This window comes from Nerophis lumbriciformis, linkage group LG24, assembly GCF_033978685.3.
Source record: "Nerophis lumbriciformis linkage group LG24, RoL_Nlum_v2.1, whole genome shotgun sequence".
Classification (NCBI taxonomy): domain Eukaryota; kingdom Metazoa; phylum Chordata; class Actinopteri; order Syngnathiformes; family Syngnathidae; genus Nerophis; species Nerophis lumbriciformis.
Window position 1 is genome coordinate 9,320,836 of NC_084571.2, and position 72,089 is coordinate 9,392,924.

Genomic DNA, 72,089 nt, shown 5'->3' on the forward strand with positions numbered 1-72,089 from the left:
CAGACGTTCCCAGCAAACCCTCACAATGCGTTTGGGCCTGCCAGGTCTGTCCGGCATCCTCCCCCACCATCGCAGCCAACTCACCACCAGGTGGTGATCGGTAGAAAGCTCCGCCCCTCTCTTCACCCGAGTGTCCAAAACATGAGGCCGCAAATCCGATGACACAACTACAAAGTCGATCATGGAACCGCGGCCTAGGGTGTCCTGGTGCCAAGTGCACATATGGACACCCTTATGTTTGAACATGGTGTTCGTTATGGACAATCTGTGACGGGCACAAAAGTCCAATAACAAAACACCGCTCGGTTTCAGATCCGGGCAGCCATTCTTCCCAATCACGCCTCTCCAGGTTTCACTGTCGTTGCCAACATGAGCATTGAAGTCCCCCAGTAGCACGAGGGAATCACCCGGGGGAGCACTCTCAAGTACTCCCTCGAGTGAATCCAAAAAGGGTGGGTACTCTGAGCTGCGGTTTGGCGCGTAAGCGCAAACCACAGTCAGGACCCGTTCCCCAAGCCGAAGGCGGAGGGAAGCTACCCTCTCGTCCACCGGGTTGAACTCCAACGTACAGGCTCTGAGCCGGGGGGCAACAAGAATTGCCACCCCAGCCCGTCGCCTCTCACTGTCGGCAACGCCAGAGTGGAAGAGAGTCCAGCCCCTCTCGAGAGAACTGGTTCCAGAGCCCTTGCTGTGCGTCGAAGTGAGTCCGACTATATCTAGCCGGAACTTCTCCACTTCGCGCACTAGCTCAGGCTCCTTACCCCCCAGCGAGGTGACGTTCCATGTCCCAAGAGCTAGCTTCTGTAGCCGAGGATCGGACCGCCAAGTGCCCTGCCTTCGGCTGCCGCCCAGCTCACATCGCACCCGACCTCTATGACCCCTGCTATGGGTGGTGAGCCCATTGGAGGGGAGACCCACGTTGCCTCTTCGGGCTGTGCCCGGCCGGGCCCCATGGGGACAGGCCCGGCCACCAGGCGCTCGCCATCGTGCCCCACCTCCGGGCCTGGCTCCAGAGGGGGGCCCCGGTGACCCGCGTCCGGGCGAGGGAAATCTGGGTCCTTGTTTTTTATTATTCATGGAGGTCTTCGAGCCGCTCTTTGTCTGATCCCTCACCTAGGACCAGTTTGTCTTGGGAGACCCTACCAGGGGGCATAAAGCCCCCGGACAACATAGCTCCTAGGATCATTGGGACACGCAAACTCCTCTACCACATTAAGGTGGCAGCTCAGTCTGTGTGCTATAAAACTAATAAAACAGTATTTGTTTGACAATTTTTGTTAAAATTATTTTGAATTTAAGGTCTAAAAGAGCACTTAAAACATGATAACAGGTTGATTATGTGTTATAAAAAAAAAAAGTACCTTTCGCCGCAAAAGCTGCCGTGAATTCTGGGATTTTCAGGCTGCAACGATCATGATAAAAGAAAAACTCTGTGAAATCCTGGAGGGACTGAATAACATGAGAGTAGTCTCTGTTGTGTTCCCATCCCAGCATGTTCACTAAGTAAAGAACAACAACAACACTGCGTCTCCTCAGCTCCTTCACAAAGAAAAGAGCTCAGGTGACCAAAGTTAATCCAATCATCAGATTGAGGTCCAAACTAAGTGACGATGAACAATCCAAACACAACTTCGTGCTGCTGCACACAAACCTGCCAGTCAACACAAAAAGTCGTCAGTGAATAACGTATAAAAAGTCCACGTTCACGCAGCAACAAGATGGAGGAAACATGAGACCAAAGTACTTTGGCATTTGTCCATTAACCCTCTTCATGCTGTAAGATACCATTTATTAAAGAGACATTTTACCAATTGTCTTTGTCACCTATAACACAAAGCTTTTGTTCAGATAGCTTAGCATACATTACACATGTATTTAGTAGGGATGCACAAAAAAATTGATTTACACACATACATACATATATACACACACACAGACAAAACATATGCAGTATATACATACACATGTATATATATATATATATATATATATACACATATACAGTATATACATACACATATACACACACACACACACACATATAATAATAATAATAATAATAATAATACATTTTATTTATAAGGCGCCTTTCTGGGCACTCAAGGACACCGTACAAAATCAAAACAATAAAATCAAATTGAATGAAAAACAACAACAGCAACAACAACAAAGATAGAGAAGAAAAGATGATTACAATGAATAAACAGTCAGGAATAAGTGTGTTTTGAGTCTTGATTTGAAGAGGGATTGTACAGCCCTTACCTTTAGGCTGGTACCGAGGGCGACTGTGTTGACCAGTTTGACGCGTGTAAATGATAGAATGTCCAGTACTGTAAAACTGTGTTTAGATATGACAATCCGTTTATTACAAGCTATCTAAATTAAATCAAATGTAAGTTGTATAACAAAGTATGCTAACCTTGAATGGCACATTATAACAGCATTGTCACCACAAGTCACGACAAGACACCACACGGTCGAAAACTGTTTGTCCTCCAATCGCCCCCCCATGCTCACACCTGAACCCAATTTAAGGAGGCTGCCATGGTAACCCCACCATAGCAACAGTCCCCTCCCTGTCGACACTTCCTGATTCTTAACAGGAAGTGGGCGAAGCAATCTGCCAAAAAAGGAAATACAACATGCTGAACCCAACAATCAATTAGAGAAAATAAAATAAAAGCATTATAAACAAATAGGGAAATTTGGCTCCAACAGGGATATTGAATCTAAGTTACGAAGGTCTGGTGGTAAAGAGTTCCAAAGATGTGGGGCAGATCGGCTGAAAGCTCGGGAACCCATGGTGGACAGTTTAAATAAACACATATACAGTATATACATACACACACACATATAAATACACATACATACAGTATATATATATATATATATCAGTGACATACAGTCAGGGGAGGCAGGTGAGGCGGGGCCTCACGTGCCATCATGGAAAGAAAAAAAAAGTAAAAAGAAAAAAAAAAAACTAAATTGTTATATGTATCCAGTGATTATACTATAAAGTTATTTCCATTTAACTTCACCAGTTTTAGATTATTTTTATTCAAAATTGCTGAATTTTCACATTTGCCGTTCAAATACTGAGAAGAGACTTGCCACCAGCCAGTTGAGCCTCGCCATGGATTGCGCAATGACTCGGCTAACTGCTGGCCTGCTGTGCAGTGAGACCGTATTGCTATATGAATTATATTATACATTTCCATAGTTTAGTTAGCTGAGGTATATAATGTACAGTGTATTTTGTCAACAACAGTATGTGTGTAACGTATTTCTTATGCTGAGCAATCATAAAACGGCTGCGAATACGCACTGGGTGAGGCCCGCAGTAATCCCGCCTCCTGGTGGTAGAGGGCGGTAGTGATCCCAGAGATCATTTTTGCGACTACTCGGCTGCAGAATAAGTGACAACAAGCAGCAACAGTTAGCAGTGATCGTTTATTTTTTCCTCTCGCCTGGACTTTTAACATGGAGGATTGCATATCTAAAATAAAACAGTTTTCTAAACTGTACTTTCAATCGAAGCAGGAGGTAATAATTAAAAGAAGATACCCATCGAGACAGAAAGACTTTTAAAACTGAAGAAAGATAAGGAAGACTTCTATAAACAAGTTATCGATGCTTTTGTTCAAAAGGAGCTGCGCATGGACTTCATTTATAAGTAAAAGTAAGACCATAATAACGTTTTTTTTATTAAATGTGCTTTTTTGTGTGCTACAGTTTGTATGTGTAAAGTTAAAGTTAAGTTAAAGTACCAATGATTGTCACACACACTAGGTGTGGTGAAATTTGTCCTCTGCATTTGGCCCATCCCCTTGCTCACCCCCTGGGAGGTGAGGGGAGCAGTGGGCAGCAGTGGCGCCGCGCCCGGGAATAATTTTTGGTGATTTAATCCCCAATTCCAACCCTTTATGCTGAGTGCCAAGCAGGGAGGAATGCTGGTATGAGCTTTTAAACATAACCCGTTAACTGCTGCCAATCAAATGGTGAATAAGATACTCTTTAGGGTTCATATGTTTGTAAATCTGACTGTGATGAAGTCAGTGCCTCACCAGCCATCAACCTCACCGCACGTCACTGGTATATATATATATATATATATATATATATATATATATATATATATATATATATATATATATATATTTATATATATATATATAACCCATACCATACCTGAAAACGAACAGGAAGTCAGCCATCTGAGTGCGTGAATCGTTCTTCCAGGATGCAGATGGAAATCCGGAGGCAAGGTGCAGGTAAGGAAATGACTTATTGTCCATAAATCATGCGACGTACCAAAAACAAAACAAACGTGCCGATAGCTAAGGAAAAAGGCTAGCGCGAAAGCTTAGCATATCAACAAGCATAGGAATCAAACAAAGTAGCCGTCGTAACTGTTGCATGGAAGCAAACAAGAAAACCAAAGCAGGGATGAGTAGCTCTCTGATTAGTGCCCAGGAGCAGGTGAGCGTCCCGAACACTTATCAGAGGCAGGTGAAAACAATCTGCAGTCATGGCAACTAAAACACAAACCTAGGGGTGCTCAAAACAGGAACTGAGGGAGTCAAAAATTAAACAGGATCCGGGCAGCGGATCATGACACATCTTGGTTTTCGTGTTCGGGTTCTAGTTTAACGAACTCCTCCTGGGGACTTTGACTGAATGAGTCACGGTTAAAATTACAGCTACTTCACATATTAGCAAAAATTAATCGTGAAAACATTTTTCCCACATCGTAAAATGTGGGCTTTGCTCTGACGGTTTTGGGCCATTTTTTGACGAAAAAAAAGGGGTCGTACATTAATGAACTCCTCACTTTGACCAATTGAGTCGGGGTTAGAATTACAGATACTAAACATGGAGGTGATGATATATTGCGAACAAATTTTGCCTCACCATAAGATGTGGGTGTGGCATTCCAAACATTGATTCGCCGCTAAACACGAAACGTTAATAACTCCATCCATCCATCCATTTTCTACCGCTTGTCTCTTTTGGGGTCGTGGGGGGTGCTGGCTCCACAAATTAAGATCTTGCCTTTTTGAAACCCTAACTGTTACGGTACAGGGGGAAGAAGGAGACGGCACAGATGAATGGACATCGTTTAGCTCTTTTTATTATAAATAAGGGAAATGAGGCGTGCAACTAATCCAAATATCTGTGTTGTGCAACTATGCGTAGTGGTTAACTAAGTGTTACTAGGAGTGTTGAGCGAGGTGCGGAAGTCAATGGGGGGCAAGGCAGGCTCGGAGATCCAGAGACAGGCAGGAGGTCAGGAGCAAGAGCGAGGCGTCAAAGTCCGTGTCCAGGCGGGAGGTCGAGATCCAAAGAGGCAGCCAGGGGAACCAGAGGGAATACGGGGAGACGAGACACACAGCTTGTGACGAGGAAACGGAGGAATGCTGCTGGATGGCGACAAGGAACACAATACAAATGAACACGGAGGTGAAGAAACACAGAGAGAGAGAGAGTGCTCATAGAGCTAGACGTGTCGGCTTACTGTACGGAACAGGAAGTACGTTCTGGCCCGGAACGCAGGTTGAGAAGCCCAGGGAGCTCATCAGCGACATCTGTGTTGAGCGCTGAATGATTGCAGATTGATTGCAGCCGCCTGCTGCAGCTGGAGTGATGCGCACAGGTGCGCATTTGGAGGTGCGCTCAGCGCAGCGCACAGATGAACGCGTGACACTAACATACAGGAAAAGTTCCCTTATTTTGCAGGTGCGTCAGGTATGGCCACCAATTTTATCTTTTGGGGCGTCCCAACTTTTTTTACTTGAACGGGCCATCTGGGCGGTCATCTCTGTTCAAATAGCTTGCCAAGGGGAAAAAAAGTGTAAATTTTAAAGTTGCAAGATGTCACACTAATGTTTCCTTTGTGTTTTGCATTTTTTTTTACATGCGCTCAATCCCTTTTAGTGCCGTTTAATAAAAAAACAAAACACTTTTTTATGAGGATTCTTTCACCGGCCTCAGCCTGCTCCCAGCATGCATCGGGGTCGGACGGACAAAAAGGTCAGAATGTTGTGCTCATCGCTTACATAACAACAGCAAAAGGACACTGTTGACTTTTCCAAGAGGAGCTTTATTATGGACGCCGCATTCCAGTGTGGACTTTGAGGTCAGCGAAACATTCCAAAGATGTCACCACAAGAGGGCAGCAGAGAGCAGCGGGACACGCTGAGAAGACAACATTGAATTTACAATCACAAATTAAAACTTTTTTTTTTTTAAACATCGCGACAGAAGAAGGAGACGAACGCCACAAAAGCAAATGTGGACAGACACGGACATGCAGTCACAGATAAAACCAGCAGGGGGCGCCACTGGGCGGTCATCTCTGTACAATTAGCAAAAATAAGACAAATGCTGGAGAATAGATCAAGAACACTTTAGGCACTCAAAGGTGTTCCCGTGCTTTTTCCTGCACACTGATCCCGTTCCCGAGCAACTCCAACCTGGTCTCTGAGGTTCCTGCAGTTGAAGGACGCGTCCACAAGCAAGCATGCGCTTCCACCCACAAGAAAATAGTCTTCATATCCAAAATAACGACAGGATTTGTTCATACAAAGAAGAAAACATCACAACAGCACGACATGTCTGATGATACTCAAGCAGATGTACATGGAACATGCTGGTACTGGTTCTGGTACTGGGACTGGTACTGGGACCACTTCCTTTCCTCATGCGCCGTCCCTGGATCAGTGTTAGCGGGCGTGCTCACGCCCCGGCGTGGCTTCAGAGGTCCAAGTCCACGGGCCGCACGTCGCCCGTCTTGTTCTCTTTGACCCAGAGCTCTCGGTCCTTGGCCGGGTCCACCGCCTGCAGCAGCTGGTCCACCGGCTCCACCGTCTGGAGACAGGAAAGTAGTGCAGCCTTCACAACATAAATGTGTTCCCACGCTCCAACCATTGCCATCACTCAGACATTTTCAGGTGTGACAAAGTCTCTCCTTCGCTTCAATCAATTAATATTCGTAATTAATCATTCATGAAATAACACAGAGATGCTGAAAGTTCAATTAACAGCTGCTTGTGATTTTTTATGAAACATAAACATAAAGCTCAAGTCTTCTCACGCCGTGCTTGAACACGTGGGTCTCATTTCCAAGGTAAATACAGTAAGTCAGTAAATAAGTAAAGTAGAAGTAAAGTAGGGGTAACCCCCCCCCCCCCTAGAGGGGGGGGGGTTACCCACATATGCGGTCCTCTCCAAGGTTTCTCATAGTCATTCACATCGACGTCCCACTGGGGTGAGTTTTTCCTTGCCCGTATGTGGGCTTTGTACCGAGGATGTCGTTGTGGCTTGTGCAGCCCTTTGAGACACTTGTGATTTAGGGCTATATAAATAAAGATTGATTGATTGATTGATTGATATAAATAAATAAGTAAAGTAGAAGTAAATAAGTAAAGTAGAAGTCGAAGTAAATAAGTAAGTAATTGAAATCACGCTGTGGTTGAACATGTCGGTCTCAGGGCTCATGTAAATAAATAAGTAAATAAGTCAGTAAATAAGTCGGTAAATAAGTAAAGTATAAACAAACGAGTAAAGTAAAAGTAAATAAGTAAAGTAGAAGTAAATAAGTATTTGAAACTCACGCCGTGGTTGAACATGTCGGTCTCATGTCTCAGGTAAATAAATAAGTAAATAAGTCAGTAAATAAGTAAGTGAATAAGTAAAGTAGAAGTAGAATTAAATAAGTAAAGTAGAAGTCAATAAGTAAGTAATTGAAACTCACAATCTCATGTCTCAGGTAAATAAATACGTAAATAAGTCAGTAAATAAGTAAAGTAGAAGTATAAATAAATAAGTAAAGTAGAAGTAAATAAGTAATTGAAACTCACGCCGTGGTTGAACATGTCGGTCTCATGTCTCAGGCAAATAAATAAGTAAATAAGTGAGTAAATAAGTAAGTGAAGAAGTAAAGTAGAAGTAGAATTAAATAAGTAAAGTATGAGTAGAAGTCAATAAGTAAGTAATTGAAACTCACAATCTCATGTCTCAGATAAATAAATACGTAAATAAGTCAGTAAATAAGTAAAGTAGAAGTATAAATAAATAAGTAAAGTAGAAGTAGAAGTAAATAAGTAATTGAAACTCACGCCGTGGTTGAACATGTCGGTCTCAGGTCTCAGGTAAATAAATAAGTAAATAAGTCAGTAAATAAGTCGGTAAATAAGTGAAGTATAAGTATAAACAAACGAGTAAAGTAAAAGTAAATAAGTAAAGTAGAAGTAGAAGTAAATAAGTAATTGAACCTCACGCCGTGGTTGAACATGTCAGTCTCATGTTTCAGGTAAATAAGTCAGTAAATAAGTAAGTGAATAAGTAAAGTAGAAGTAGAATTAAATAAGTAAAGTAGAAGTCAATAAGTAAGTAATTGAAACTCACAATCTCATGTCTCAGGCAAATAAATACGTAAATAAGTCAGTAAATAAGTAAAGTAGAAGTATAAATAAATAAGTAAAGTAGAAGTAAATAAGTAATTGAAACTCACGCCGTGGTTGAACATGTCGGTCTCATGTCTCAGGTAAATAAATAAGTAAATAAGTGAGTAAATAAGTAAGTGAAGAAGTAAAGTAGAAGTAGAATTAAATAAGTAAAGTATGAGTAGAAGTCAATAAGTAAGTAATTGAAACTCACAATCTCATGTCTCAGATAAATAAATACGTAAATAAGTCAGTAAATAAGTAAAGCAGAAGTATAAATAAATAAGTAAAGTAGAAGTAGAAGTAAATAAGTAATTGAAACTCCCGCCGTGGTTGAACATGTCGGTCTCAGGTCTCAGGTAAATAAATAAGTCAGTAAATAAGTCGGTAAATAAGTAAAGTATAAGTATAAACAAACGAGTAAAGTAAAAGTAAATAAGTAAAGTAGAAGTAGAAGTAAATAAGTAATTGAAACTCACGCCGTGGTTGAACATGTCAGTCTCATGTTTCAGGTAAAAAAGTCAGTAAATAAGTAAGTAAATAAGGAAAGTAGAAGTATAAATAAATAAGTAAAGTAGAAGTAAATAAGTAAAGTAGAAGTATAAATAAACAAGTAAAGTATAAGTAAACAAGTAAAGTAAAAAAAAAAAGTCAATAAGTAATTAATTGAAACTCACGCCGTGGTTGAACATGTTGGTCTCATGTCTCAGGTAAATAAATAAGTAAACAAGTCAGTAAATAAGTAAGTAAATAAGTAAATTAGAAGTATAAATAAACATATAAAGTATAAGTAAATAAGTAAAGTAGAAGTAGAAGTCAATAAGTAATTGAAACTCACGCCGTGGTTGAACATGTCGGTCTCATGTCTCAGCGTGGTGTATTGGCGCAGATGTTGCTGGATCCACTCGATGCGATCCACCTCCAGTTTCTCCAGTTCCTGATGATGACACACCTGCTGCTTCTAACGGCTCCTGGTGTTATGATAGTGATTGTTTGTGTTTACCATGCTGGTGGTCACCATCTCCTCAAACCACTTGGACTGAGTCTGGTTGTAAAGGTCCACACAGCGCATCAAGTCATCTCCTGGACCACACACACATACACTTCTTCAGTGTCGATATCCTCATCAATATCATAATCAATATCATCATCGATGTCATCATCAATATCATAATCAACATCGTCAATATCAACATCATCAACAATGTCATCATCAATATCATCATCAACATCATCAACAATGTCATCATCAATATCATAATCATCAATATCATCATTATTCATCATCAATATCATCAGCATCATTAATATCATCATCAGTATCATTATAAATGTCCTAATCAATATTATAATCAACATCATTACTATCATCATCAACATCATCAAAGATGTCTTAATCAATATCATAATCAACATCATGAATATCATCATCAACATCTTCATCATTATTCATCATCAATATCATCTTTAACATCATTAATATTATCATCAATAGCATTATCATGATTCATCATAACGATAATAAATATAATAATCAGTATCTTTAATATCACTGTCAATATCATCATTATTCATCATCACCATTATTCATCATCAAGATTATTATCAGCATAATCGTCAATATCATCATCATTATTCATCATCAAGATTATCAATATCATAATCGGCATAACTAACATCATCATCAATATCATCATAGTTATTCATCATCAAGATCATCGTCATTAATTAATCTTCAATATCATCATCAATATCATCAATTCTTCAACAATAACATCATCATTAATTCATCATCAATATCATCATCATCAGCATCGATAATTTTTATCATCATCAATTCATTATCACTATATCATCAATATCATTAGCATCATCATTACGATCGTCATCATAATTCATCAACAATATTATCATCATGAATTTATCATCAATATCATCATCATGAATGCATCATTAATATCATCATCATCAATTCATCATCAGCGTCATTAATATTATCATCATTATTTCATCCTCATCATTATCATCATTAATATCATCATCAACAATTCATCATTACTATATCATCAGCAGCATCATTAAGATCATCATCATAATTCATCAACACTATCATCATCGTGAATTTATCATCAATATATCATCATAATCATCTTCATCATCAATATCATCATCATCAATTAAATAATTAATCATCACTATATCATCAATATCATCATCATTAATATTATCATCATCAAATGATCATCACTATATCAATATCATCATCATCAACATTATCACTATATCATCAATATCATTAGCATCATTATTAAGATCGTCATCATAATTCATCAACAATATCATCATCATGAATTTATCATCAATATCATCATCATGAATGCATCATTAATATCATCATCATCAATTCATCATCAGCCTCATTAATATTATCATCATCATCAACTCATCATCACTATATCATCATTATTTCATCCTCATCATTATCATCATTAATATCATCATCAACAATTCATCATCACTATAGCATCATTAAGATCATCATCATAATTCATCAACACTATCATCATCGTGAATTCATCATCAATATATCATCAAAATCATCTTCATCATCAATATCATCATCATCAATTAATCATCACTATATCATCAATATCATCATCATTAATATTATCATCATCAAATGATCATCACTATATCAATATCATCATCATCAACATTATCACTATATCATCAATATCACTAGCATCATCATTAAGATCGTCATCATAATTCATCAACAATATCATCATCATGAATTTATCATCAATATCATCATCATGAATGCATCATTAATATCATCATCATCAATTCATCATCAGCCTCATTAATATTATCATCATCGTCAATTCATCATCACTATATCATCATTATTTCATCCTCATCATTATCATCATTAATATCATCATCAACAATTCATCATCACTATATCATCAGCAGCATCATTAAGATCATCATCATAATTCATCAACACTATCATCATCGTGAATTCATATATCATCATAATCATCTTCATCATCAATATCATCATCATCAATTAATCATCACACTATCATCAATATCATCATCATTAATATTATCATCATCAAATGATCATCATTATATCAATATCATTATCATCAACATTATCATCATTAATATCATCATCAACAATTCATCATCACTATATCATCAATATCATCAGCAGCATCATTAAGATCATCATCAGAATTCATCAACAATATCATCATCATGAATTCATCATCAATTTATCATCATCAATTTATCATCATCAATATCATTTTCATCATCAATATCATCAGAAATGTATCATCATAATTTTATCATCGATATCATCATCATTCATTTACCATCAATATCATTATCGGTATCCGTCATCATTAATTCATCATAAATCAATCAATATCATTTTCATTAATTTACAATCAATATCGTCATCATTAATCATCATCAGCAGCAGCAGCAACAGCACACGTAGTGGCCAGCAGAGGGAGCTAACGAGTGAGTTATGTCATTCATTCATCTGGCTACGACATGTGACCTGCTTGTGTGGATTTCCTGCGAGCCTTTTTGATGTCTTCTTCTGTCTTGTTGCTTAGCTTGATCTCCAGCTGCTGCGTCTTCACTTCCAGATCTTTCTGACGGTCTGCCAGAGCTTTGCGTGCCTTTAGGGACGAACACACACACACACACACACACACACACACACACACACACACACACACACACACACGCACACACACGCACACACACATAAAAAACATAAAAGGAAATGGAGTACTAAGGGCCTGATCTGCTGAAAGTTTGCGTGTACTAAAACACGTGCAAACGTGATCGCACTAAACTTGTGAGCAGAGGATTGCATCTCTTTAGTGAGCAGAATAAGGAGTGCAATCCATTTAGCGTGTCTGTCTTCATGACTATGCAAAATGTATGATAATCATCAAAACGCCCACAATACTGTGAGGAGAAGATGCAAATATTTAGCACACGCAGTGTGATTTATCAAGACTAAAACTGTACTGCGGGAGGTGTTTTGCATCTTTATTTAGTACATCGCATGCAAACTGTCAGTTGTCGGAGGCGATCACGCTAAAACTCTGCCAATATATATGGACTGTCAAAAACTAAAATATTAGACATATTGTCTATTCAGCAATATCATTTTATAATTTTAAAGCTGCTCGAATGACTTAAGCGTCGGATTCAAACAAATCCAATGGATTAATGACATGTGTAAGATACATTATTAACATATCTTTTGTGTGATTAAAAAAAAATTCTTGCAACATGCATTTTCTCGCGCCCGGAGCGCACATTTCAGTGCTAAAAAAGAACAAAAAAATGTTCCATTGTAGATGCACTGCAAGACTGTGTCTAAAATTCCTATACAACGTGATACATTTTGTGCATGTGTTCGATAACACGAATGTACAGTAAATGAGTGTCTTCATGGTGAGACCCCATATAGTACACGCAAAATCCACATTTAAATAAGGCGGTCTGCACCAGTTATTGATTGTACACACAGTCTTAGTAGATCACACGCAACATGCCCACTAATTCTACGCACTATTTTATAGTTTGCACACGCTAATAGTACACGCTATTTTATAGTTTGCACACGCTTTTTAGCTCCTGGTGTCTGGGTCTCAGTAGACCAGGCCCTAAGTGGAGTACACAGGTACACTACTGGAAACACAGCCCCTCCCTCCATGTCGCAAGCGTACTTTGTCCACGCTAGCGTAGCGACTAGCCAGCTGCTTCCTGAGGTCAGCGATGTGATGGTCGTATTTCTTCAGGTCCTTCTTGAAGTGGTCGCTTCGGAACGTCAACAACGGTTTCTCCACCTCAGAGTGAAGCTGCCAAGATGATGAACATATTCATGTATTCATTAACACATGTGTCATGTGTTCATTAACATGCCATATTCATGATTTCATTAACGTAGTAATGTGTTCATTAACGGAATTATGTATACACTAGCACAGATATGGATTTATTAACATTTTTATGTTTTCATTACCTTATTCATGTATTCATTAACATATTAATGTGGTGATTTACATATTGATGTGAACACTAACGAATGAATGTGTGTTCATGAACTAACTCATGTGTTCATTAGCATACTCATGTGGTCATTACCCTATTAATGAGTTAGTGAACATACTCATGTACCCATTAACATATCCTTGCGGTCATGGACAAATTCATGTGTTCATTGACACATTAACGTGGCCTTCACCCTATTTACGATTATAATGCATTAATGTGTTCATTAACAGAGCAATGCGTTCATTAACGCGGTAATGTGTACACTAGACCATGTATGGAATCATTAACATATGCATGTGTACATTACCTTATTCATGTATTCATTAACATGTTCATTTGGTGATTTGTATATTAATGTAATCATTAACAAATAATGTGTGTTCATTAATTAAACCATGTGTTGATTAACATATTTGGGTATTCTATCATCTATTCATGTGCTCATCAACATATGGGTCATATGTTCATTAGCATACACAAGCGGTCGTTAAGATATTCATGTGGATATTACCCTGTTAACGAGTTAGTGAACATACTCATGTATCCATTGACATAGCGATGTGGTCATGAAAAAAATTATGTATTCATTAACACATGCACGTGGCCCTTGCCATATTTATGAATATATTGTATTAATGTGTTCATTAACAGAGTAATGTGTTCATTAACACAGTAATGTATACACTAGCAAATGTATGGATCCATTAACATACTGATGTGTTCATTACCTTATTCATGTGTTCATGAACATGTTCAATGGTGATTTGTATATTAATGTGATCAATAAGTGTGTGTTCATTAATTAAACCATGTGTTCATAAACATATCCAGGTATTCATTAATATATTTATGTATTCATCAACATATGTGTCATGTGTTCAATAGCATACAGAAGCGGTAGTTAACATATTAATGCGGCTATTACCATATTAATGAGTTAGTGAACATACCCATGTATCCATTGACATATCGATGTGGTCATCATCAATTTCATGTATTCATCAACATATGTGTCATGTGTTCACTAGCATGCACAAGCGGTAGTTAACATATTCTTGTGGCTTTTACCCTATTATTGAGTTAGTGAACATACTCATGTATCCATTGACATATCAATGTGGTCATGAACAAATTCATGTATTCATTAACACATGCACGTGGCCCTTGCCGTATTTATGAATATAATGTATTAATGTGATCATTAACAGAGTAATGTGTTCATTAACAGAGTAATGTGTTCATTAACAGAGTAATGTGTTCATTAACGCAGTAATGTATACACCAGCACATGTATTGATTCAGTAACATATTGACAGAGGTGGGTAGTAACGCGTTACATTTACTCCGTTACATCTACTTGAGTAACTTTTGGGATAAATTGTACTTCTAAGAGTAGTTTTAATGCAACATACTTTTACTTTTACTTAAGTATATTTATAGAGAAGGAACGCTACTTTTACTCCGCTACTTTTATCTACATTCAGCTCACTACTCGCTACTAATTTTTATCGATCTGTTAATGCACGCTTTGTTTGTTTTGGTCTGTCAGACAGACCTTCAAAGTGCCTGCCTTACTGGTGACGTTTCACTTCGTTCCACCAATCAGATGCAGTCACTGGTGACGTTGGACCAATCAAACAGAGACAGGTGGTCACATGACCTGACTTAAACAAGTTGAAAAACTTATTGGGGTGTTACCATTTAGTGGTCAATTGTACAGAATGTGTACTGCACTGTGCAATCTACTAATAAAAGTTTCAATCAATCAATCAAAAGTGTGAAGGAAAAAATATACTTTTTTTATTTCAACCGTACATCCCGTCAAAAGCCTCAAGACTGACCGCACATGAGGACGTTCCTGTCTTCACAATAAAAGTGCCGCTCCATCGCGCCTGCGCTTTCAAAACAAGAGTCTCCGAAAGCCAGCGCAAACAAGCTAGCAAGCTACGGAGTTTGACGCCAATATATTTCTTGTAAAGTGTATAAAAACGAATATGGAAGCTGGACAAATAGGATGCCAAAAACCCACCACTTTCATGTGGTATTAGACAGAAAGGAGGAACTTTTCTTCTCCTCCATTTGAAAACGTGGACATTATCATCACTACTGTCTGATTACAATCAATGCAAGTCATCAGAATCAGGTAATACACCAACTTATATTCTAGTCTTCATTAAAGAAAGGAATCTATATGTTAAACATGCATGTATATTCATTAAAACACCTTTAACATGTAAACAAAAACAGCAAAATAAATACATATAAATGATATACTGTATATATCAATGCATATGTATATATATATATATATATATATATATATATATATATATATATATATATATATATATATATATATATGAGTGTGTATGTTACTCATCAGTTACTCAGTACTTGAGTAGTTTTTTCACAACATACTTTTTACTTTTACTCAAGTAAATATTTGGGTGACTACTCCTTACTTTTACTTGAGTAACAAATCTCTAAAGTAACAGTACTCTTACTTGAGTACAATTTCTGGCTACTCTACCCACCTCTGCATATTGATGTGTTCATTACCCTATTCATGTATTCATGAACATGTTCATTTGGTGATTTGTATATTAATGTGATCAATAATGTGTGTTCATTAATCAAACCATGTGTTCATTAACATATTTGGGTATTCATTAATATATTCATGTTTTCATCAAAATATGTGTAATGTGTTCATTAGCATACACAAGCGGTGGTTGAAATATTCATGTGGCTATTACCCTATTAATGAGTAAGTGAACATACCCATGTATCCATTGACATATCGAAGTCGTCATGAACAAATTAATGTATTCATCAACATATGTGTTATGTGTTCATTAGCATACACAAGCGGCAGTTAACATATTCATGTGGCTATTACCCTATTAACATGTTAGTGAACATACCCATGCATACATTGACCTATCGATGTGGTCATGAACAAATTCATGTATTCATTAACAGATGCACGTAGCTCTTGCCCTATTCATGATTTAATTAATGTGTTCATTAATTAAGTAGTGTATACACTAACAGGTGTGTATTCCATAACATACTAAAGTGGTCATGACCCTATTCATGTGTTATTGAATATACAGTATGTATCCATAAACATATATATGTGGTCATGAAAAAATGAATGTATTCATCAGCACATTCAAGTGGCTCTTGTCTTATTAATGATTTCATTAATGTACGAATGTGTTTATTAACTAAGTTGTGTATACGCTAACACACGTATGTATTTATTAACATATTGATGTAGTCATTATCCAATTCATGTGTTCATGAACATATTCACGTGGTGATTTGCATATTAATGTAGTCATTAACAGATTAATGTGTGTTCATTAACTAAACCATACATAGTCATGCTTTCATTACCATATCCATGTGTTTGCTAACATATTCATGTGGTCATGAACGTGTTCATGTGATCATTAATATACCCATGTACTCGTTATCACATGTAAGTATCTACTGGCACATTCATGTGTTAATGACCACATGAATGTGTCCATTGACATATATTCATACGTTCACGAACACATTCATGTGTTCATCAGGCGACTGCGGCCGACGGTCACCTTGTTGGAGAACTTGAGATGAACTTCGGCTTCGTCATGAAGACTTTTCTTCAGCTGAGTCCACGCCTCTCCCAAAGTGCTGAGGAGAAGAAGGAGCAGGTTGTGGACTGCCACACCTGACTACAGGACAGACGACTCACCCTTCTTCCTGCACCGCCAGCGTGCTGAGGGACAGTTTGGACAAGTTCTTGGCGTACTCCTCCTCCATCTTTATTCTGGAACACAACATACCGTCTTTTATGTCTGCAACATGTTTCAACACGAGGAAAAGGAAGGAAGATGTTTGGGTATCCTGTTCACCATGAAAGGTGAAGATTTGCTACTAGGGGTGTCCCGATGCGATACCGGTCCAATATTGGTAGTGACATCGGTCTGATATCAGATATAACAGCCAGTTAAATGTCCTCCAATAAGCACACACTTTCTTCTATTTTACTAAAGTCATTTACCAAAGGTAAATATGTTAGGCTATAGGCTACTGGGAGCTAGCAGCTACACAACAGCTAAGCACACAATAGCACACAAGCTAAACATGTGGAGCAATAACAATTGAACAATACTGCAGTGTGAAACAGCACTTTTGTCAATATAAACAAGTATCAAATAATCATAGTTGCATATTAATTACAATATATATATAAAACCAGTGAAGTTGACATGGTATGTAATTCGTAAGTAAAAACAGAATATAATGATTTGCAAATCCTTTTCAACTTATATTCAATTGAATAGACTGCAAAGACAAGATGTTTTGCAAATAATCATTAACTTAGAATTTAATGGCAGCAACACATTGCAAGGGGCATTTTTACCACTGCGTTACATGGCCTTTCCTTTTAACAACACTCAGTAAACATTTGGGAACTGAGGAGACCAATTTTTGAAGCTTTTCAGGTGGAATTATTTCCCATTCTTGCTTGATGTACAGCTTACGTTGTTCAACAGTCTTGCTACAATAAGCAGGGGCGGCCATGATAACGTTGCTTGGATGGCAAAATATGTTGCTCCAAAACCTGTATGTACCTTTCAGCATTAATGATGCCTTCACTGTTGTGTAAGTTACCCATGCCATGGGCACTAATACACCCCCATACCATCACAGATGCTGGCTTTTCAACTTTGCGCCTATAACTATCCGGATGATTAAAGGCCTCACCTTTTCTCCTCCAAACATATTGCTGGGTATTGTGGCCAAACAGCTCAGGCCTTTAATCCCAGGAACACCATCCCTACCGTCAAGCATGGTGGTGGTAGTATTATGCTCTGGGCCTGTTTTGCTGCCAATTGAACTTGTGCTTTAAATGGGACAATGAAAAAGGAGGATTACCTCCAAATTCTTCAGGACAACCTAAAATCATCAGCCAGGAGGTTGGGTCTTGGGCGCAGTTGGGTGTTCCAACAGGAAAATTACCCCAAACACACGTCAAAAGTGGTAAAGGAATGGCTAAATCAGGCTAGAATGAAGGTTTTAGAATGGCCTTCCCAAAGTCCTGACTTAAACGTGTGGACAATGCTGAAGAAACAAGTCCATGTCAGAAAACCAACAAATTTAGCTGAACTGCACCAATTTTGTCAAGAGGAGTGGTCAAAAATTCAAGCAGAAGCTTGCCAGAAGCTTGTGGATGGCTATCAAAAGGGCCTTATTTATTTAAAAAATGGATAGCTGTTGATAGTCCAACTCATACTGACTGGTGCACACAAGCTATGGAGATGATATCAGTAGAACAAACTGCATTTAGTTTAGATAATAATGAGTCATATATTGGAATATGGGATCCATTATTTAAATTTGTTTCAACTAATAAATTAACCAAAATACGACTTATTATATCTTTGTGGAAAATGTTGGACGCGGTGTGTTGTCGGGCTTATGGGATGTGATGCAAGTGTAAGCCACTATGACACACTATTGGTCATTTCTAATTTTTTTTATTATTTTTTATTAATGTTTTTAATGATGATATCAATGAGGTTTTTTTTTAATCACTGCTATCTTGAAATTGTTACTAATATTGATGCTGTTGTCGTTAATGTTCATTTTTGTTTCACTACATTTGGATTTGTGTGTCCTCAATTGCTCTGTTTATTGTTGTTCTTAATGTTGCTGGAACGGGTTTGGTTTTGGAATTGGATTACATTGTTGTGTATTGTTTTGTTGATTGATTAATAAATTCATTAAAAAATTTTTTTTAAAAAAGGTGCCTTATTGCAGTGAAACTTGCCAAGGCACATGTAACCAACTATTAACAATGCTGTATGTATACTTTTGACCCAGCAGATTTGGTCACATTTTCAGTAGACCCATAATAAATTCATAAAAGAACCAAACTTCATGAATGTTTTTTGTGGCCAACAAGCATGTGCTCCAATCACTCTATCACAAAAAAATAAGAGTTGTAGAAATTATTGGAAACTCAAGACAGCCATGACATTATGTTCTTTACAAGTGTTTGTAAACTTTTGATCGTGACTGTATATATATATATATATATATATATATATATATATGTATACATATATATGTATATAGGATGTGTTTTTACCGCTCATGGATGAACTCCGCCATCTCCTTCTGCATCTGTTTGCCCTTCAGCTGTTTCTGAAGGAGAACCTCGAAGCCCGCCACAGACGTGGCCCCCTGGGGGTCCTTTTTGTCCGTCTGGAAAACAGTAAGTGACCTACGCATGTGACCTCTCTTATGTGACCGACATAAGACAGACGGTGACCAGAGGACACGTTAGACAAGATGGCGAGTCGCTCTCACCCAGAAGTAATCGCAGTAGCTCCATTCGTTAGGCTTGAGCAGCTGCTGCTCGGGTCCTTCTCCGGGAAGCGGGAATGTCACGCCGTTGATCTGCGGCCAGCGGAGAGAGACAGGAAGTGGGAGGAGACGATAACATAAAATATTGATGTAATCATTGGAGTATCGACTATGTACGGCTCTTGTCCTTGGTATCGTTACAGTCGATGTCTGTGTAGACCCACCCTTTTGTTTACAATTAGGAGCGCTAGCTTGCTGTTAGCGGTTAGCTATTGTATCCTCCACCGGTGTGTAGTGAAGCATGTTTAGCTTGTCCTGCAGGGATGATACTTGTAAGAAACTTACTTTATTTGTCGCCATGAAGCCGAGGTGATTTAGAAGTAGCTAAAACACTGCCGACTGCGGATGGTTCTTAGCCTCTGGCTTGCTAGCCATGTTTAAAACACCTCTCCCTGAGCGGCGCTTCAGTGTGAAAAGCGTCACCTTTATTGTTCGTTTTGAAGCCAAAATATGTCCATTCTCCCTCTTATGTCTCCACAGTTTGTCTGCTTGTAAGTACACCGTGCGTGTGCGTTGCCTAACATGCGCCTCTTGCTTGTTTTACCAGCAATGTCACGACCTGGAGACGACACGCCACCATGTCCGGGATTTTTTTTAAAGTACCGGTATTTTTCAGATGCAGTATAGTACCGATTTTTTATTCATTAGCATACAACCCTAACACACGCACACATACACATGCACCCAATTTTGGTGAACATTAAATTCATTAAAGTGTTGAAAACAAGTCATGAATTAATTTCTGTTTTACTTTCAACACTGAAATATCAATACATCAACTTCAGGTCTATTTGTTTCTTCATAATTAAATTTATATTTTATTCCTTTTTTGTAAAAAAAACACAAAATATGCAACAATTTCCCTCCCCAATAATGTTCAAACTGGAATATTTGATATGAAGTAATTGGATATATATCAATATATATCAATATATATATATATATATATATATATATATATATATATATATATATATATATATATATATATATATATATATATATATATATATATATATATATATATATATATACATATATATATATATATATATATTAAAAAAAAAAAAAAAAAAAAATATATATATATATATATATATATATATATATATATATATATGTATATATATATATATATATATATATATATATAAATAAATGATAAATGGGTTGTACTTGTATAGCGCTTTTCTACCTTCAAGGTACTCAAAGCGCTTTGACACTACTTCCACATTTACCCATTCACACACACATTCACACACTGATGGAGGGAGCTGCCATGCAAGGCGCTAACCAGCACCCATCAGGAGCAAGGGTGAAGTGTCTTGCTCAGGACACAACGGACATGACGAGGTTGGTACTAGGTGGGGATTGAACCAGGGACCCTCGGCCACTCTTCCACTGCGCCACGCATATATATATATATATATATATATATATATATATATATATATATATATATATATATATATATATATATATATATATATATATATATATATATATATATATGGTCATACCAGATTATAGTTATTATTGTAATTAAAATATACAATAACATGCAAGCAAATTACAAGAATAAAAGTATGGTTAGAGTGTCCGCCCTGAGATTGGTAGGGTTGTGAGTTCAAACACCAGCCGAGTCATAACAAAGACTATAAAAATGGGACCCATGCACTCAGCATCAAGGGTTGGAATTGGGGGTTAAATCACCAAAAATAATTCCCGAGCGCAGCCACAGCTGCTGCCCACTGCTCCCCTCACCTCCCAGGGGGTGATCAAGGGTGATGGGTCAAATGCAGAGAATAATTTCGCCACACCTAGTGTGTGTGTGACATTCATTGGTACTTTAACTTTAACTATAGCATGTAACCAAATTAAGAACAGTCAGAACATGCCCTCTCATTGACACATCTTACATCTCGGTGTGCTACACTGCCCCCTGGTGGAGGCTCGTGTGTTGCTAGTTGTCACAGGAGAAGTGACCTGGACAAAGTGCTTGAAGGGGAACTGCACTTTTTTTGGGGGGGGGGGGGGATTTTGCCTATCGTTCACAATCATTATGAGAGACAAGAAGATAAAAGGTTTTTTTGGGTTGTTTTTGTTTTTTGCATTCTAACAGAGGTGGGACCAAGTCATTGTTTTGCAAGTCACAAGTAAGTCTCAAGTCTTTGCCCTCAAGTCCGAGTCAAGTCCCGAGTCAAGACAGGCAAGCCCCGAGTCAAGTCCAAAGTCAAGACTGGAAAGTCTCAAGTCAAGTCCTAAGTCCTGCATTTTGAGTTTCGAGTCCTTTCAAGTCCTTTTAACCACAGACTAATATATTAACACAGATTGTGTATGCTTTTCAAACGCTGTATTTATTTATTAAAACAAGTGCATTTTAAATTGCAGGAAAGAAAATTGTGCTGACATTGCACTTTATAATAGCACTATTAACCAGTCATTTTAAACATTAACTCATTCCTTTACAGAACAAACACATTGAAAAATAAAGTGCAAATGTACTTATTTGTACAAAAGTGTTAACATTGAAAAAACATGACATATACGTGAACATAACAAAAAAGTTGTACTTTTTATATGTCAGGGCCCTATGCTGCATTGCATTTGCAAAAGACCAAATTAGCCAAGAGTCTGTCAGTCATTTGTGCACGATGGGGGCGTAGTATGATGCCACCATGGCTGAAAACTCGCTCCACTGGAGCACTGGAGGCAGGCACTGCCAAGACTCTCATGGCCACTCGGAACAGTGAAGGAAGAGTCTTCATGTTCAATGCCCAGAACAAAAGGGGGGAGAGAGTTGTTTTGGGTTGGTGCACTACTTGTAAGTGTATCTTGTGTTTTTTATGTTGATTTAATTAAAAAAAGAAAAAGAAAAAAAATTTCTTGTGCGGCCCGATACCAATCGATCCACGGACCAGTACCGGGCCGCGGCCCGGTGGTTGGGGACCACTGAGGTAAACAACCAACAGTATGTCAGAAAGCTAGCTAAAACGGTACACATATTCATAATATAGTATACATTTTAACTGACCTTTATTTGACTATTTTTGTCTTTTTTTAGGTGGCTAAAATACGCGGTGCTGCTGACCGCCGTCTAACGTTACGTGTGATATATTGACTAACGTAACCCTGCTTAAAAAAAATCACTGAACAAAAAGTATGAATAAGGTAGTGAACTGCAACAGATTCCCGTGTTTGCAATAACGTTATAACGTTAGCAGTGAGTTTACAGCCTCACTGATTTAACTACACAGCAAATAAAAGTCACGTTACTTAGCCAATAAACGTTATCTTTCATTCAAAACTTACCGTTCTTTGTGCAACTTCAAATGCCGGACGAAGTTGGAAGTTGTTTCCTCTCCATCAGTAATTTTCAAACCGCATGTGTTGCATACTGCAAACCGTTTTGTGTTGACCACCTCGTAATTTTTATACCCAAACAAAATTATTTTAGGTATCATTTTTTGTTCACTGGCGTGTGGTTTGGACATGTCTTCTTCCTTGGTTGTCCTGCAATTTGATTGGATGAATGCTGTGTGATGAAAACAAAGTAGATCTAATTTGATTGGCTGTTGTACTGAGACCACACCAGCTGACACACGCAACGCTGATAGACAAGTACACAATGAAAAATACGGGGCGCTCCCGAATAACTTTTTCATCTTTGGGTTTTGGGGAAAGTAGCAAGTCATGTCAAGTCATGTCAATTCAAAAGGCTCAAGTCCAAGTGAAGTCACAAGTCATTGATGTTAAAGTCTAAGTCGAGTTGCAAGTCTTTTTACATTTTGTCAAGTCGAGTCTAAAGTCATCAAATTCATGACTCGAGTCTGACTCGAGTCCAAGTCATGTGACTCGAGTCCACACCTCTGCATTCTAACATATAAAAATGGTCTCGCTCTTGGTGGCTAGCAATGCAACTAATGGGAACAATCGATTCTACCTCTAAATCACTTTAAAAATGCATTAAAAAACCGTCCACAATACTTCATTTGCATTCCGTAACCTGTATAATAACCAAGCGGGGGACATTATTATTCGACTTTTTAATGGTTTTGTTTGCAATATTATTTTTAAAATGTGCCGCGGGCTGTTAAAAAAAAGGTCCCCGGGCACACTTTGCACACAATGGATCTACAATGTAACATTCTTACATAGAGCGTACATATGGCAGTTGTGCTTTTATTGTGGTATTCCCTGTGTCCACCTGCCTTTCGTGTTTTGTCTGGTGGTGGCAAGTAGTCTAATTATCATACTTGCCAACCCTCCCAGATTTTCCGGGAGACTCCCGAAATTCAGCGCCTCTCCCGAAAACCTCCCGGGACAAATTTTCTCCCGAAAATCTCCTGAAATTCAGGCGGAGCTGGAGGCCACGCCCCCTCCAGCTCCATGCGGACCTGAGTGACGTGTCAGCCTGTTTTCACGTCCGCTTTCCCACGATATAAACAGCGTGCCTGCCCAATCACGTTATAACTGTAGAATGATCGAGGGCGACTTCTTGATTTCTTATGTGGGTTTATTGTTAGCGATTTCGTTAACGTCCTCCCAGCGCGGCAACAACACACAACAACAGCAGTCACGTTTTCGTCTATATATATATAATTTTATATATATATATATATATATATATATATATATATATATATATATATATATATATATATATATATATATATATATAGCTAGAATTCACTGAAAGTCAAGTATTTCATATATATATATATATATATATATATATATATATATATGAAATACTTGACTTGGTGAATTCTAGCTGTAAATATACTCCTCCCCTCTTAACCACGCCCCCAACCACGCCCCCGTCCCACCTCCGACCACGCCCCTGCCTCGCCCCCGACCACGCCCCCTACCCATCCCCCACCTCCCGAAATCGGAGGTCTCAAGGTTGGCAAGTATGCTAATTATTAAGTCCTGGAAAACGTTCTTTGTGGTGTTGAGTTCTTTATTCTGTTTCACTACCTCCTTGTTTGCTTGCTGCTAGCTTCCACGCTAAAGGCGTCGTCATGCTACAACGTCCCCGAGGGCCGAGCACGTGACTTTCAATTCCCTGCAAAAACTTGAGAGAGAGGAAGCGCAAGTCTCATTGACTAGCTACTTAGCTTTGTGGCTGTCACGGCTAGTTACACTAGGTCGTGCCTTTATGTTGGATTTTGTGAGTGTTCGCCGGTGTTTTGTGTTAGTTCCTGTCCTGCGGATTTAGTTTGGCGCCTCTTCCGGTTTTGTTGGGTGTTTCCCCCTGGCTGCTTCACTTCTGTCCCGGAGCATTTCCCCTCACCTGTTTCCTGTTGGTGATCAAGACCATTTAAGTTGATCCTTTTCCCTACCTTCATTGTCGGGGACATTGATGATTTATTATCTGTTCTACTTTGTGGACGCCGTCTGCTCCACATTTCATAGTAGGTGTTTTTTGCTGCGTTCCTGTAACGGTGGCGAGGACGAGGAGGCATGATGATGCGGATTGTTCTTCCGACGATGACAGCAGGAACTCCGGAGACAACGTGCAGGTAGGAGATGATTGTTTTTCATAAATCATAAACGAAAACAAAACGAACAAAACAAGCGAAGACAAGGAGAGCGTGCCAAACACACAGGGAATTTGGGGCGGTACGGCGTAGTGGGTAGAGCGGCCGTGCCTCTTGACATCCAAATCTCTGCCGTTGTGTCCTTGGGCAGGACACTTCACCCTTGCCCCCGGTGCCGCTCACACCGGTGAATGAATGATGACTGAATGAATGATAGGTGGTGGTCGGAGGGGCCGTAGGCGCAAACTGGCAGCCTCGCTTCTGTCAGTCTACCCCAGGGCAGCTGTGGCTACAAATGTAGCTTACCACCACCATGTGTGAATGAATGATGGGTTCCCACTTTTCTGTGAGCGCTTTGAGTATCTAATAATAGAAAAGCGCGATATAAAATCTAATCCATTAGAGAATGCCTATAGCTAGTGGAATAGCTCACAAGGAAACACTAAGACGGGACTTAGCGTAAGACGCACACAGGGAGCTAGAAAACATTGAACGTAACAGTTGCATAAAGCAAACAAAAGCACCAGGACGAGTGAGGCGAAAAGGCAGGACTAAAAAGCTCTCTGATTAGTGCTCAGGAACAGGTCAGCGTCCTGAACACTAATCAGAGGCAGGTGAAAACAATCTGCAGTCATGGCAACTAAAACACAAACCTAGGGGTGCTCAAAACAGGAACTGAGGGAGTCAAAAACTAAACATGACCCGGGCAGCGGATCATGACACATCTTGGTTTTCGTCTTCGGGTTCTAGTTTAACAAACTCCTCCTGGGGACTTTGACTGAATGAGTCACGGTTAAAATTACAGCTACTACACATATTAGCAAAAATTAATCTTGAACACATTTTTCCCAAACCGTAAAATGTGGGCTTTGCTCCGACGGTTTTCGGCCATTTTTTCAGCGAAAAAAAGGGGTCGTATATTAACAAACTCCTCCTAGGGACTTTGGCCAATTGAGTCGGGGTTAGAATTACAGATACCAAACATGGAGGTGATGATATATTGCGAACAATTTTTTGCCTACACCATAAACTGTGGGAGTGGGATTCCAAACATTGATTCGCCACAAAACACGAAACGTTAATAACTCGGCTCCACACATTAAGATCTTGCCTTTACGGTACAGGGGGAAGAAGGAGACGGCACAGATGAATGGACGTCTAGGAGTGTTGAGCGAGGTGCGGAAGTCAATGGAGGGCAGATCATACACGAAAACAAAACAAACAAAATAAGCGGACACAAGGAGAGCGTGCCGACCACACAGGGAATGCCTATAGCTAGTGGAATAGCTCACAAGGAAACACTAAGACGGGACTTAGCGTAAGACGCACACAGGGAACTAGAAAACATTGAACGTAAAAGTTGCATAAAGCAAACAAAAGCACCAGGACGAATAAGGCGAAAAGGCAGGACTAAATAGCTCTCTGATTAGTGCCCAGGAACAGGTGAGCGTCCTGAACACTAATCAGAGGCAGGTGACACTAATAAATAACCATGGCAACCAAGGAGACACAAAACCGGGGTGCTGAAACAGAACTTAAACAACAAGTGAATCAAAACGTAAATAAACTATGATGCGGGCAACGGATCATAACAGTTCCAGCATTTGGTTTTGTGTCTTTCATAGTCTGGCCGCTTGGAGCACTTCCCTTTTGCTCTCGCCTTTTGTTTTGTGCTTCTTTAATGAGTAAATACCACGTTTTACTTCACGCTGCTACCTCGCTTATCTGCATCCTTAAAATCATATAATACGACGCCTCGCTTGACAGTGGCTTGTTGGAACTAATCACTTTAGTTTTCCACCTGGCTCCCGAAACGTTGCAGAAGTCACCTGCTTCACTTTAGTATTCTAACACAGAGGGAAAGACAGTAAATGAAAGCAACGGCAAAAAGCTTTGTTTTTATGGCCGGAGATAAACGCAGTTTTATCTTTCTGGTAAATGTTCGACCAAAAGCTAGGCTGGTGTGACGCTCATGTTGTGCCGTGAGGACAGAGGAGCTTCACACAACGCAACAGTGTGATGTTTAACATTGTTTCAGCCTAATGAGCACCGGACACCTCCATCCAACATCCCATAATGTCCCTGTGGACCACGAGCACATGACTAAGCCGCTTACATAATCGCACACACACACACACACACACACGCAAATGGAGACTCACTCGGCTTGTGCACAACATAAGTGGACGACTCAGTCGGCGCTAACGTGTTCATTTTCTGCCTGACAGGTCAAATTGACGGGCAGCGGTTGCCGTGACAACTTTCAACATGCGAGGAAGGTGTGCTGACGCGCCGTCGTCATCTGTTCAGCTGAGGGGCGGAAGGATGCCACTGTTGCTAGGCAACATTACACCTGCCCTCCTGACGCCAGAAAACAATCTGTTGCCTCCTTTTCGTGTCTTCATCATCCCCGGGATTGTGTAATCACACACACACACACACACACACACACACACACACACACACTACTACTACGACTACTACTACGACCCCCACCCAAGCAACAAGTAACCAAGGAGACTCGGAGACACGTCCCACCGTGAAGGTGAGGACAAGGTTACGACTCCATCTTATACCTCAGGGTCATGCGTGCGTTTCCATGACAAGAGTGTGTGTGTGAGCGCGGGTGGGGGAGGGGGGGTAGTGTAACGTGAGTCGCGACATGGTGCACAAAAACACCTGACGTCATTGACTAACGTGTGTGTGTTGTTTGAAGCTTGTTGTGTTTGTTCGATGAAGCTCGGCTTCTGCGTTTGTCGCCATGGAAACTGGACTTGCTGCATCTTTTCTGCGAACGACGGCTGCGGGTCACTAACCCCCCCCCCGTACACGCACACGCACACGCGCACACACACACACACACACACACACACACACTGCAACGCAACAAAACACATATTATTGTGTCTGAGGCGTCATGTGACACTGAAGAAAAGTCATCAAACGTCAGGAAGAAACACAGCAGTAGGCAGCAATCCGTGCACACACACACACACACACACACACACACACACACACACACACACACACACACACACACACACATTAAAAATCACACGCCCCCCGGCCCCCACACACACCCCAACCCCACCCCCAACATGAGGAGCTCAAAGACGACAACAGCATCTCCACAACGGAGAACAAGAAGTACTCACCGTGGTCTTGGTCTCCTTCACCTCGTTGACACGCCTCCTGGCGGGCGACACGGGGCCAGGCGGCTGGGGGGCGAGACAGGAGGGGTCGTCAAAACTCTCCTCGGTGTCAAAACTGCCCTCCATGCTGCTCCTGCCTGCTTCTCCTCTGCCTCAGCCCACGCTGCCTCGCTCGCTCGCGCCAGGCTGGGCTGGGGGGGGCAAGCGGAGAGGAGGGGTGTAAAGGGGTGGGGGTCCTTGGCAGTGTGTATGTAAGCGAGAGATGGGGGGCGGGGGGGGGGTTGTTTAGGGGCCTGTGGCAGCGTGACGAAGTGTTGCTGACCTGTCAGGAGGAAGGCGGCAGTGTGACGGATGCTGGTTGTGTGGGGGAGAGGGGGGGTTTGAGGGGGGCAGGCAGGTTCCTCCCACAGACCCAAAGATGTCCAAGTGACAAGATCAGTGGCGAGCCGGGGTCACGACGACACGAAACACGCGCGACGGCAGGAAGAGAAAAGACGCGGGAAGAGGAGGAGCCACACACACACACACACGCACACCCTCAGAGAGCGTGGGGAATGGAAAATGGATGCAAGTCGCGCTTTAAACGCCTAATTGTAACGTTTGGGGGGGGGGGGGGGGGGGCTGAGAGGATAAAAAAGGGGAGAAGCGATCACAAGATCGAAAACATGCAATCATGCCTTACATCGGCATTACCTCAGCATCACCTCAGCATCAGCATCACTTCAGCAACCTCATCACCTCAACATCAGCATCACTTCAACATCATCATTACCTCAGCATCAGCATCTCCTCAGCATCAGCATCACTTCAACATCATCATTACCTCAGCATCAGCATCACCTCAACCTCGCCTCAGCATCAGCATCATTTCAACATCATCATTACCTCAGCTTCATCGTCACCTCAACATCACTTCAACATCAGCATCCCCTTAACATCATCATCACCTCACCATCATCTCAGCCTCACTTCAGCGGCATCATTACATTAACATCATCTCTGCATCAGCATCACTTCAACATCAGCATCATTTCAACATCATCATTACCTCGGCATCAGCATCACCTCAACATCACCTCAGCATCAGCATCATCATCACTTCAGCTTCATCATCACCTCAACATCACTTCAACATCAGCATCCCCTTAACATCATCATCACCTCAACATCACCTCAGCATCATCATCATCGTCTCAGCATCACTCCAGCATCATCATTACATTAACATCATCTCAGCCTCAGCATCACTTTAACATCAGCATCCCCTGAACATCATCATTACCTCAGCATCACTTCAGCATCATCATCACTTCAGCGTCAGCATCACCTCAACATGACTTCAACATCAGCATCTCCTTAACATCATCATCACCTCACCATCATCTCAGCCTCACTTCAGCGGCATCATTACATTAACATCATCTCTGCATCAGCATCACTTCAACATCAGCATCATTTCAACATCATCATTACCTCGGCATCAGCATCACCTCAACATCACCTCAGCATCAGCATCATTATCACTTCAGCTTCATCATCACCTCAACATCACTTCAACATCAGCATCCCCTTAACATCGTCATCACCTCAGCATCACTTTAGCATCATCATCACCATCTCAGCATCACTCCAGCATCATAATTACATTAACATCATCTCAGCATCAGCATCACTTCAACATCAGCATCCCCTAAACATCATCATTACCTCAGCATCACTTCAGCATCGTCATCACTTCAGCATCAGCATCACCTCAGCGTCGGCATCACCTCAAAATCACCTCAGCATCACTTCAACATCAGCATCCCTTTAACATCATCATTACCTCAACACCACCTCATCATCACGTCAGCATCATCATTACATCAGCACCATCTCAGCATCAGCATCACTTCAACATCAGCGTCACCCCAGCATCAGCATCACCTCAAAATCACTTTAACATCACTTCAACATAAGCACAGAGGTGGGTAAAATATTTACTTGAGTAAAAGTAAAAAGTATGTTGTGAAAAAACTACTCAAGTACTGAGTAACTGATGAGTAACATACACACACATATCATATATATATATATATATATATATATATATATATATATATATATATATATATATATATGTATATATATATATATATATATATATATATATATATATATATATATATACACACACACACATACATTGATATATACAGTATATCATTTATATTTATTTATTTTGCCGTTTTTGTTTACATGTTAAAGGTGTTTTAATGAATATACATGCATGTTTAACACATATAGATTCCTTTCTTTCATGAAGACAAGAATATAAGTTGGTGTATTACCTGATTCTGATGACTTGCATTGATTGGAATCAGACAGTAGTGATGATAGCGTCCACGTTTTCAAATGCAGGAGAAAAAAAGTTCCTCCATTCTGTCTAATACCAAATGAAAGTGGTTGGTTTTTGGTATCTTATTCGTCCAGCTTCCATATTCGTTTTCACACACTTTACAAGAAATACATTGGCGGCAAATTCCGTAGCTTGCTAGCTTGTTTGCGCTGGCTTTCGGAGACTCTTATTTTGAAAGCGCAGGCGCGATGGAGCGGCACCTTTATTGTGAAGACAGGAACTGTGCAGTCAGTCTTTAGGCTTGTGACGGGATGTACGTTTGAAATAAAAAAGTGTCTTTTTTCCTTCTCACTTTTGATTGATTGATTGAAACTTGTATTAGTAGATTGCACAGTACAGTACATATTCCGTACAATTGACCACTAAATGGTAACACCCCAATAAGTTTTTCAACTTGTTTAAGTCAGGTCATGTGACCGCCTGGCTCTGTTTGATTGGTCCAACGTCACCAGTGACTGCATCTGATTGGTGGAACGGAGTGAAACGTCACCAGTAACGCAGGCGCTTTGAAGGTCTGTCTGACAGACCAAAACAAACAAAGCGTGCATTAACAGATCGATAAAAATTAGTAGCGAGTAGCGAGCTGAATGTAGATAAAAGTAGCGGAGTAAAAGTAGCGTTTCTTCCCTGTAAATATACTCAAGTAAAAGTAAAAGTAAGTTGCATTAAAACTACTCTTAGAAGTACAATTTATCCCAAAAGTTACTCAAGTAGATGTAACGGAGTAAATGTAGCGCGTTACTACCCACCTCTGCATCAGCATCACTTTAACATCAACATCACTTCAACATCAGCATCCCCTTAACATCATCATTACCTCAGCATCACTTCAGCATCATCCTCATCACCTCAAAATCACCTCAGCATCACTTCAACATCATCATTACATCAACATCATCTCAGCTTCAGCATCTCTTCAACATCAGCATCCCCTTAACACCATCATCACCTCAGCATCACTTCAGCATCAGCATCACTTTAACATCAATATCACTATGACATCAGCATCCCTAACCATCACGTCAACGTCACTTCAACATCACTTTAACATCACCTCCCGTCAACATCAGGATGACCTCAGCATCATCACTCCCTCAATATTGGGACGGCAATTTGAGGGTTCCAGGTTCGATTCCAGCTACCGCCATCCTAGTAGGCGCACTTTGGCAGCGACGCTTCCGTCAGTTCACCCCAGGGTAGCTGGTAGCTGTGGCTACCAATGTAGCTTACCACCACCACTGTGTGAATGTGGAGTGAATAAAGGATGAAGCGTTGTTTAAGTGTTTAGTGTCTAGAAAATAACACAATCCATTATTACTATTATTATCAGCATCAACTTTGAAATCAGCATCATAATGGCCGCAATGCAGACTTCCTGTGTTGCTGGGGGCCAAACCTCGATTCTCCATGCAGGCCAACATGTTGACCTCATCTCACTCGCTGGGAGACGTTGGCCCAGGTTAGCGGGCACCGACAGTGCGGCCCTGCTGTCTGTGGGCGGAGCCGCAATGTTTAGTTTGGCAAGTCAAGGAAGACCTTAGCTGCCTCGGTTCAAGTGGACACGCCTGCCAGGTTTTAGTGAATCTGATGTACAGATTTGTTTTACAAAAGAGAAGCGTGGGATACTTCTCTTTTGCATTATTTGTATCAGACTTTATTAAATGGATTTATATTAATGTTTGGTGCAGCTGGACCGGAGCAGGAGGGGATAGAAAGAAGGAAAAAAAAATGAAGAAGGGGAAATTGAGTGTCAACAACAACATCAGCATATATAACATGTAGAAATATGATCCGAAAAATTATAGCAAAGAAGTAAACATTAATAACACAGAAATGATTGCACTGCAAATGGAGCAATACAAATACCAATAGAAGCAGCATTATTGATAATGAATAATAACAATAATTATCTCTATTATCAACAATACAAAGAGAAGTGGATTGTACCTACTGAACCTTGTAGATTGTTATAGTAAAATAGGTTAAGCTTTGTCAGTGTGCCGTGCTCTACCCAGTTTCCCCGAGGGGAACAACTTTGATATATGGTTGATGAAACGTGATTATATGTGTGAGTGTATGTATGTCAGCCTTCCCGGTAAGGTCTATTCAGGTGTACTGGAGAGGAGGCTACGCCGGATAGTCGAACCTCGGATTCAGGAGGAACAGTGTGGTTTTCGTCCTGGTCGTGGAACTGTGGACCAGCTCTATACTCTCGGCAGGGTCCTTGAGGGTGCATGGGAGTTTGCCCAACCAGTCTACATGTGCTTTGTGGACTTGGAGAAGGCATTCGACCGTGTACCCCGGGAAGTCCTGTGGGGAGTGCTCAGAGAGTATGGGGTAACGGACTGTCTTATTGTGGCAGTTCGCTCCCTGTATAATCAGTGCCAGAGCTTGGTCCGCATTGCCGGCAGTAAGTCGGACACGTTTCCAGTGAGGGTTGGACTCCGCCAAGGCTGCCCTTTGTCACCGATTCTGTTCATAACCTTTATGGACAGAATTTCTAGGCGCAGTCAAGGCGTTGAGGGGATCTGGTTTGGTGGCTGCAGGATTAGGTCACTGCTATTTGCAGATGATGTGGTCCTGATGGCTTCCTCAGGCCAAGATCTTCAGCTCTCACTGGATCGGTTTGCAGCCGAGTGTGAAGCGACTGGGATGGGAATCAGCACCTCCAAGTCCGAGTCCATGGTTCTCTCCCGGAAAAGGGTGGAGTGCCATCTCCGGGTTGGGGAGGAGATCTTGCCCCAAGTGGAGGAGTTCAAGTACCTCGGAGTCTTGTTCACGAGTGGGGGAAGAGTGGATCGTGAGATCGACAGGTGGATCGGTGCGGCGTCTTCAGTAATGCGGACGCTGTATCGATCCGTTGTGGTGAAGAAGGAGCTGAGCCGGAAGGCAAAGCTCTCGATTTACCGGTCGATCTACGTTCCCATCCTCACCTATGGTCATGAGCTTTGGGTCATGACCGAAAGGACAAGATCACGGGTACAAGCGGCCGAAATGTGTTTCCTCCGCCGAGTGGCGGGGCTCTCCCTTAGAGATAGGGTGAGAAGCTCTGTCATTCGGGGGGAGCTCAAAGTAAAGCCGCTGCTCCTCCACATCGAGAGGAGCCAGATGAGGTGGTTCGGGCATCTGGTCAGGATGCCACCCGAACGCCTCCCTAGGAAGGTGTTTCGGGCACGTCCGACCGGTAGGAGGCCACGGGGAAGACCCAGGACACGCTGGGAAGACTATCTCTCCCGGCTGGCCTGGGAACGCCTCGGGATCCCCCGGGAGGAGCTGGACGAAGTGGCTGGGGAGAGGGAAGTCTGGGCTTCCCTGCTTAAGCTGCTGCCCCCGCGACCCGACCTCGGATAAGCGGAAGAAGATGGATGGATGGATGGATGGTGTATGTATGTGCTTGTGTATGCACAGCATGTGTACAAACCCCGTTTCCATATGAGTTGGGAAATTGTGTTAGATGTAAATATAAACGGAATCCAATGATTTGCAAATCCTTTTCAACTCATATTCAATTGAATGCAGTACAAAGACAAGATATTTGATGTTCAAACTCATAAACTTTTTTTTTTTTTTTGCAAATAATAATTAACTTAGAATTTCATGGCTGCAACACGTGCCAAAGTAGTTGGGAAAGGGCATGTTCACCACTGTGTTACATGGCCTTTCCTTTTAACAACACTCAGTAAACGTTTGGGAACTGAGGAGACACATTTTTTAAGCTTCTCAGGTGGAATTCTTTCCCATTCTTGCTTGATGTACAGCTTAAGTTGATCAACAGTCCGGGGTCTCCGTTGTGGTATTTTAGGCTTCATAATGCGCCACACATTTTCAATGGGAGACAGGTCTGGACTACAGGCAGGCCAGTCTAGTACCCGCACTCTTTTACTATGAAGCCACGTTGATGGAACACGTGGCTTGGCATTGTCTTGCTGAAAAAAGCAGGGGCGTCCATGGTAACGTTGCTTGGATGGCAACATATGTTGCTCCAAAACCTGTATGTACCTTTCAGCATTAATGGCGCCTTCACAGATGTGTAAGTTACCCATGTCTTGGGCACTAATACACCCCCATACCATCACAGATGCTGGCTTTTCAACTTTGCGCCTATAACAATCCGGATGGTTCTTTTCCTCTTTGGTCCGGAGGACACGAAGTCCACACTTTCCAAAAACAATTTGAAATGTGGACTCGTCAGACCACAGAATACTTTTCCACTTTGTATCAGTCCATCTTAGATGAGCTCAGGCCCAGCGAAGCCGACGGCGTTTCTGGGTGTTGTTGATAAACGGTTTTCGCCTTGCATAGGAGAGTTTTAACTTGCACTTACAGATGTAGCGACCAACTGTAGTTACTGACAGTGGGTTTCTGAAGTGTTCCTGAGCCCATGTGGTGATATCCTTTACACACTGATGTCGCTTGTTGATGCAGTACAGCCTGAGGGATCGAAGGTCACGGGCTTAGCTGCTTACGTGCAGTGATATCTCCAGATTCTCTGAACCCTTTGATGATATTACGGACCGTAGATGGTGAAATCCATAAATTCCTTGCAATAGCTGGTTGAGAAAGGTTTTTCTTAAACTGTTCAACAATTTGCTCACGCATTTGTTGACAAAGTGGTGACCCTCGCCCCATCCTTGTTTGTGAATGACAGAGCATTTCATGGAATCTACTTTTATACCCAATCATGGCACCCACCTGTTCCCAATTTGCCTGTTCACCTGTGGGATGTTCCAAATAAGTGTTTGATGAGCATTCCTCAACTTTATCAGTATTTATTGCCACCTTTCCCAACTTCTTTGTCACGTGTTGCTGGCATCAAATTCTAAAGGTAATGATTATTTGCAAAAAAAAAAAAAAGTGTTTATCAGTTTGAACATCAAATATGTTGTCTTTGTAGCATATTCAACTGAATATGGGTTGAAAATGATTTACAAATCATTGTATTCCGTTTATATTTACATCTAACACAATTTCCCAACTCATATGGAAACGGGGTTTGTATATGTATGTGAACGTGCGTGTGGATGTATACATTGTATTTGTGTATGTATGTGTGAGCTCACGTACCATTGTAAGCGCGTGTATACCTATGAATAATTGTGTGTATGTGCGTATGTATGTATGTGTGTACAATTTATTTGTCTCACAGTATGTGCGGGAGCCAAAGTACGGCCTATAGCTTAGACCGTGGACGTGTTAGTTTTCTGTCCTGCAGGAGGGCTGTGACAGAACACATCTCTTGAAGTTATGGCGCCATTATATGGTCATTATTATTATTATTATATCATCATCATTATTATTGTCTTGGCTTCTTTAAGTATTCACTGCATCACCAGTAAAAACAATCCCTTCTTTCGGGGCTGCGCTTCCTCGTTGCCTTTGATTCATGAGCTGTCCGCTCGCCGCATATCACATCGGCACATCTTCCGCTGAGGACAACAAATACTGTACGTGCGGCCGGCGCCGAGTGACCCCCGAGGGCCCGACGTGGCAGAACCGAGCCGCAACTGAAAATACCCCAAATAGCTCCGAGGCGCTTGCGACCTCGTTGAACTGCGCTGGCGTTTAGCGGGTTTTTGTGCATGGACAACAACTTGGTGTTTGTATCGTGAAGATGGAGAGAAAAGTACGGCCTTTATACGGCTGGAGCCTATCACAGCTGGACAAACCCTAACAAGTCATAGCAGTAATTATGCTAATTGAAAATGAGCAATTGCAACAATCAAGGTTCTCCTCACAGTTGTTACATAACAACACACCATGCAGGCCATCAGATGGCCAAGAGTGTGTGTGTGTGTGTGTGTGTGTGTGTGTGTGTGTGTGTGTGTGTGTGTGTGTGTGTGTGAGACGCTGACACACTTCCACCAGCGGCTCAGCTTTCCTTCCAGATGTTTAGCAGAGACGAGCCGCTGCGAGAGGAGGAGACGTGTCAGCTGAGCGCTGACAAAGTGTCTCGCAGCGTCTCAGCGGGTTCGGGCCTGAAGCCATCGGAGGGAAGAGAACCATCTGCTTTGTGCTCACATGTTAGCTAGCAGCTGCCACAGCTCATTAGGACACGCGGTACACTTTAGCGCAGCGTGGACGTCATCCAGCACTGACAGCGTGCACAATGCCGCGTGGAGGGGGCGTGGCTACGTGCTTCACGATACATGTGGACGGCGTGGTGCGGTTTGGGAGAGTGGCCGTGTCAGCAACCTGAGGGTTCCTGGTTCGATCCCCGGCTTCTACCACCCTAGTCATGTCCGTTGTGTCCTTGAGCGAGACACTTCACCCTTGCTCCTGATGGGTCGTGGTTAGCGCCTTGCAGTGGAAATAGTGTCAAAGCGCTTTGAGTGACTTGAAGGTAGAAAAGCGCTATACAAGTATAACCCATTTACCATTTACATGTGGATCCCACCCCACAGCACAGTTGCATGGGAAGGGGCGTGTCTTCAAAAAGGGGCATGGCTCTATCTTTATGAAATTGCATGGCTTTATGCTCCATGGTTCATGGTTCCACAGTCCTTCAAGTGACCTGTATCGCCTCCTTGCTGGGTGCAGACATACTACTTCTATACAAGGGGTCTGCAACTTGCAGCTATTGAGCCGCATGCAACTCTTTTATCCCTCCGTTGTGGGTCTATCTAGTTCAGGGGTGAAGGCGAGCTACTTTTCAATTGATCAAGTCGAGGTGATCTACCTCTAGGGCAGTGGTTCTTAACCTTGTTGGAGGTACCGAACCCCACCTCTTTCTTACGCGCATTCCCCAAACCCTTCTTTAGTGAAATACTTTTTTTTTTTTTTTTCAAATTCAAGACCAAGTTATATGTTTTTTTACTGGTGCACAAAATGAACCGTGCATTAACATCACCTTGTTCAAAGAACAAAACCAACACAGTGCATGAACTCACAACAAATTACACACCTGCAAATCAGATGGAAAATTAGAGGGAACATTGTTTGGGGGTATCCATTATACACCGATAGGGAGAAGTTTTTATTTACACGATGAGTCGGGTGTGTCTTGACCTTCGCGGCGCAGGCTCCGCCAAACCCCTGAGGCCGACTCACCGAACCCCTAGGGTTCGATCAAACCCAGGTTAAGAACCACTGCTTTAGGGTTGCAAAATTCCGGGAATATTCAAAATTGGAAACTTTCCATGAGAATTAACGGGAATATATGGGAATTAACGGGAAATTAATGGGAATAAACATTGAATGCAACATGCTAGATCTTGCAGCATGATTATTAGCTAAAACAACCTGATTTAATGCAAATTCAGTTGAATTTCAACCCTGCACTGTGCATTCTTCCAGCACATGTGCAGATAACTCCCAGCATGCTACACACTACAGCAGGGCTATTGAGGCCACACTAGTATTTGAGCCCAAGAACTTCATCCAGTCAGCTAAGTTTTGATTATACTACTGGGGTAAATATATTTGATATATGGTATTTAAGTTTAATAGAGGTGTAATTGCTTGTTACTGTATGACTGTAGACTACTCCAGCAGACTTCCACTCAAGCTAGCTAGCTAGCTGTTCCTGTACTTGTTAAATGATTTTGGGGCCAATATCTCTAGCTAGCTAGTTTTATGTACGACCACAGTCTCGTAATGAACCGAAAAACATTTCTCTGTTAGCTGTGATGCTAATTTTCTCTATGTTAAATCCCATTCATTTATGCTAACAACATTAGCGATCCGAATTTAACTTTTTTGTGATCTGTAAAGTTCAACTAGAAAACACTAAATCAAAACGTGTAGTTTCCTCTGCCTTCTGTTCTGCTAGCCATTCCGTTGTCATACAAGAATGTAGGTTATAGTTTGATTTAGCATGCTGATTGAGTGTTCATTTATTCATCTAGGCTATTTCTATTCATTTGTCCATCAGTAACATATTTTTAAAGACTACTCCAATTGTTAAGCTGACTATTTATATCTGTGTGTGGCTTTGCATTAGTGTTTTACAAGCTTCTCATCTTATTCTACAGAATAAGATGGACGGTGTCCAACTTTGAATAATCAAAAAATGGTAAAAATTTCCCAATTTACCGGAAACTTTCCACCCCTTTGCAACCCTATCTACCTCATTCATATATATAATTTGTATTTTTTTATTTATGAAAGAGATGTTTTTGTTAACTAGTTAAAGGTGTCGAATGATAATACAAGCCTGTTTAACACATATAGATTCCTTTCTTTCATGAAGTCAAGAATATAAGTTGGTGTATTACCTGATTCTGATGACTTGCATAGATTGGAATCAGACAGTAGTGCTGAGAACGTCCACATTTTCAAATGGAGGAGAAAAAAAAGTCCTCCTTTCTGTCCAATACCACTTGAAAGTGGTTGGTATTATGCATCTTATTTGTCCAGCTTCCATACTCGTTTTTACACACTTTACAAGAAATACATTGGTGGCAAACTCCGTAGCTTGCTAGCTTGTGCACGCCAGCTTTCTGAGACTCTTATTTTGTTAGCGCAGGCAGGATGAAGCAGCGCTTTTATTGTGAAGACAGGAACTGTGCAGTCGGTCTTTGAGTCTGTTGAAATAAAAAGTGTTTCCCGCCTTCCTGTCGGTCAATTTTTCTTAATAACAAGACCCTCGGGTGCCTTGAATGTCAATCAAGTGAGGAAAGTGACGTCATAGTGAAGATTGATTATTTCAAATTTTTAGGTCTATTTTTTTAATGCCTGGTTGGCGATCGACTGACACAACCTCCGCGATCGACCGGTAATGGGCACCCCTGATCTAGTTTATGCTTCTGTGTAGTGCATTCACTATGCTGTCCCATCGTCATCAGCTTTTTAAAGTTCTGCAACAGCCATTCAATTCTAGGGTCAGTGTTTTCTGGCGATAAACCATGACATTTAAAGCTGGGGTACCTAAGTTATATTCTTTAATAAAAAAAAAAAATCATATTAGCATATCATAACAGTAATCATTTCTGAAAAAAATCGTACGTCTGTGTGCTGTCTGTGCCTTATTATTAAGTATTTTAGTAAATAAAACCCCGAAAGAAAAAGTAATTTGTCCACATGGATTAGAGAAAGGAGGGGTGAGCAGAGCCCACGAAGGGCGGGGCTTGTAAGGACTAATCAGACTGAATGCAAGACAGCAAAATGGTGTTGTTTATTTTTGAGTCCGCAAACCAAAACAAAGCCAACATGGAAGCAAATATAATATTTACTGACTTGTAACGTGCGTCAAGACGAGATGACGCTCGAAAGACGAGCGGCGACAGGAAGCGCAGGAGACGCTCGCGCGGCCAGCCAGCAGTTGTCCTGAGGACAACACATTTTCTTGTGTTGCGGTCTGATCAACGGCGGCGTGCTGATCGTCCTTCACAGAAGACAAGAAGCTGGTAAAGAAGACCCAAATAGCCTTGAACTCTGACCTGCGTTAAGCACAGAAAGAGTACAGCCAACAATCCAACACCTCAAATTAAAATCAACAGATTTCAAATGAAGCATGTGATGCTGCTAAAATAATGACGTTGACATGTGAGAAGATGAGGGGTCAAAGGTAACGCTGCATCGAGTGTCATGGCGCCAGCTTCCACAATGCACTGTTGACTTTGGAGCGCCGCCTCCTGAATCCAGGCTTTGGTGGCCTTTGTTTCCTGGCCAGCTGCTGTCAGTAATCCAGACAAAAACATCTTCAAATGCTCCTCAGCTGTTTGCCTGATCCATGAAAAAACAACTCGAGTGAGACCTCCCTGTTCCTGCCTAATCACAGGAAATGATCACACGAGTGCAGCGTGTAGTTCAATAACAATTTGACACTTTGTGATTTTGGACTATTCCTGGAGTCTTCCTGGAGGACTTGTTGAGATGATCATGAATTTTTGCAATCATATCCGTCAAACAACAATAGAGAAAGAATGTGATGTTTGTTCTAAATATAACAAGAACTCTGATCCGTCCTCATCCAGGAGGAGCAGCAGGTTCCGGAACCTAAAGCCAACATGTGATCGTAGGGCAGGACGTCCCTTGCATCAAGGACGACGGTGTGGTATAAAAGACGTGATGTTGGGGATCTCACCTTCATCTTCACGCTGACTTCCTGTAGTTCAGGTTCAGACGCTCTTCTCAGCTTGTCTCTTACCTCTCAGCACGAGACCATGAGTACCGATGGCGAGATGGCGATCTTCGGGCCGGCCGCCCAGTACCTCCGCAAATCCGAGCGGGAGAGGATAGAGGCGCAGTCCCTCCCCTTTGACAGCAAAACGGCTTGCTTTGTCTGTGAGGACAAGGAGTTGTACGTCAAGGCCACCGTGCAGGACAAGGCGGACGACAAAGTCACCGTCAAGACGGAGGACGACAAAGTGTGTGGACACAAGAGAATTGTTTTATTAATTTGTCTTCTCAGTCGGGTTGTCTTCTGATGTAATTTTTGTCCACAGACGTTGATTGTGAAGGAGGACCAAGTTTTTCCCATGAACCCGCCAAAGTTTGACAAAATCGAGGACATGGTCATGATGACGCACCTTCACGAGCCCGCCGTTCTCTTCAACCTGAAGGAGCGCTATGCTGCCTGGATGATCTATGTAGGTCCAAATAAGTATTTTTCTCTTAAATAGACCAGTTTGTCCTCAAATCATACTTTTACCAACAAGTCTAACCTGTAAGTGTTGGTTTGGAACGTAGACGTACTCTGGTCTCTTCTGCGTAACGGTCAATCCCTACAAATGGTTGCCGGTCTACAACCCTGAGGTGGTCCAGGCCTACCGAGGCAAGAAAAGGATGGAGGTTCCTCCTCACATCTTTGCGCTGTCAGATAACGCCTACCAGTTGATGCTGACGGGTAGGTTGGCGCCACAACGACAAACTTCCTGTCCTTGTTGTTTTGCTCACACAAGCTCTTTGTGTTCTCCTGTAGATCGTGTGAATCAGTCCATCCTCATCACGTAAGCAGACAAAGTTATTATTTCTAGTGGCAGAGAGGTGACGTTAGCTGTTGACTTTATCGTTTCCAGTGGAGAGTCTGGTGCAGGAAAGACAGTCAACACCAAGCGGGTCATTCAGTACTTTGCTACCATTGCCGTGTCCGCAGACAAGAAGAAAGAGAACAACAGTAAAATGAAGGTTGGTTGTAGATGTTGTATGGTGGCGGACAAATCGATTGGTTAATCGCATTGTCCACAGGGAACGCTGGAGGACCAGATCATCCAGGCCAACCCTCTGCTGGAAGCTTTTGGGAATGCCAAAACCGTGAGGAATGACAACTCTTCTCGCTTTGTGAGTCTTTTGGCTCAGTATCTCGTCAAAAGTCGCTCCTAGCCGACACTAAAGTAGTTTTTTCTCAATCAGGGTAAATTTATACGCATTCACTTTGGCGCCACCGGCAAACTGGCGTCTGCGGATATCGAAACATGTAAGTTTGTAAAAGATGTTTCATTCCAAATGACATAAATCACATGAAGAAGAAAAAAATTATTTCCATGATGAAAGATCTGCTGGAGAAGTCCAGAGTGTCCTTCCAGTTGGCAGCCGAGAGAAGCTATCACATCTTCTATCAACTAACATGCAACAAGAAGCCAGAACTCATCGGTAAGAGAACCACGATATCATCTCCATGCTACAAACACTTAATCTTGTTTACCTTCAGACCTGCTCCTCATCAGCACCAACCCCTACGACTTCGCCTTCATCAGCCAGGGCGAGATCTGCGTCAAAAGCATTGACGACGCAGAGGAGCTAATGGCGACTGACGTGAGTGTCGCCACGAGGGGTCTTCTACTCTTAAAGGAGCGACGGACCACTGAAAAACAGGTCGAATTGTTTGTGCTGCAGGAGTCCTTCGACATTTTGGGCTTCACTTTGGAAGAAAAGATGTCCGTCTACAAGCTGACTGGTGCAGTGATGCATTATGGGAACATGAAGTTCAAGCAGAAACAGCGAGAAGAGCAGGCGGAGCCAGACGGCACTGAAGGTGAGGACATCCATCAGAGTAACCTATGAATCTTGACAACATCACATTGATGTTGCATTTCACTTTGTTTTGCTAACAATACTTCTGATGCAAATAAAAGACGTTGAACTTGCACATGTGTACCAACTGTGCTCAACTGGGCTTTTATTTGGTTTGATTTGCTGTCATTGTTTCTGTATTCTTTTTGCACTACACAATCACAAACTGTTCTATTCTATTTATAATCTATTGCTATTAACCTATGCTATTTTTAACCTATTCTATTGACATTGTTATACACAGTACATACTATCGCTCTTGTGGCACTCACTGGGCACAAATCTGGTACCTTGCTATAACAATGAAGTTCCTTGAGTTCTTGAATCAATTGTTGATTAAAAACCGCAGAGGCTGACAAAGCAGCTTATCTGATGGGTCTTAACTCTGCTGACCTGCTGAAGAACCTCTGCTACCCCCGCGTGAAGGTGGGCAACGAGTACGTCACCAAAGGACAAAATGTGCAACAGGTACGACCATCTAACATCTGACATTTTACATGTCACGCTTGTGGGTGACATGCGAACACTTGACTGCGGCACAATTATGAAATTTGACACCTGCTTTTAAATTTGACTAGAACTGTGCTTTAATTGATACTTTCATTCCACAAATTGACACAAATATTCTCCTCCTTTCAGGTGTACAACGCCATTGGAGCTCTGGCTAAATCCGTGTATGAAAAGATGTTTTTGTGGATGGTGCAGCGCATTAACCAGCAGCTGGACACCAAGCAGCCCAGGCAGCACTTCATTGGCGTTCTCGACATTGCTGGCTTTGAAATCTTTGACGTAAGTCATCCTCTCACCGAGAAGACATGATGTTCTCTACTGGTCATTTTCCAAACTTCATTTGTTCTATTGTTCTAACATTTATCGGCCTGAGCTTATTGAGTTGAGTGAGTAGTAGCTTCTCCATAGTTCAACAGCATGGAGCAGTTGTGCATCAACTTCACCAACGAGAAGCTGCAGCAGTTCTTCAACCACCACATGTTTGTGCTGGAGCAAGAAGAGTACAAGAAGGAAGGAATTGACTGGGAGTTCATTGACTTTGGCATGGACTTGGCAGCCTGCATCGAGCTCATTGAGAAGGTGAGATGATCCCTTTGCTCTGCTGGGATGTCAATGTAAGGTCACTCAAGTGTGTTTGTCCACCAGCCAATGGGCATCTTTTCCATCCTGGAGGAGGAGTGCATGTTTCCAAAATCAACTGACACCTCCTTCAAGAACAAACTTTATGACCAACATCTGGGCAAGAACAGCTGCTTCTTGAAGCCCAAAGTGGTCAAGGGCAAGCCTGAGGCTCACTTCTCTCTGATGCACTACGCCGGCATGGTGGACTACAATATCAGCGGCTGGCTGGAGAAAAACAAGGATCCCTTGAACGATTCTGTGGTGCAACTGTACCAGAAGTCATCAGTCAAAATCCTTTCAATAATTTACGTCAGCTTCTCTGCCTCCGACGGCAAGTTTTCATGATATCTTCTGCACGTTCACAAACTGTTCAAACATGAAAGATATGAGAAACATACCGCATTTTCCAGACTATAGAGCGCATCGGTATACAAGCCGGAATTTATAGAAGAAAAAACATTTTCCATATATTACCCGCACCGGACTATAAGCCGCAGATATATATGGGGCGGTATAGCTCGGTTGGTAGAGCGGCCGTGCCAGCAACTTGAGGGTTGCAGGTTCGATCCCCGCTTCCGCCATCCTCGTCACTGCCGTTGTGTCCTTGGGCAAGACACTTTACCCACCTGCTCCCAGTGCCACCCACACTGGTTTAAATGTAACTTAGATATTGGGTTTCACAATGTAAAGCGCTTTGAGTCACTTGAGAAAAAGCGCTATATAAAAAAAAATAAAAATAAATGTAATATACGTTGTGATATTAGTTAAATATTTTGTAAATGTTTATTTACATACTGTCATTGTTTACAAACAGTGTCTGCAACACGGCAGTAAAACAGCTGATCAAACACAACAGAAGTCATCGTCATGGACCCACTAGCTGCAGCAGCTAGCTCTCCAATCAGCTAAACAGACTCAATAACTTCACGCCGACATTTTGGTGAATTTATGGAATAATTTGTTAAATTGAAGCAATACAAACAGAATGCCATTGTAAGGTACTAATACTTACACAGACACCCGTAAATGTGTTAGCATACTAGGTAATGCTAACAGCGCTAGCTTCATCACATTAGGATAGCATGTGCAAATATGCATGAAAACACTGACTGACGTCACACATGGGACAGTTTAATACGTATTAATTGTCTTAGTTATATTGTAAAATTCACAAACGTTGCTTGGAGTGATAAATGAAGAATCCTTTCGAGCAAAACATTTGGTTCAGGCATTAAAACAAGAAGTACATTTTCAACCTGCAACACCTGCAGTGAGCGAACTCGTCCAAAAGATGGTGCCATAGCACAAACAATAACATATCATTCCTGTGTTGGGTATAATTAAAACTATTGAACACAAAACATTATGGCCATTAGGGAAGAAAAATCCATAAATTAGCCGCACCGTTTTATTAGCTGCAAGGTTCAAAGAGTAGGAAAAAAGTAACAGCTTATAGTCTGGAAATTACGATATTTTGAACACGCTTCATACATGCAGATGCACCTGCTGGAGGAGCCAAGAAAGGGTCGAAGAAGAAGGGAGCATCTTTTCAAACAGTATCAGCATTGTTCAGGGTACGAATATTTTAACACTGAAGTCAAACGTTACTAATCATCACAAACATTAGTAAACATTACATAATCAAGATGTTAAAACTAGAGATGTCCGATAATGGCTTTTTTGCCGATATCCTTAATTACAGATACCGATATCAACCTATACCGATATATACAGTCGTGGAATTAACACATTATTATGCCTAATATTGTTGTGATGCCCCGCTGGATGCATTAAACAATGTAACAAGGTTTTTCAAAATAAATTAACTCAAGTTATGGAAAAAAATGCCAACATGGCACTGCCATATTTATTATTGAAGTCACAAAGTGCATTCTTTTTTTTTAACATGCCTCAAAACAGCAGCTTGGAATTTGGGACATACTCTCCCTGAGAGAGCATGAGGAGGTTGAGGTGGGCGGGGTTGGGTGGGGCGGGGTTGAGGTGTGTGTGGGGGGTAGGGGGTAGCGGGGGGTGTATATTGTAGTGTCCCGGAAGAGTTAGTGCTGTAAGGGGTTCTGGTTATTTGTTCTGTTGTGTTTATGTTGTGTTACGGTGCGGATGTTCTCCCGAAATGTGTTTGTCATTCTTGTTTGGTGTGGGTTCACAGTGTGGCGCATATTTGTAACAGTGTTAAAGTTGTTTATACGGCCGCCCTCAGTGTGACCTGTATGGCTGTTGACCAAGTATGAATGTCATTCACTTGTGTGTGTGAAAAGTGATTGGGCCGGCACGCAAAGGCAGTGCCTTTAAGGTTTATTGGCGCTCTGTACTTCTCCCTGCGTCTGTGTACACAGCGGCGTTTTATAAAGTCATACATTTTACTTTTTGAAACCGATACCGATAATTTTGAAACCGATACCGATAATTTCCGATATTACATTTTAAAGCATTTATCAGCCGATAATATCGGCAGTCCGATACTATCGGACATCTCTAGTTAAAACCAAACAAGATGTCAAATGCTTTGCGAAAGTCTTTGGGAAGAACCTCTTGTGTAATTATTCCTTGCAGGAAAACCTCGGGAAGCTCATGACCAACCTGAGGACCACTCATCCACACTTTGTCAGATGCCTCATTCCAAATGAGACAAAAACTCCAGGTACATGTTCTCACCTTCACCAAAATGCAGCAAAGTCATGATGCATGACGTTTGTTGTTGAGACACGCATTACTTGATTTCATGAATGAATGTGCTCCACAGGCATTATGGAAAACCACCTGGTCATCCACCAGCTGCGCTGCAACGGTGTGCTTGAAGGCATCCGCATCTGCAGGAAAGGATTTCCCAGCAGGATTCTGTATGGAGACTTCAAACAGAGGTAAGCAGAAAGTTCACATTAACATCTCCCTTGAATAAGTTTCTTTAAGGAGTACTGTTGCTTTTCCAGATACAGGATTTTAAATGCGAGCGCAGTTCCAGAAGGACAGTTCATGGACAACAAGAAGGCTGCAGAAAAACTTCTGGGCTCTATCGATGTGGACCACACACAGTACAAGTTTGGACACACTAAGGTTCTGAATGATTGAGCGTGATGAAAAGATAGCAATGCTCAACAAGTCAACTTTATTCACCTCGTTGTTTCTTTCAGGTGTTTTTTAAAGCCGGCCTGCTGGGTGCTCTGGAGGAAATGAGAGATGAGCGCTTGGCTCAGGTTGTGATGTCCACTCAGGCGCTGTGTCGAGGGTACCTGATCCGGCTGGAATACCAGAAGATGATGGCCAGGAAGTAATTATGTTTGCTGTAGAATCACACTCGCTAGTGCTGTAAATCTAGCATGCGCTGTTCTCTCCTTAGGGAAGCCATCTACACCATCCAGTACAACTTCCGTTCCTTTATGAACGTCAAACATTGGCCGTGGATGAAGCTGTACTTTAAGCTTAAACCTCTGCTGAAGAGCGCTGAGGCTGAGAAGGAAATGGTCCAAATGAAGGTGGACCACACAAAGCTCAAAGAAGATTTGGCCAAGTCAGAAAACCGGCGGAGAGAAATGGAGGAGAAAATGGTCTCCGTTGTACAGGAGAGGAACGACCTTCTCCTCCAAGTCCAGGCGGTAAGTTTCAGACCATTCACAGTCAGGTCCAATGAGCATTTCCCTTGTAGTATAACAACCGCTGTAGCTATCAAGCTCCTCATCTTGTGTCCTTTGTCAGGAGGCAGACAACCTGCTGGATGCTGAGGAGCGATCTGAGGGACTAATCAAGAGCAAGATCCAACTAGAGGCCAAGTTAAACGAAGTAATGGAGAGACTGGAGGATGAAGAGGAGTTGAATGCCGAGCTGACGGCCAAGAAGCGAAAGCTGGAAGATGAGTCCTCAGAGCTAAAGAGGGACATTGATGACCTAGAACTGACCTTGGCCAAAGTTGAAAAAGAGAAGCACGCCCTGGAAAATAAGGTGAGTGGACCATTCTGCACGCCTAACAAGATGTATCACTTCTCACTAACTTCTGACTGAAGGTGAAAAACCTGACGGACGAGATCATGAGTCAGGATGACAGCATCAGCAAACTGTCCAAAGAGAAGAAGGCTCTACAGGAAGCCCATCAGCAGACCTTGGATGACCTGCAGTCCGAGGAGGAGAAGGTCAACATCCTCAGCAAGGCCAAAGCTAAACTGGAGCAGCAGGTTGACGAGGTTAGCCGCTGCCTAGTCACTAAGGCAATAACGACTTTGGTGTGCTGCTGTCAAAAGTTCCGCTATTCTTGTAGCTGGAGGGTTCGCTAGAGCACGAGAAGAAGATCCGGATGGAACAGGAGAGAGCTAAGAGAAAGCTGGAAGGTGATCTGAAACTTTCCCTTGAGTCCATCATGGATCTGGAAAATGAGAAACAGCAGCTGGACGAGAAGCTTAAAAAGTATACCCCCTCCTAAAGCCTCTTAGAAACCTTCCTGTGTTGATATTATTTTTTTCTTCAGGAAAGCTTTGTTTAGAGCTGACTTTTTAATTTAAATCTCATTGACATTGACTTGATTTATTTTGATCCTATCAGCCTTGGTAGCTTCTTATTCAGCTAAACTTCTTCTCCAGGAAAGACTTTGAGGCCTCGCAGCTGCAGACCAAAGTTGAGGATGAACAAGCTCTCAGTTCACAGCTCCAGAAGAAAATCAAAGAGATCCAAGTGAGAGATTTTGTCTCTGCCTGACTCGAGGCCAAAACTAAACTTCTTTATAAGGCTTAGTTTGTTGACATAATTTGTCATTCGCAGGCCCGAACTGAAGAACTAGAGGAGGAAATGGAGGCTGAGCGTGCCGCTCGAGCCAAAGTAGAGAAGCAGAGGTCGGATTTGTCTCGAGAGCTGGAGGACATCACAGAGAGGCTGGAGGAGGCGGGAGCTTCTACTGCAGCTCAGGTTGAGTTGACCAAGAAGCAGGAGGCCGAGTTCCTCAAACTGCGCAGAGAGCTGGAGGAGCGTTCACTGCAGCACGAGGCCACGTCTGCCGCCCTGCGCAAGAAGCACGCCGACAGTGTGGCTGAGCTGGGGGAGCAGCTGGACAACGTCCAGAGGGTCCGGCAGAAACTGGACAAGGAGAAGAGTGAGCTTAGGCTGGAGATGGACGACCTGTCCGGCAATTTGGAATGTGTTGCAAAAGCCAAAGTGAGGCGGGGTAACTTGCATGTTTTATCACGACAGCGCGACAAATTGGACATGCTGACAGGAAACTGTCTTCCTCTAATTAAGATTCATTCAGAGAAGATGTGCCGCTCCCTAGAAGATCAGCTGAGTGAAGTTAAAGCCAAAGAGGACGAGCAGCAGAGATTAATAAACGACCTTTCTAGCCAAAACACTCGGCTGCAGACCGAAAATGGTAAACAAGACCTGAACCTGTCGGCATCACCTGTATGTCCTTCATGGTTGTCATTGTTTGTTTCCACGTGTGCAACAGTTGAAATATCTCGCCAGCTGGAGGAGAAAGACGCTCTCCTCTCTCAGCTCACTCGGGGAAAACAAGGCTTCCTACAGCAGATCGAGGAGCTTAAAAGGTTTCACGAGGAGGAGGTCAAGGTGAGCACGGACCTAAAAGTCATGTGAGACAGAACAACACAAGATGCCATGCCTGCCATTTGTCTGAAGGCAAAAAGCGTGCTGGCCCACGGCTTGCAATCCAGCCAACATGACTGTGAGCTGCTGAGAGAACAGTATGAGGAGGAGCAGGAGGCCAAAGCCGAGCTCCATCGCTGCCTTTCCAAGGCCAACAGCGACGTGGCTCAGTGGAGAACTAAATACGAGACGGATGCCATCCAGCGTAACGAGGAGCTGGAGGAAGCCAAGTAAGAAGTGCTGCTTCAACAGGGGACGGGGCCTTGTGGCATTTCACAAGACATGTTTTTTTTTCTGCAGGAAAAAGCTGGCTCTGCGTTTGCAGGAAGCAGAAGAAGCTGTGGAAGCGGTCAACTCCAAGTGCTCGTCTCTGGAGAAGACAAAGCAGAGGCTGCAGGGAGAGGTGGAGGACTTAATGATGGAGGTCGAGAGGTCCAACGCCGCTGCCGCCACTTTGGACAAGAGGCAGAGAAATTTTGATAAGGTCTCGGTGTTTACAGCTCTTGCTACAAGAGTAACATCATTGACATCTGTAGGTACAACACCTAAAATATATTTAACTCATCTTTCTGCAGGTTATAGCTGAGTGGAAGCAGAAGTATGAAGAGGGTCAGGTAGAGCTGGAGTCAGCTCTTAAAGAAGGCAGGTCTTTGGGCACTGAGAACTTCAAGATGAAGAATGCCTTCGAAGAATGTCTGGAACAACTGGAGACGCTCAAGCGGGAAAATAAGAACTTACACCGTACGGCCTGCACTAAGTCGAATCTAGTTTTAATACAAGGACAGTGGTTTTCAAAGTACCAAGTACCACCTCAGAAAACACTTGGCTCTCCAAGTACCACCATAAGGACCAACATTAAAATACAGTAGTACATAGTAGGCCTAAGTATTCATTAAAAACAAGGCTTAGGTATTATTTAACAAGTATATTTTATATTTTTGGCCACTGAAACATCACACAGTAACACTGTGTTTAAATATAGGAAAATAAAACACTGTACTTTAATAAAGTGATTATTTGTCGTACCACTAGATGTAGCCTGCATACCACTCGTGGTACATGTACCACAGTTTGAGAATCCCTGTACTAGGACATACAGTAAGAACTAACCCTGGCGTTTTTATTCCAGAGGAGATTGTGGATCTCAGTGAGCAGCTAGGAGAAATGGGAAAAAACATCCATGAGTTGGAGAAATCCAAGAAGCTGGCTGAGCAGGAAAAGTTGGAGGCCCAGACGTCTCTAGAGGAAGCTGAGGTGAACGGACGTAGTCCACAACGTTGTCTATCTCTGCTCCTTGTGACCACCAGTGTCTCTCTGCAGGCCTCTCTAGAACATGAGGAGTCCAAGATCCTGCGAGTCCAGCTGGAGCTCAACCAGGTCAAGAGTGAAGTGGACAAGAAGATAGCTGAAAAGGATGAAGAGCTCGAGCAAATGAAGAGAAACAGCCAGCGGGTCATTGACACCATCCAAAGCAACCTGGATGCCGAGGTGAGGAGCAGGAATGATGCGCTGAGAGTCAAGAAGAAGATGGAGGGAGACCTGAACGAAATGGAGATGCAGCTAAGCCATGCCAACAGACAGGCGGGCGAGGCCCAGAAACAGCTGAGGAATGTTCAAGTTCAACTGAAGGTGAGCAAAGTCTGCCAGCATGTGCAAACATGACGCTCTTACCAAGCTCTTTGTATCGCCGCTCAGGAGGTCCAGATCCATCTCGCCGATGTGCTGAGCAGCAACGACGACATGAAGGAGCAGGTCGCCATGGCCGAGCGCAGGAGCAACCTACTACAGGCGGAAATGGAGGAAGTGAGAGCCGCTCTTGAACAAACGGAGAGGAGTCGCAAATTGGCCGAGCAGGAGCTGCTGGACGCCTGCGAGAGGGTTCAGCTTCTCCACTCGCAGGTTTGAACATCCAAAAACACTTGGATTGTAGATGCCCCAGAACATCCATAGTCGCTCTCTCTCAGCACAATCAGATGTTCAGCTTGAAGAGCGCAACCCTACGCAACTACAGATAATGAAGACCAAGAATACGATGACAAATAATAATGAATAATGACAAATGTCAACTAATACTGACAATATATGAAACACTATCTATTTGTACTTCCATTTATATCAGAATACCAGTTTGCTCAACAGTCGCAAGAAGTTGGAGGCAGACTTGTCTCAGATTCAAGGAGAGGTGGAAGACAGCGTCCAAACAGCCAGGAACGCAGAGGAGAAAGCCAAGAAGGCGATCACTGACGTACGTTCCTTCTCCAACCTAAACCTTCCCTCCGAAGGCAGCAATGTAACAATCATGGCTGCAAATCGCAGGCCGCCATGATGGTTGAGGAACTGAAGAAGGAGCAGGACACCAGCGCTCACCTGGAGAGGATGAAGAAGAACCTGGAGACCACCGTCAAGGACCTACAGCAGCGTCTGAATGAGGCAGAGAGCCTCGCCATGAAGGGCGGCAAGAAGCAGCTCCAAAAACTAGAAGCGAGGGTGAAATATACGCTGACCTGCTGAAAAGAGGAAGAGCGAAATGTCTCCATGATTATATCTTCTGGTTTGCAGGTGCGGGAGCTGGAAAACGAGCTGGAGACGGAGCAAAGACACGGTTCTGATGCCGTCAAAGGGTCGCGCAAGCTCGAGCGCAAGATTAAGGAACTGACTTATCAGGTAACAACTCACGCCATTTGCTTCTTTTCTACAAACTCACAGACACCGGTGTTCCTCCACGTAGTCAGACGAGGACAAGAAGACGGCCATGAGGCTGCAGGAGCTGGTGGACAAACTCCAGTTGAAGGTGAAAGTGTACAAGCGGCAAGCCGAAGAAGCTGTAAGTGCGACACTTTGGCGATCCAACCTTCGAGCGACTCATCAAAGCTACGGGCCGTAGCGTTGACAAGTCGCTCGATGTCACACAGGAAGAGCAGGCCAACGTGCACCTGACCAAACTGAGGAAGGTGCAACACGAGCTGGAAGAGGCCGAGGAACGAGCAGACATCGCCGAGTCTCAGGTCAACAAGATGAAAGTCAAGAATCGCGACATGGCCAAGGTGTGACGGCTGAGGCGTTTAATTCATCTTCTATGAATTGCAACATCACACTAGCTAACATTTGTCTTTTAGCACAACAAAGACAGCAAGGAGTAGTCGTCCCTGGCGGCCTTTTGTGAGGACAACGTCTGCTGAGAACCATAGGAGTTTGCCACGTGCTCCAAAAACCGACACACTCGCAAACAATTATGGGTTATTGGTTTTCAGTGAATTGTCAGGATTAGGGTTGGAACAGTTCACAAAATTCACAGTTTGGATTTTGTTATGGTTTTGTGACATGGGTTTTAGTTGGGGTTCAATGCACATTTATGTTTTTAATACCCTAGAATATCATATATCTCAATAATCCACAATTAACCTTTATCTATTGTGATTCTTACGAAGATATAAATACAACTTAAAAATGGCACCTAAAGTTCTGACCCTTGCAATAAATGCAAAAGTCCATACATTTATTGATACATCAGTGATTCTCTGTAGTAATGCATGATTGCATGATTGTCCAGTTTTGCCTGAAAGGGAGTGGGAAGAAGATCATTTATTTAATCCCACCCCTAGTTCTCCATTCAGTGATTATTCACATGAGTTTCACTGTTACTTTGTTCAAGGATTATAATACAGATGTTGTATCATAGTGGCATTACCACAGGTAACAATAATTATTACACTGTAACAATAATTTGTATCAACAATGTAGCAATAATGAATATACCAACAATAGTAATAGACAAAATGCAAACAATGGTAATAGACAACATAGCAATAATGGTAATAGACAACATAGCAATAATGGTAAGGAAACATTGAGAACATGTTAACACTTTGAGACAGAGTACAACAGCAGGTCAAATTAAAGACCCTCATCTCTATATTTGAACCAGACCCAGGTTTGTATAATAGTTTAAATCGATTAATAGTTTGGCATTGCTTGTGTTGTAAGTCCAGTTTGTTCCATAGTTTTACTCCGCATACAGACACACAAAAACGTTTACGAGTGGTTTGAGCTCTCGGCAATAAGAAATATCCAAAACCTCTCAAGTTATGAGCCTGCACTCGTCTTATAAAAAAACGTTGTAGATTAGGCGGCAATAATTTGTTAAATTCTTTATATAAGGTTATTAATGTATTATATTTAACAAGGTCATTACATTTGAGCAACTTTGATTACATAAACAGATTATGAGTATGTTTTTAAATAACCAACGTTGTGAATGATCCGCACTGCTCTTTTCTGTAATATGATCAGAGGATGAATTGTGTTGTGGTAAGTATTCACCCATACTTCAACACAGTATGTAAGGTATGGGAGTACCAAGGTGCAGTATAGAGTACGGAGTGCATTTTCATTGAGGTATAGTTTTTGCTTTGTTTATAATTGAGAGGCTTTTGGAGATTTTTGTTTTAATGTGTCTGACATGAGGTTTTCATGATAGTTTACTATCAATTATTACTCCCAAAAATGTATTCTCATTTACGATTTCAATTTGGGTACCATCAATACTTATTTTCTGTTCAGATATTATGTTGCGATTTCCAAACATCACTATCTTAGTTTTATTTATATTCAAAGATAATTTATTTGTGTCCATCCATTTTTTTTACTATGTTTAGTTCTGTGTTTACTGTATTTATGAGCTCATTATAGTCATCACTACTGTAGAATATATTTGTGTCGTCTGCAAATAGTATACATTTCAGTACTTTGGATGTATTAAACATATCATTAATATATACATTAAACGGTTTTGGCCCCAACACGGACCCTTGGGGGACACCACAAGCAATGCCAAGAGTATCAGATAAAAATTGACCCATTTCACTCAAACACAGTGTCACTGTTCAAACTGTGTGTGATGTTACAGTTGCCAAAAATAAAAAATATATTTGTTATGAAAAATATCTGCCTTGTTTTTAATGAATACTTAAGCCTACTATGCCACTGTATTTTAATGTTGGTCATTATGTTGGTACTTGGAGAGCCAAGTTTTTTCTGAGGTGGTACTTGGGGGTGCGGGGAAAGTTTGAGAACCACCACATCATTGGGCAAGTGTTCCCAGTATTTCAAGTCAAAGCATATTAGTGTAAGACAGCTGAGATAGGTTCCAGCACCCCCCACGACCTCGAAAGTACTTAAATAACTAATATGTGCAGACTAATAAATAATTGTGCAGTGGTGAATAGAACAAAGAGCAAAAAAAGATGATGACGTGAGCATGAGTTATACATTCACAGTGACAGATGAGTTCCAGAGTTATTTCACGGTGTCCGTCTGATTGATAGCCTAAAGCGGGGGTCAGCAACCCCACGGAATTTTTGGTTTTAATATATTTTCTGTAGGAGAACAAACATGACACAAACCTTCCTAATTGTTAGAAATCCCACTGTTTATGTTAAACATGTTTCACTGATGAGAGTATTTGGCAAGCACCATTTTGTTCTACTAATTTCAGCGATCCTTGAACTCATCGTAGTTTGTTTACATGTAGGACTTTCTCCGATGCTGCTACAGAAAGACGTGTTTTCTGCCACTCCTTCTTTGTCTCATTTTGTCCACCAAATGTTTTATACTGTGCGTGAATGCACAAAGGTGAGCTTTGTGGATTGTATTGATTTGCTGGAGTGCTTATCAAGCATATTTGGTTATTCCATGACTGCAATCTAATCGATGCTAACATGCTATTTAGGCTAGCTGTATGTACATTTTGCATCATTAAACCTTGTTTGTAGGTATATTTGAGCTCACTTAATTTTCTTGACTTATGTCCTCTGTGTATTTCATTTATATGCATTTATGATAGTTATATGCATTTCTGATAGTTGTTCCAGACCACAGCAAACGTTACCCAGCTTGCAAAGATTGTAATAAATCCATTAGAAGACGACAGCCTGCCATTTCCTTAAACTTGGACACACACATCTATACCTTTGGCCATTCTGAGACAGTAATTTCCAGAAGTTATCTCATCCTGTGCAAAGCCTCCATTTTACTAATGATTTCCAATGTTGCAAAAATGTGTAGAATAAAAATTAAAATACATTTCTGTCAACGTGTCATGATCTGTGGTCCGAATCATGTTGTGTTTTGTTATTTTCTGTTTGTTTTTTAACTCCAATAGTTCCTGTTTTTTGGTGCACTCTTGTTTGTTTTGGTTGCCATGGTGGCATATGATTTTCACCTGCCACTGGTGTTCGTACGCTCACCTGGCTCTAATCAAGAGACTATTTTAAACCGCCGTTGCCAGTCTGTCGGTCTGGCGACATTGATTCTTTTCATGCCACAGTTCATGCTGCTCTTGTCATGCGATTGTTCGCTTCATGCCTTGTATACGTAAGTTTTGTTCATTCATGCCACAGCTAGTAAGTTTTACTTGCCATAGTTTACGCTAAGTGTTAGTTTAGCTCCAAGGGCGATCAGCGCGTTGTGCCTTCGTCTTGTGTTCTGTTTTTGTAGTACTTTGAGTTTGAGATTAAATCATGTTTTTACCTGCACGCCTTGTTCGGAGTAGTCAGTTTGCTTCCTGGGAAAACAATCCTCGCAGTAAGTTGCGTAAACCCCCTCGCCATGACACAACGAAGATTTGCGTCAGCCTTTGATAGTAGGCTAATATAGCTAATATAGACACTTACATCATGTGTTGTCTTCATTATAACACTTATATAAGACTTTTAAAGTAATTTTGATAGTAGGCTAATATAGCTAATATAGACACATCATGTGTTTCCTTCATTATAAGACTTATACTAAGCTTTTAATTTTTTGCAGCTCCAGACAGATTTTTTATAATAATTTTTTGGTCCAATATGGCTCTTTCAACATTTTGGGTTGACGACCCCTGGCCTAAAGAAAGAAACGGTTCTCATTACGGCTTGTTTTGGCGTACTGGAATTTGTAACGCCTGCCTGGAGGGGAGGACTTTGAACAGTTTGTGACCAGGGGTCTGCAATGATGCTACCTGCCCGTTTCCTGACCCTGGACCAGTATAAGTCCTGGACAGGGTTGAGGTGGACACCGATGATCTTTTCTGCAGTCCTGATTGTCCGTTGCAGTGTGCGTGTGCCCAGCTCGGTTGCAGATCCAGACCAGACAGTGATGGAGGTGCACAGGATGGACTGAGTGATGGAGGTGTAGAACATGGTCAGCAGCTCCTGGGGCAGGTTGAACTTCTTGAGCTGACGCAGGAAGTACATCCTCTGCTGTCGGATTGTGTCTATGTGGGAGGTCCACTTTGGGTCCCGTGAGATTGTGGTTCTAAGGAACCAGAGAGTGTCCCCAGTAGACACTGTGCTGCTCAGAATGGTGAGGGAGGCCTTCTCCTGAAGTCCATAGTCTTGAGCGGGTTCAGCCCCAGATGGTTCTACCAGCTGTTCCACTTCTCGTCTTGTTACAGTCCTGTCGGCAAACTTTATGTGGATGCCGAGGCTCAAACTTTCCAAAAGGTTGTAAGCAATATATTCCGCACCATTGCTGCTTTTGAAACGTAATGACATAACTACGCCCATGCATAACACACACACTGGCTTCTTTGTGTTGTTAGCTAATAATAGCAATTTGGCTAGCTAAGATTAGTTATCATTTAAGGTTTGTTCTAGAACAGTGGTTCTTAACCTTGTTGGAGGTACCGAACCCCACCAGTTTCATATGCGCGATCACCGAACCCTTCTTTAGTGAAAAATAATATGTTGTTGTTTTTCAAATTCAAGACAAAGTTATATGTTTTTGGTAACACTTTAGTATGGGGAACATATTCTAAGTAACAAAGAATTAATTTAGAGTTTTTTGGACACTAGGGGAACATATTCTAAGTAACAAAGACTTAATTTAGAGTTATTTGGTTAGGGTTAGGGTTAGGGTTAGAGGGTTAGGGCCATGGTTAGAGGGTTAGGGCCATGGTTAGAGGGTTAGGGTTATAATAAGGCCGTGCCGAATAAGGCATTAATAAGTACTTAATAATTATTAGTTAAGAGCCAATATGTTACTAATTTGCATGTTAATAAGCAACTAATTAATGGTGAATATGTTCCCCATACTAAAGTGTTACCATGTTTTTTTACTGGTGCACGAAATGAACCGTGCATGAACATCACCTTGTTCAAAGAACAAAACCAACACAGTGCATAAACTCACAACAAATTGCACACCTGCAAATCAGTCTGACTTCTGCTGTTGTCGTATCCGTAATACGCCGATAGTATGGCGTCACATTAGTGCCAAAAATCCGAGCGCATAAAAACTGTTATCGCGCGCTGATTCCCCACTTCGTGCGCGCGCGACACCATTTTGCGCGAGCGTGGTGCCTTTTTGCGCGCGCGCGCGACGCCTTTCTGCGCGCTCTCTGTGTACTCCTGGCATCTCTCCTCGCGCTGTCATGTTTCTTTTTGGCACTTTGGGAGCATTTTTCATATGACCAATCATTCTCCAGTGTAGCAACGTTGTAGCCATCTTACCTCGGACAGCTAGCCTCAATCATTACATTGATGTCAATGGTACATGTACTAATTCAATTACCATAACTTGCTCAATTTTCGACCAATTTACAAACGGTTTGCCTTGTTACAAATCTTATTACATGTAGATATGACATAGGATGCTGTACCTGTTGAAATTACCTCTTTCGCTTTAAAAAAAAAAAAGACTTAATTGTGCAACATAGTTGTGTAGGGTCAGTGTTAGTCAGTTCTCTGATTATTTTAAACTGTTTCAGAATACATTATTAAAAGCTATTTTTAACATTTTAAAAACAAAATTCAAAGATTATTTCATTAATTTTATTGCTGAATCAAAATAAATTCCATAAATTAGAAAACAAATGTTCAAGAAGAAGTGAAAATATAAAATAATGTTATGGTTGGATGTTATTGCTGGTGGACCAGTTCTGGCTGAAAGATGTGATTATGGTGTTTGTTGTCTTATTATTTATTTGGGTCACATTTTGTATTACCCTGTATTGTGTTTATGTGGTATGAAATAACCTTCATCAGCGCGCGACATTTTTTTATCCACTTCTTCCTCCGTAAATCTTGATACATATTGACGATGACCCGCCCTGCTATACTTCTGATTGGCTCTGAGCATTTTTCAGCATTTTTCGCCTGACCAATCAGAAGGAGGGGGCCGTCCAAGCATACCCGCCCCCAAAGTGCCAAAAAGAAACATGACAGCGCGAGGAGAGATGCCAGGAGTACACAGAGAGCGCGCACAAAGGCACCACGCGCGCGCAAAATGGTGTCGCGCGCGCGCACGAAGTGGAGAATCAGCGCGCGATAACAGTTTTTATGCGCTCGGATTTTTGGCACTAATGTGACGCCATACGATAGGGAGAAGTTTTTATTTACACGATGAGTCGGGTGTGTTTCGACCTCCGCCGACTCACCGAACCCCTAGGATTCGATCGAACCCAGGTTAAGAACCACTGTTCTAGCATGACTGCAAATTGTTAGTTGCTTCTCTTGGACTATATTTGTGTACATGTGTGGAAGACAGTAACAAGCATGAACACCAGACTAATTCCTCAGACCGAAGATCAAGTTTTATATAATATAATTTGTGTTTGTGAAAATATATATACATTTTAAAAGTATATACATACATATATGTTCTGATAACCACTAATTTTGCCGATCATTTACAATCCTTATGTAAGATAAGAACACATATGTTTTTCTTTTTATATACATTCTAAATGAGTACACTACTGCGCCCATAAAGCTCTCTAAAAACATCCAAATAACGCCAACAATACTCCATTTACATCTCATGACCTGAATATTACCCAAGTATTAGCGATACTGGTGTTATAAGCGCTGACGTTAACAAAGTACTTTTAGCGGCGCTGTGATCACAGAGAGCTAACTTGCTTATGCTGCTATATTGACATATTGAGGTGCTGCATCGCCTCTGAATTGGTGAAAGTTAATTCTAGATTATAAATCATGCCTCTCACCTGGATAGTAGAAGGTTGTGGACATAAACCGAGAAGTTGGTCAACTTTGACATCTAACTTAGACGCAGAGATGGCGAGAAAGACACAAAGAAATGCTTGATTTTGGCACTTTTCTTTTTTTTAACTCTTTCTGAGGATTTATTAATATTTCTTCATATGAACGGGAAGATATGAACATTCCATCAGTCGGCATCCCAGTGAGAGCAGACATTGTACAGTAAGTGATTGTTTTATTATGTTCATAGTTTGTATATCTTGTTGAGCACTTAGCAATACTGCTACATGATGCTCAGTGTTTCACTAAAGCTGCATCTGTTTAGCACACAGCTTATAAAACTTGTAGATCATCCTCCTTATATTTAGGTTAAAAAATATGTGTTATTGGATCATCATTTATCCCAAAGTAGTTTTTGTAGTCTTCCATGAAGTCTGTCATGATTAGTATTGTTGTTGATGTTGATGTTGAAGAGAAAAGTGAATTTTGTGATGCATCTGTGAATTGAATACGCCGCCGCCGCAAGCTTAAAATGAAGAAAATATGTCAATATTACATTATGAATGTTACTAGATTACATACCGGTATATGCTTACAGCGTGTATGTAAAACCTAGGAGTTTTCTGAATGTTTTTAGAGCGCTTTATAGGAAGAATACAGCGACTGCCATTGCCTCCATGGTTAGCTGTTCAATGTTGAAATGTAAAATATGTTTATTTTCATAAATGCTATCATGAATGCAAGACAAAAGGACACATTTGAATGTTTATTTCTTTGAATTACAGTAAATTGACATAATACTGACTGCATGAATGAACATATAGTAAATGTGAAACTAAACACACAGCATAGTGACATAACTAACATCATTGATCCAACATGTATTTAGCACCATTGATTTAACAGCATTTATTTAAAGACCATACGATGGCGGTCGTCATGTCCAAATTATTTTTTATATTTGTGTTGCGAGCGCTTACAATTGGCGATGGGTTCAGAGTTTGAATAAGGCGCTTGACAAATACACAGTGGAAGCTAGATTTACATCCTTGATTGGTTGTTGAACATGGTACGTAAACCGAAAAGTTTGTATAGCGAGCCAGAGTTCCCCATAAGAAACAATGTAAACAGGAATAATTGCTTCGAGCCTCTACAAAAGTCCCTATTTTAGTAAAAAACTACACACTTTGAAGACACTATAATATATATATATATATGTATATGTATATATATGTGTATATTATATATACTGTATATATGTATGTGTATATATATATATATATATATATATATATATATATATATATAGTGGCGACTTGTCCAGGGTGTACCCCGCCTTCCGCCCGATTGTAGCTGAGATAGGCTCCAGCGCCCCCCGCGACCCCGAAGGGAATAAGCGGTAGCAAATGGATGGATGGATATATATATATATATATATATATATATATATATATATATATATATATATATATATATATATATATTAGGGCTGCAACAAACGATTAATTTGATAATCGATTAATCTGTTGATTATTGCTTCGATTAATCGATTAATAATCGTATAAAAGAAACAAACTACATTTCTATCCTTTCCAGTATTTTATTGGGGGAAAAAACAGCATACTGGCGCCATGTTCTTTCAACTTGCCAAATAAAACAAGGAAAATGTTACAAAAATGCACACTTTTGACACCCCTGCTATAGATAATAAAAAATGTAATCTGATAAATCTATGGATAAAAAGCAGAGCTTGACGACGCATGCGCGTTTATCATAACTCTCTCGCTCTCGCTCTCTGTCTCTGCCCCTCCCTCACCAATGCTGCTGCGCGCACAGTATGTTTTGTTTTTAACCTTCTTAACCCTGAACGTACATTGTTAATACACGCAACCATAACTCAAAATGCCGGACACTTGAGACATTTAAGAAACACCGCCCGGACAGCCTCGCAAAAGAGGACATGTCCGGTGAAAAGAGGACGTATGGTCAGGACCTAGCCAAGTAGCAGCGATCGGTTTCACCGGACATGTCCTCTTTTGCTAGCAGGCTAGCAGCTAACGGGCTAGGATAGACTGACCATACGTCCTCTTTTCACCGGACATTACCTCTTTTGCGGAGCTCTCAGGGCGGAGTTTCTTAAATGCCTCAAATGTCCGGCATTTTGAGTATTGTTTACACAACATGCAGTACGCTACTTAATATGCCCGTGTGGAAACTCGTTCGGTACACCTCCGCACCGAAACGAAACCCCCGTACCGAAACGGTTCGATACAAATACACGTACCGTTACACCCCTATTATTTTGATTATTGTTTCTCAGCTGTTTGTAAATGTTGCAGTTTATAAATAAAGGTTAAAAAAAAAAAAAAAACGTAGCCTCAGCGCATGCGCATAGCATAGATCCAACGAATCGATGACTAAATTAATCGCCAACTATTTTTATAATCGATTTAGTCGATTAGTTGTTGCAGCCCTAATATATATGTGTGTGTATATATGTATGTGTGTATATGTATGTATATATGTGTATATATATATATGTATGTGTATATTAGGGCTGCAACTAACGATTAATTTGATAATTGATTAATTTGTCGATTATTACTTCGATTAATCGATTAATAATCGGATAAAAGAGACAAACTACATTTCTATCCTTTCCAGTATTTTATTGAAAAAAAACCAGCATACTGGCACCATACTTATTTTGATTATTGTTTCTAAAGCTGTTTGTACATGTGAAAGGTTTATTAAAAAAAACAATAATAAAATAACAAAAATAACAAAAAACAAAAATAAAAGAATTGCCTCTGCGCATGCGCATGGCATAGATCCAACGAATCGATGACTAAATTAATCGCCAACTATTTTTATAATCGATTTTAATCGATTAGTTGTTGCAGCCCTTATATATATATATATATATATATATATATATATATATATATATACATATATATGTATATATATATATATATATATGTATGTATATGTACATACATATATGTATATACTGTATACATACATACAGTACATACCCGTACAAATACAACGAGATTTTGGACACATTTAAAGCAGTTTACGATCACACAAAGTGATTTCTAAGACAGGCTGACACAGCGCTGACCTGCGCAAGGTACGACAATTGTGAAAATAAACACGTCAGAAGTGCAGCTAGCTGTCGAAATTCTTCGAAATGCCCGCGTGTGTGTACAGGATGTAAACTGTTAAAGTTAAAGTTAAAGTACCAATGATTGTCACACACACTAGGTGTGGTGAAATTTGTCCTCTGCATTTGACCCATCCCCTTGGTCACACCCTGGGAGGTGAGGGGAGCAGTGGGCAGCAGGGGTGGCCGCGCCCATGAGTCATTTTGGTGGTTTAACCCCCAATTCCAACCCTTGATGCTGAGTGAGGTAATGGGTCCCATTTTTATAGTCTTTGGTACGACTCGGCCGGGGTTTGAACTCACAACCATATTGACTTTTTGCGGCGTGAAGTCGAGTGGTATGAAGTGAAACAAAGCATATAATAAAGCGCTATGGCACATAATTAAGCGGTAAACAAAAATGATGGCATCTCAAACATGCCTCCTGTTTCCTCAACTGACACGTGAATACATGTCCTTAAAATACTTCCTCATGCCCATGTGACCATGCGGTGCCTCCATCCACCCGGCAAACACAAACACACACACACTGCTCCAAATACCCTAATTTGAGATGTTTTCATCCACTCCATTTATGCTACAACTTTTAGCCAACCAGATGTTCCTTCTGGGTGGATAGATCCAAATATTAGACTTCCTGGCTTTATGACATTTGAGATTTTGGACTAATGTACAAACTTGACGACATTTTGGAGACACCATCTGCTCTGCATTGCAAAGTATGATACATTTGAGGACCCCACATAGACATTTAGAGTGAAAAGTTTGAATTTGTTTTTTCGCTCGCTCAAACACAAACATTCTAATCTGGATTATTTCTACTGGTTGCAAGCGACGTGGCAAGGTTGTTACTTCGAGACTCTCCCAGAGGACAGTGCAGTGAAGATGCAACAAACTCCTCTGTCTCTCACCCCAAGCCCCCATCCCACGCCTTCGACGTTTCACCCCATTTGGTATCAAGGAAAACGGAGCAGCACTCCTTGCGGCTAGCAGCTTTGCTCGCCTCCTGTTGCAAGTCTTGTGGTTTCCGTGTCAACATGTGTATATGAGCATCGGCCATCGAAGCATAGACGAAGCCCCCTCCATAGAAGCTCAGTCTGAGATCGACTTTTTTTTTACTCATTCTCCCCACGCGCCTACATTTTTCCCACTTTTTACGAGACCCCCGAAGTGGCGACCCATCAGCAATCCTGTTCAGTTACCCTGTACAATGTGTCTCTGCTCTCGAACGGGTTTCTGCTAAAAATTAATTGTTGTTGTACTTGTCCAACGACAATAAGATCCGTCCGACCTTCTGATCAAATATCAATCATACCGATACCAAAGGCAGGTTAAGTATCAGCTCAAAACTACCTTTCTATTAATATTTTTCAATTCTAGCAATATTTTCTAGCGACCACTTTCTAAATAAGGTGACGCTGCGCCCCTGAAGGCAACACTTGAATATTTTGTGTTCTTACAATGTCACTAACTTGTGTTTTCTGGCAGCAGCTAACAATGTTAGCGAGAATGCGTCTCGTCAGCGTGTTGCTCTTTTACCTGTCTACAAAAATACCTTTTTTGCGAGGAATTATTTGGATAAGAGAAGCAATGTAAAAATCAAACAATACAATCACAATTAACATGTTTATCTTCTAAGATACCGTATTTACAATTATTAAATACTGAATGTCCATTTCAATTGTGCAAATTAAATGCATCAGTCACTATTCAGCATATGGTCTATGTTGTGTTTGTGCATGAGTGTTTTCAGCCAGGATAAACCTGATAATGGTCTCAGCTGATGATAACATCTTTATAGTCCTGACGGGGATGTTCTTCAATGTATTTCTTGATGTACCAGCAGGACACTCGAGCCTTCAGCTTCTCCTCAAGCAGGAAGTCAATGGCAGCCTGAAAACAAGCAGAGCATGAGCCTTCTTTGGCCTACAGGAGTCTAACCTGAGCCGACAGGCTGACCTTTGAGAGCAGAGCGGCCACACCTTGCCCCCTGTGAGACTCGGGGACAAAGGTGGACATGAGTTCCACCTGCTTGGCTTCTGTGAATCTGTAGAGAAGCGTTGCAGTCTCATTTGCTCCTAAAGGACAATTTGAAGCATAAATACAAGAAATGGTCATTAAATTCCTTAATTTCCTTGTATTTACGTGCCCAGGTATCAATAAAGTTGCATCTGATCTAGTGTTGTCCCGATACCAATATTTTGGTACCGGTACCAAAATTATTTAGATACTTTTCAGTACTTTTCTAAATAAAGGGGACCACAATAAATGGCATCATTGGCTTTATTTTAACAAACCATCTTACAGTACATTAAACATATGTTTCTTATTGCAAGTTTGTCCTTAAATAAAATAGTGAACATACAAGACAACTTGTCTTTTATTAGTAAGTAAGCAAACAAAGGCTCCTAATTTAGCAGCTGACGTATGCAGTAACATATTGTGTCTTTTATCATTCTATTATTTTGTCAACATTATTAAGGACAAATGGTAGAAAATTAATTACTAATCTAATTGTTCATTTACTGTTAATATCTGCTTATTTTCTCTTTTAACATGTTCTGTCTGCACTTCTGTTAAAATGTAATAATCATTCTTCTCTTGTTTGATACTTTACATTAGTTTTGAATGATATCACAAATTTGGGTCTCAATCCGATACCAAGTAGTTACAGGATCATACATTGGTCATATTCAAAGTCCTCATGTTTCCAGGGACATATTTCCTGTGTTTATAAACATAACGAAAATATTTTAAAAACGAAAGAAGATGTCGTGATGCCAAAAAATATCGACGTAATCATCGGAGTATCGACTAGATACGCTACTGTACTTGGTATCAATACAGTGGATGTCAGGTGTAGATCCACCAATGGCGTTTCTTTACATTTGACGCCGGTGAGCTACGGTGTGTAGTGAAGCATGTTTAGTTATTCCTCGTCCTGCAGGGATGATACTTGTAAGAAACATACTTTATTTGTCGCCATAGAGGCGAGGATTAGTGATTTAGAAGTAGCTAAAACACGGCAGACTGCGGATGGACTTTAGCCCCTAGCTAGCCATGTCTTAAAGCACCTCTTCCGGTGGGCGTTTCAGTGTTATAGCTTCACCTTTATCGTTAGTTTTTAAGCCAAAATGCGTTTGTTCTCCCTTTTTTTTCTACACACCTTATCTGTTTGTATGTACTCAGCAATTGTGCGCTGCCGAACATGCTCGTATGCTGTTAAAACCAGCAATGACACGACGTGACGACGATGGCGGACTGGTACTTTTTGGAGGCGGTATAGTACCGAATATGATTCATTAGTGTCGCGGTACTATACTAATACCGGTATACCGTACAACCCTGATCTGATCAAATATAACAACTACTACTAAACTACTAATCTGTGTCACTTCAACACAAAGACGGTCAAGTCTTCTTTAAGCTATCGGGAAAAATACAAAAAAAATGTTTTTTAAAACTTAGAAAACTTTAGAAAATGTTATGTCGACATCTAAAATAGTTGTTCGTAGTATTTTACTGCATATAAAAATATTACAATGTTTTGATAACTCAAAGTATCAGATCTAAATCAAATCGATGTTTAGTGAAATGAGTTAGTGCAGTGTAGTAGGCCGCAGCTCGACACCGGGCTCGCGTTGATGAGCTAGCCGCACAAAGGACCGCCGAACGCGGCAACAGTGTTTACCTGTGCCGCTGCTCGGAGACACGGTGAAGCGCCGGTTCCGTCGGTCGTGTTCCACCTTAAACCCGCCGCTGGTTTGAAGTCGGAATGTCGTCAGATGAAACCTCGACCCGACGGGTATTATCTTTGAGAATCTGGACAATATTTGAAGAGCCATTTAATTTATGCCTAACGACACACACTGGCGGGTAAGGACGTGTACTTCTAAAGAATGGCCACAAGAGGACGCCAACTGCCTGAAAACTTCAACGTTACATAAATATATACATGGCATTGCATTGCACAATATTACATTACATTACATTATATTATATAACATTACATTACAATACATCACATATTTTATGGAGTGAAGTTACTGCCAAAACTCCACAAACATGTTTTACTCAAACCCAACGATTCCCAAGTATATGAGAATCAGAATCAGAAATACTTTAATAATCCCTGAGGGGAAATTAAGATTTTCAACACAATCCCTTTTAAGATCAGACAAACATTACAGGGAGACAGAACAGGATCGCTGACGGGTCTGCCAACTTCCGGCACCTCTTACAAAAAAGGTGAGAAACAGATAAACGCTGGTGGGGGGGGGGGGGATTAAAGAGATTCAGTCTAAGCCTGGGCCCCTGGAGAGGGGGTCCAGACTGAGGCCAAGGGGGGAAAAGTCATAGCCATAGCACACATAAACATGTGTGTAAGAGGGAAAATTTGGACATTAAAGACATTAAAGAACATAACTGATGCAACCAGCCATTTCTACATACACACAAATTAAAAAAAATGTAATTAATTAATTAAAAATAATAATAATAATACAAAAAACATATACACTGTGGTGGCCTCTGCGGTGTTCCAAGCCATTGTCTGCTGGGGTGGGGGGAGCATGGCCAGAGACAGAAGCAGACCCAACTAAGCAACCAAGAGAGCCGATTCCACTCTCGGCCGCTCATACAACACAAATAAAAAAAAGATTCTGGAGATTTTTATACTTGTCAATCGTTTTTTTTACTTGCAGAAAATAGTTCTTTGTTTTACTTGCAAATAGTTGGCCGTGAGTAAAAACATTTGTGTGTGTTTGTGGAGTTTTGGCAGTAATTTTACTCCATTTTCCATTTTCTACCGCTTGTCCCTTTCTGGGTTGCGGGGGGTTGCTGGAGCCTATCTCAGCTGCATTCAAGCGGAAGACGGGGTACACCCTGGACAAGTCGCCATCTCATCGCAGGGCCAATTTAATTTTACTCCATAGCATGGAATATTACATCCAAAGAAATTGTTTGTATACTTGCGATTCGTTTTTTTAATTGCAGAAAGTAGTTTTTGTTGTTTTTTTTCGGGCAAATCTTTTTAATTTTGTTTTAATTGAAGAAATTAGTTGTTTTACTTGGAAATTGTTAGCTCAAGATGATCACAACATGATTCTAACATGATTCTAACACGATCACAACATACTGCCAACACGATCCCAGCATGATCACAACAAGATCGCAACAATATCACAACAAGATCGCAACAATATCACAGCAAGATCGCAACAATATCACAGCAAGATCCCAACATGGTCACAACATGATCACATGTTGCCAACATGATCTTAACATGACCACAACAAAATTGCAACAGGATCACAAAATTATTCAACAAGATCACGATATGATCAGAACATGCTCCCAACATAATTCTAACATGATCACAACAAGAACGCAACAATATCACAACATGATCCAACAAGATCACAAAATGATCACAACATGCTCACAACATGATTCCAATGTGATCACAATATGATCATGATTACAACATGATCACAACATCATCCAACAAGATCAAAACATGACCACAACATCATCCAACAAGATCAAAACATGACCACAACATAATTACAACATGTCCCCAACATGCTTCCAACATGATTCCAACATTATCACAATATGATCCAACAAAATCACAACAGGATCGATCATGATTACAAGATCACAACATCATCCAACAAGGTCAAAACATGATCACAACATGATCACAACAAGACCCCAACATGCCCCAACATGATCACAACATGAACACAACAAGACCCCAACATGCCCCCAACATGCCCTAACATGCTCCCAACATGATCACAATATGATCCCAAAAAGAACACGACAAGATTCTAACATGATCCCAAAAAGATCACAAGATTCCAACATGATCGCAACATTTTTTTTTTACCTGGAAATGGCTGGAGTAAAAACATTGTGTGTTTGTGGAGTGTGGGCAGTAATTTCACTTTATATAATTGCAATTTTGCATTGGAGTCAAAACTGACCACAGAGTTTGTCACATAATGTTTATTTATGTCGTAAATGTAGGTCACATTCCCTCACTTTTATTCATAAAACACACATGATAATTTGACAATAGTATATTTATATATTTGTGGTGTTTGGTATAATGGCTACATTATAAAGAAAACCTGAAATTGAGAGCAGACATATTTCCCCTGTCAGCCTCACATTTATAGAAATGAAAGATTTTCTTCTTAATTTTCCAAATAAATCACTTATATATTTTGACCGCGTCGTCCTTCACGCCTGCTGACATGACGGCGAAGAAGGCGTTGGGAAAGAAGGGCCTGGCGTAGATGGCCGCTTTTGGGAGTGAGGGCGCCATCAGCACTTCTTTCCTCTTGTTGGTCAAAGTCTTGACCACCTCTCTGGCGGCCTCTTGTGGAGAAACGCCCTGCTGCTTCTTTGTATACAAAACTGTCAGATGAAAGAGAAGAAGATCATGGTTAAGTACAGCGCATCCCTTTTAGTTGTTTTGTTTTCAAGATGCTCACGTGACCAGAGGGACTTGGACAAGGTGGTCTGCTGTCCACACGCACGTCCGCTGATGAAGGTGACGTTTATGGTGCTGACGGAGATGCCAAACTCCTCCACCTCCGCACGCAGACAGTCAAAGAAGGCCTGGACGGCGTGCTTGGAGGCGGCATCTGCAAGATCCCAACATGATCACAACATGGTCGCAAAATGCTGCGAACATGACCCTAACATGATCACAACAAGACCCCAACAATATCACAACATAATCACAACATGCTGCCAACATGATCCTAACATGACCACAACAAAATTGCAAGAAGATCACAAAATGATCCAACAAGATCACAACACGATCACAACATGCTCCCAACATGATTCTAACATAATCACAACATGCTGCCAACACGATCCTAACATAATCCTTCTTGGCTGCACTTAAATGTAGAATATATGTATAATATATTTATATTATTCACACGTGAAAAATGCAGTATAGTATTTATTGTCTATTGTGAGCGAACTGTGGTGTTGAATTTCCCCAAGGGATCAATAAAGAACTTTCTATTCTATTCTATTCTATTCTATTCTATTCTATTCTATTCTATAATCACAACAAGATCACAACATGGTCACAACATGATCACAACATGTTGCCAAAATGATCCTAACATGACCACAACAAAACTGCAACAAGTGCACAAAATGATCCAACAAGATCACAAGATGATCACAATATGCTCCCAACCTCATTCTAACATGATCACAACATGATGCCAACATGAATCTAACATGATCATAACAAGATCTCAAAAAGTTTACAACAAGGTCACAACATGATCCAACAAGATCACAAGATGATCACAACATGCTCCCAACATGATTCTAACATGATCACAACATGCTGCCAATATGATCCTAACATGATCACAAAAAGATTGCAACAATATCACAACATGATCCAACAAGATCACAAGATGATCACAACATGTTCCCACATGATTCTAACTTAATCACAACATGATCCTAACGTGATCACAATATGATCAAGAATATCCCAACATGCTCCCAACATGATTACAACATGATCACATCATCCAACAAGATCAAAACATGACCACAACATCATTGCAAGATGATCGCAACATGCTTCCAATATGATCACAATATGATCCCAACATTATCTATCATGATAACATATGATCACAGCAACATCCAACAAAGTCAAAACATGATCACAACGTGATCACAACATAATCGCAACAAGATCGCAACAAGGTCACAACATGATTCAACAAGATTATAAGATGAACACAATATGCTCCCAACATGATTCTAACATGATGCCAACATGATCCTAACATGGTCATAACAAGATCACAACAAGATCGTGAGAAGGTCACAAAATGATCCAACAAGATCACAAGATGATCACAACATGCTCCCAACATAATTCTATATAATGCCAACATGATCCTAACATGGTCATAACAAGATCACAACAAGATCGTGACAAGGTCACAACATGATCCAACAACATCACAAAAGATGATCACAACATGCTCCCAGCATGATTCTAAAATGCTGCCAACAAGATTCTAAAATGCTGCCAACATAATTCTAACATGATCACAACAAGATCGCAACACTATCACAACATGATCCAACAAGATCACAACATGCTCCCAACGCGATTCCAAGAGGATCACAATATGATCTAACAAGATCGCAACATGATATAACATGATCACAACATCATCCAACAAGATCAAAACATGACCGCAACATAATTACAACATGTCGCCAACATGATCAAAACATGATCGCAACATGCTTCCAACATGATCACAATATGATACAACAAGATCACAACAGGATCTAACATGATTACAACAAGATCACAACATCATCCAATAAGGTCAAAATATGATCACAACATGATCCCAACAAGAGCACAAAAAGACCACAACATGCCCCAACATGATCACAACAAGATCACAACATGACCACAAGATGATTCCATTTAATCCCAACATGATCCCGACAAGATCACAACATGATCACAGTGTGATCCCAACAAGATCCCACCATGATCACAACATGATCACAAGATGATTCCATTAAATCCCAACATGATCCCGACAAGTTCATAACATGACCACAAGATGATTCCATTTAATCCCGACATGATCCCAACAAGATCATAATATGATCATAATGTGATCCCAACACGATCACAACATGATCACAACGTGATCCTAACATGATCACAATGTGATCACAACATGATCACAATGTGACCCCAACAAGATCACAACATGATCACAATGTGATCACAACAAGATCACAACATGATCACAATGTGACCCCAACAAGATCACAACATGATCACAATGTGATCACAACATGATCACAATGTGATCACAACAAGATCACAATGTGACCCCAACAAGATCACAACATGATCACAATGTGATCACAACATGATAACAATGTGATCACAACATGATCACAATGTGATCACAACAAGATCACAACATGATCACAATGTGACCCCGACAAGATCACAACAAGATCGCAGCATGGTCCCGACAAGATCACAACATGATCGCAACATAATCACAATGTGATCACAACAAGATCGCAGCATGGTCCCGACAAGATCACAACATGATCGCAACATAATCACAATGTGATCACAACAAGATCACAACATGAT

The 72,089-nt window shown here is 41.2% G+C and overlaps 4 protein-coding genes across 4 annotated transcripts in view; 1 reads left to right on the forward strand and 3 right to left on the reverse strand.

Moving 5' to 3' along the window:
• Window positions 1-6,079: 6,079 nt before the first annotated feature.
• On the reverse strand, window positions 6,080-28,870 carry gas7a (growth arrest-specific 7a). Its single transcript, XM_061981487.1, has 10 exons — window positions 28,663-28,870; window positions 19,908-19,997; window positions 19,687-19,802; window positions 17,284-17,358; window positions 17,144-17,222; window positions 13,211-13,342; window positions 12,022-12,145; window positions 9,448-9,527; window positions 9,283-9,381; window positions 6,080-6,867 (listed from the first exon to the last, which is right to left on the reverse strand). Exons 1-10 carry the CDS (start codon window positions 28,783-28,785, stop codon window positions 6,754-6,756), a joined length of 1,032 nt encoding a protein of 343 aa, XP_061837471.1. The 5' UTR covers window positions 28,786-28,870; the 3' UTR covers window positions 6,080-6,753.
• A 12,268-nt stretch (window positions 28,871-41,138) lies between these two features.
• Window positions 41,139-54,688, forward strand: LOC133620203 (myosin-4-like). The gene is made up of 39 exons (XM_061981488.1): window positions 41,139-41,364; window positions 41,443-41,586; window positions 41,687-41,843; window positions 41,919-41,946; window positions 42,016-42,124; window positions 42,185-42,277; window positions 42,350-42,413; window positions 42,491-42,589; window positions 42,648-42,751; window positions 42,833-42,971; window positions 43,359-43,477; window positions 43,649-43,798; window positions 43,928-44,098; window positions 44,165-44,471; window positions 45,638-45,714; window positions 46,712-46,799; window positions 46,902-47,019; window positions 47,089-47,212; window positions 47,290-47,426; window positions 47,496-47,751; window positions 47,852-48,094; window positions 48,157-48,333; window positions 48,408-48,553; window positions 48,727-48,817; window positions 48,905-49,294; window positions 49,379-49,505; window positions 49,584-49,702; window positions 49,772-49,968; window positions 50,039-50,222; window positions 50,314-50,479; window positions 50,868-50,992; window positions 51,059-51,367; window positions 51,434-51,637; window positions 51,858-51,983; window positions 52,055-52,225; window positions 52,298-52,402; window positions 52,467-52,562; window positions 52,651-52,782; window positions 52,855-54,688. Exons 1-39 carry the CDS (start codon window positions 41,161-41,163, stop codon window positions 52,876-52,878), a joined length of 5,820 nt encoding a protein of 1,939 aa, XP_061837472.1. The 5' UTR covers window positions 41,139-41,160; the 3' UTR covers window positions 52,879-54,688.
• An 8,041-nt stretch (window positions 54,689-62,729) lies between these two features.
• Window positions 62,730-66,783, reverse strand: LOC133620584 (protein NATD1-like). The gene is made up of 3 exons (XM_061982172.1): window positions 66,579-66,783; window positions 64,847-64,965; window positions 62,730-64,780 (listed from the first exon to the last, which is right to left on the reverse strand). Exons 1-3 carry the CDS (start codon window positions 66,730-66,732, stop codon window positions 64,664-64,666), a joined length of 390 nt encoding a protein of 129 aa, XP_061838156.1. The 5' UTR covers window positions 66,733-66,783; the 3' UTR covers window positions 62,730-64,663.
• A 2,155-nt stretch (window positions 66,784-68,938) lies between these two features.
• LOC133620585 (dehydrogenase/reductase SDR family member 7C-B-like) overlaps window positions 68,939-72,089 on the reverse strand; it is a 10,106-nt gene continuing 6,955 nt past the window's right edge. Inside the window, exons 6-7 of the mRNA XM_061982173.1 lie at window positions 69,391-69,543; window positions 68,939-69,313 (exon numbers count right to left, since the gene is read on the reverse strand). Coding sequence (XP_061838157.1) covers window positions 69,108-69,313; window positions 69,391-69,543 — 359 coding nt within the window. The 3' untranslated portion in view covers window positions 68,939-69,107. The remainder of the gene's footprint in view (window positions 69,314-69,390; window positions 69,544-72,089) is intronic.

What these genes read in the sequence shown, in the direction of transcription:
- gas7a (XM_061981487.1), bottom strand. Translation starts at nt 28,785, where the DNA reads ATGGAGGGCAGTTTTGACACCGAGGAGAGTTTTGACGACCCCTCCTGT. An exon ending in TGAAGGAGACCAAGACCACG is followed by an intron (nt 19,998 to 28,662) that starts GTGAGTACTTCT and finishes CGCTGGCCGCAG; the next exon opens with ATCAACGGCGTGACATTCCC. An exon ending in CAGGAAATCCACACAAGCAG is followed by an intron (nt 9,528 to 12,021) that starts GTCACATGTCGT and finishes TGTGTGGTCCAG; the next exon opens with GAGATGACTTGATGCGCTGT.
- LOC133620203 (XM_061981488.1), top strand. Translation starts at nt 41,161, where the DNA reads ATGAGTACCGATGGCGAGATGGCGATCTTCGGGCCGGCCGCCCAGTAC. An exon ending in GCATCGAGCTCATTGAGAAG is followed by an intron (nt 44,099 to 44,164) that starts GTGAGATGATCC and finishes TTTGTCCACCAG; the next exon opens with CCAATGGGCATCTTTTCCAT. An exon ending in GGAAAATAAGAACTTACACC is followed by an intron (nt 50,480 to 50,867) that starts GTACGGCCTGCA and finishes TTTTTATTCCAG; the next exon opens with AGGAGATTGTGGATCTCAGT.
- LOC133620584 (XM_061982172.1), bottom strand. Translation starts at nt 66,732, where the DNA reads ATGGCTCTTCAAATATTGTCCAGATTCTCAAAGATAATACCCGTCGGG. An exon ending in GTCTCCGAGCAGCGGCACAG is followed by an intron (nt 64,966 to 66,578) that starts GTAAACACTGTT and finishes ATTGTCCTTTAG; the next exon opens with GAGCAAATGAGACTGCAACG. An exon ending in TGGCCGCTCTGCTCTCAAAG is followed by an intron (nt 64,781 to 64,846) that starts GTCAGCCTGTCG and finishes GCTTGTTTTCAG; the next exon opens with GCTGCCATTGACTTCCTGCT.